The 72,089-nt window shown below is 39.9% G+C and overlaps 2 protein-coding genes across 2 annotated transcripts; both read left to right on the plus strand.

The window, feature by feature from the left end:
• Positions 1–3,688: 3,688 nt before the first annotated feature.
• On the plus strand, positions 3,689–32,201 carry Lgsn (lengsin, lens protein with glutamine synthetase domain). The gene is made up of 5 exons (XM_021169955.2): positions 3,689–3,718; positions 17,260–17,392; positions 18,327–18,488; positions 24,676–24,842; positions 31,002–32,201. Exons 1-5 carry the CDS (start codon positions 3,689–3,691, stop codon positions 32,199–32,201), a joined length of 1,692 nt encoding a protein of 563 aa, XP_021025614.1.
• A 16,467-nt stretch (positions 32,202–48,668) lies between these two features.
• LOC110303399 (dynein axonemal assembly factor 6) lies at positions 48,669–49,487 on the plus strand. The gene has a single exon (XM_021174498.2). It carries the CDS (start codon positions 48,718–48,720, stop codon positions 49,372–49,374), a length of 657 nt encoding a protein of 218 aa, XP_021030157.1. The 5' UTR covers positions 48,669–48,717; the 3' UTR covers positions 49,375–49,487.
• Positions 49,488–72,089: the final 22,602 nt, after the last annotated feature.

Consider the following 72,089-nt stretch of genomic DNA (forward strand, 5'->3'; position numbering starts at 1 on the left):
TCTATGCTCCTGTGAAGGTTCTATGCTCCATTATAGGGGACTGCCAGGGCCAGCAAGAGGGAGTGGGTGGGGTGGTGAGCAGGGGGAGGGAGGAGGAGATAGGAGGTTTTTGGAGGGGAAAACAGGAACAAAGATAACATTTGAAATGTAAATAAAGAAAATAAAGCCTGTGTCAGAACATTCTTGTACAAGTCTATTCTCTCATTCCACCATGCGTGCTCCAGCGTTCAAACTTATGCTTGGTGGCAAGTGCCTTTATAACTGAGCTATCTCACAACCCCTTACTATTTGATTAGAGACTCAGGAAAGGAAAAGGAAAGAGCAAAATGAGAAGATACTGAAATTCATAGAATTGAAAACAAAGACAAAGATAACCCAGTGAAAAGACAAAGAAATAAAGGAAAAAGAAGAGTTGATTATACAAACATAAAATAATGGCTACACAAAATTGTAGAAAAATGCTTTCAAATAATGAATAATCTCACATTACATCTCCATAAAATACTACTTGCAAAATTGTTTAAAGCAAGATTTAAGCTGTAAAAATGGACATAAATGATATTAGTTAATTGATCTGAAATCAAGAGCTCAGATCAAGAGCTTGGATCCACATTGTGGTGATCTGATTCCTAAAATATGACAACGATTTAAAAAAAGATAACAAACTCCCAGGAGAAATGACACACTGCTCCAAAGAAAGGAGTTGACTCTTAAAATACCCTACTAGGGAGATGTGTGAAGTGGAAACTTAAGGGTTCTTTGGAAAGCAGTTTTTTTGGATGGTGCTTTGCTGGGACAAAACATGAAGGAACATTTCACTGATGCAGACACAGGTGAAAGGATATTCTGCTAAAGCAAACACGTGAAAGGACACATCATGATGGATTCTTCACTAACGGCATGCATGTATTGGACTGCCTTACCTTGCATAGCTGAGCTCCATTTGTCAGGACTCCATAGAGAGCTATCCTGACTCTACTGAACTAGACTGCTGGCGTATCTGTGAAGTATTTTCAAGTGGATAGAGTTTCCACTGCTGACCTGGGAACTGAACTGCTGATTTCCTGACAACACAGACAGGATTTGCTCCAAAGAACCATTTCTATACAGGTCCACTCTCCCCATATCCTTTCTTTTTCACTACCTCTGGTGGGTCGTGGGCTAGAAGGGAGGTTAAAGTATTTAAGAACCATCATTAAAAGTGGGCTTTGAAAAAATTAAAGTGAGCATGTGAGATGGCTCAGCAAGTAGAGGCACCTGCCACCAGGCTTGGTTGACCTGAGTTCGATCCCTGGGACCTGCACAGTAGGGGAGTGTCAGACTTTGTTTAAATATTCTTCCTAACAGGAACACCTGAAACAATGTTCATGCATTTCAACCCCAAATTTCCTCGCATCTTTATTTAAATGTTTTTCTCCCTAGCATTTGTGATGTATGTCCAAAAAAAAATTTCAACCTGTTTAAGATTCCCTTTAAGGTTCAAAAGTCATCTAATCTACTTCCACAGGTCAAATCAACTCTGCTGATTACCATCTTCCAATCCTTAGTTAACAACCAGTTTCCTTTTATAGACAAACTGTTACTGCTATCATGGATACATAATTAACATGATATTTTCTTCCTCAGCTATCTAAAGCAGACTTAAAGGATGCCTTCCAGGACTAAATTCCTCAAACACCCTTGCTTTTCTAGGATCATAAGCAGACCGTGATGTGCTTCCAAGCAAACCATTGCAGGCTTAACATTTGCTATTCACCCTATGCAGATACCCCCCGCTGGGGTTCTGCTCCTTTGTTGTAATTACCCTACAAGTTTATCCCTACAAAAGAAAAGGACAGTGCCTGCTGCCACAGATCCAGCGGAGCCAGTTCCATCTCCTGAGACCTGCAGACAACAAAGCTGCCTTCCTTCAGACACTTCATCTGACTGAAGATTCCTGAGACACAAGCTGAAACAGGTGCTCAGTCACAGGTGCTCCAGAGACATGCGCTGAACCCCACCCACAGAGGACAGACTTGGGACCGTCCAGCTACAGATGAACTCTTTTGCTACTGAACTTGGGGGAAGTTACATGATAGTAAGGAAAATATGATGCTTATCTAGATTAATCAAATGCTGTTTAAAACTGATGTTATTACCCTCAGACTGTACTACCCATGGAACAATTAATTGATTCAACGATCCCTTGCTTCCCCCCAGCCCCCCAGCCCCCTCTTAATCCTTCTTACCATGTCTGCCTCCATGAGTGGCCCAAGCCCTGTGGTGAGCTGGACGCTGGACCCCATTTTGACCCACAGGCGAGGACTGATTCCCACAAGCTACTCTCTGGACATCACATATGCTCTGTGTTGTGTACATTCCCACAAGTAAGCAGCTTAATATGGAAAACTATATCTAATACATAACACATCTTTGATAGTTGTTCTCTGACATAAAGAGACATTTTAGAATTTTTCGCAGGCATTTTTCTATGAAATAATGACACCTATTCTGGTTCCTGGAAGTAATAATTCTAAGAGAAGACAATTGACAAGAAGTCTAGGTGAGGCTCTGGCACAAGGCATGGTAAAAATGCAATATCTCAGTTCAGGAGGAGATAAAGGCAACTCTGTTAAGTCAACACTCTAAGGGATGGGGGGTACTTTTCTTGGGGAGATCAGTTAGGGGAAGGCATTCAGGATGCTGTTCCAAGTGAGCACCTGTTTCAAAGCTAGGTCTAAATGAAGACCAAATGCTGAGTGACCAGCACAGAACATAGGCATTGCCAGCAGGCAAGCACAGGGCCATGCAATACAAACAAGAACAGTGGTCATTGTTCTGATGAAATGGGACCTTTGAAGCCAGATTCTGGCCTGACTGAATGGCAGAGGCTTTGCCAGCCCAGAAGACCTGGAGAGCAGTACCCAGCTGTGAGTTCTGTGTGCACACTGGTGCCTTTGGCTTGATTCAGAAGAAACTCTCTCTGTTTGTTCTAGCAACCTGTAGTTGTGGTTGGGGTGTGGAGGAAATGGGATTTCTACCCTCTTGAGTCTTCTAGAGAAAATGCTCCCCATTGATTCTGGTGGAGCTAGGGTTGCTGCAGACTTCTTCTTCAATGAGGATAATGAGGATGGCCTGGGATGTGTTAGAAAGGCTAGAGAAAGATAGCCTTAGTATAGTGATAGAATGAAGGGCCAGCATAACCTGGAGGCAAAAAGGTTCCTACCATGGAAAGAAAGTATGTGAATTACAAGCATGGTACAAATCTATGTCTTTCAGAGCCTTGTTATTTTCCATTTGTATTTTTGTCTGTGGCTTTGATAACACAGCTGTCTAAAAAATGTTTCTCCACCTGATTATTACAATAGATTTAATTCCAGAATACATCTGTTACATAACAAAGAGTCAATAGGTTGGAGGGGAAATAAAAAAGTCACACAATTTTAAGCTTTGTGTCCCTTTGTTTGCAGGGAGTCAGGCATAAATGAGCATTTGCTGCTGGGCTATTCTAGGGCATTGCTCAGATCCTGTGCCTTGGGCATGACAGAGTCTGTGTTTATCTTTTATTACCTGCTGGATCCCCCTGGAAAGAACCTCCTGGAATTCATCATTCACTGCCTTTGTAAGAAGTCTACATATAAATGCACCCTGAAGCCATTGCTGAAGGGAGTGTGGATGCCACGGCTGATTTATGTAAGAAACAGTTGACATGACCGATGAAGGGGACCTTGCACAGGAGGTAGGAAGCTAAGAATCAAAATAGTATATCCCAAAATATCGACAGTGAAGGTTTTGATGACTGCAACTTTTCTGAGCATCAGTGGGAAGGAGGGCACTGTGAGTTGACGTGTATGCTTTCGGGAAGTTTGTGAAGAAGTGTCCTGTTTCTCACAGTCAGTTTTTAACAACTGAACACCTTGGAGCTTGCATCTCGTGAAGTGTGCTTAGTTTGAGCAATCACTTACAGTAACTTCATTAGGCACCAGGGTTTAGAAGAATAAAAGCACCATAAAATTGTATTTCAATCTTGGTTACTACTGAGAGAATAGTCTGTGTGTCTCAAAGCTTATTTTGTCACATTCTTAGTCTTTGTAAGAATGGCTTTGGGGTTAAATGATTAAAGGTAAGAAGTTACTGTATGTGCTTGTGTATGTTGAGTGTGTGTGTGTGTGTGTGTGTGAGAGAGAGAGAGAGAGAGAGAGAGAGAGAGAGAGAGACAGAGAGAGACAGAGAGAGACAGAGAGTATGTGAGTGTGTGTGTGAATTTTGTTAAAACCCGTTTCGTGTTAGGCAGTGATAGACCTCGATGATCAGGGACATAGTAAAGAAACCAGTTGTGAACATGCTTCATTTAGGACCATCTCTTCATGTGAATGGAACCAAATCTTTTGCACTGTATTTTCAACAAAACATTTTTGGAAATATTACAGTGTGGCCTTGGAAGTAAGTTTCTGTTAAGAAGAATGAATCTTTTCTGTAAGCTAAACTAAGGAAATCTAATTTGAGAAACAGACCTACTATGTGTAAAGTATCTGAGACAATGACATAGAGAGAACAGACATGATCTGTGCTTTTCCACCTAGTGAAAGAAGAGATAAAGCCTGTGTGAGAACTAGGTATGTTCTACACATGATGAATATGAGCAGTGGGCTTTGGGATGGAGATGGGGATGAATCTACTTTCTACACAGAAACCTGCCAAAGCTGTGCAAAGCAGGGAGATTCACACAGTAGGAGCCGTGGCTTACCCTGCAGTGTCATGCCATGGGAAGAAAAGTTGGAGTTTGGGTGTGTACTTGTAGAGAACATGTTTCTCTGAAAGTGAGTTTTACATGGCAGTTCAGGAAAAAAAAGTGAGTGGGACTGGCACAAATAGCCAGTTTTGTGCCAGCTTCTGGACACATTCATTCGTACATTTCACTACCCCTAGGCAGAAGCTTCATGCTCTGCTGCTGAGTCTGGAGAGGCACCGTGTTTCCTACCCCAGCTCTCACTATTTTGGTTTAGGATTCTAGTTTCAGCTTCTATGGAAAGTATTATGACCTACACAATAGAAGGTGTCTAGAACACATGTTGATTGTTTAATCTTAGGAAGATCAAAATCAGCAACACAATTTTATTGTTTGGTTTCCAAGAAAGGGTTTCTCTGTATAGCCCTGGCTATCCTGGAACTCATAGACCGGGCTGGCCCCGAACTCAGAGAGATTCAGCTGTCTCTGCCTCTTGAGTGCTGGCATGAAAGGCATGTGCCACTGTTGATTGGTTACAATTTGATTTTAAAGCACAGTTTTTAAGAGACAACCTGGGGGCTGGTGAGATGGCTCAGCAGGTAAGAGCACCAACTGTTCTTCCGAAGGTCCTGAGTTCAAATCCCAGCAAACCACATGATGGTTCACAACCAATTGTAATGAGATCTGACGCCCTCTGAAGACAGCTACAGTGTACTTATTTATAATAATAAATAAATAAAAATATTTAAAAAAAAAAAGAGACAACCTTTCTTTGTGAAAATACACACTCTCCATTTTTCCTTTCTCTTTCTCAGAGATAACTATGTAGCTCAGGCTAGCCTCATATTTTGCACTGTTCTTACAGTGTCTCAGTGGTGAGATTACAGGCATGCATCACTAGGCTGGACTTTGAAAAATCCTTGGCAATTTGGATAAAAGGTCTTATTTAATAAACACAATAAAGCACCACCACCCTATAGCAGAACATATAATCTTCACTGAAAAACTCTTGTTCATTGTCTCAGATGTGTGATTATAATCTGAGGAAGAGAAAGAAATCTGAGAAGGGGACAAAAGACAGAGGGTGACATTCTTTTTTCTGTTAAGTAAGGGTTAGAGCAGGGCAGGCTTTTGTCTCCCCACTAGACACTTGACATGAGCAGCAGCATGAAGTCAAATCAAAGCACGGCAGCTGAACAAAGCCTCCACCAGTTTGGATGGGCAGATGGTGTGCGTGCAGGAATCCCTTAGGGTGGATTCTTCCCCAACCCAAACACACTCTGCCAGGATTGTCAGTGACACAGACTGTTATTAGTCTTAGTTTTTGGTGCCAAGAAGCCACACATTCAGCCAAATTCTTAGCAGTTTTGATCAGAAAAAACATCAAAAACATGTTTTTGTTTCTTTGTGCGCTACATACCTTTGCACAATTGCACATGTCTATTTTTAACCATTAAAGACAATATTTCAGTTATTTTGTTAGTATTCTATCTATCTATCTATCTATCTATCTATCTATCTATCTATCTATCTATTACAGGCTGGAACACCTTCTCTTATAACATTTTAAGAGCTCCTGTGGATTAGGTCTCATGTTTTTATTTCAATAGTTTTTAAAATGGTATCTTTCTGACAGTTCTATAACACTCCTAGCATTTTCTTCAACACACATCTTCTAGCCTAGTATCACACACATATATATTACATGCTGCACATATATTTAATTCTTATACATTAATTTTTCCCTTTTTCTTACATGTATGCTTGTATACTGCATGTGTTCCTGGTGTCCCAGGAAATCAGAAGAAATAGTTGGGTCCCCTGGAACTGGATTTGCAGTTGGTTGTGAGCTACCATGTGGTTGCTGGGAATCAAACCTGTGTCCCCTGGAACATAGCAGCTGGTGCTCTAAACCATCGAGCTATCTCTCCAGATTCCATTTTTACTTTGGGAAATGTAGTTTTTGAAAACATTTCTGCTGTCTTTCTGCTCATAACCAAACCTTTACCTTCATTTCTTTTATGCAGATGCATGCATTTTTAGATATAAAATCTTGATTTTTCTGGTTTCACTTTACTCCCTGAAAACATTAAATAAAATCAGCAAAAGTACAGGGAATCAGTTGAATTTCTTGCTGTCTTTCTTACATTATTATAAATATATTAATATATATTATATATTACATATTATATATCATACATTCTATATACATACATATATATATATAGTCATACATATAATATAAAGCCATAGATATATATTTATGGCTTTATTTCCTTCCTGTACCTTTGGCCTTCATATTATGAGAAAAAAACAAGAGAGTTCAGACTTTTGGAAAATTTTCTTTTCCTTCGTTGAAGTTGTTATTTAGAGGTAATTTCCAAGTACAGAATTTGCTATTACAGATTTTATTTGCACTATTTTTAGAGAAGCCATGATATGCTCAACAGCTTGTTGGATTGGACATGCCATCATCTCTATCCTAAATACATTCCTGGCATGTACAGGGTGACAGTGCTTAGGCGGAATGGACTAATTATTGTCATGGTCATTAAATCTGAGTAGACAAACATGTAGATTAAAGATAGCTGTTCTAATGATACTGAGAGTTAACAAAACTAGGTAAGAATTCAGAAAGGGCACTATACAGTTTATTAATTAAAATGAAGACTCTAGTAGTAGTTAGCTTTATGAGCAGGTCACAGAGCTAATAATAGTCTGTAACTTCCCATTTGAAAATGAGGTTGCTCACATGACACAGTGATTCCACTACAGAGTTTACAATCAAATGCATGGCATCTGTGTAGAAGGACATGTGAACCCCTATGTTCATCTATGGTAGAAGGACATATAAACTCCTGTGTTCATTTATGGTAGAAGTACATGTGAACCCCTATGTTCATCTATGGTAGAAGGACATATAAACTCCTGTGTTCATCTATAGTAGAAGTACATGTGAACTCTTGTGTTCATCTATGGTAGAAGGACATGTGAACTCCTGTGTTCAATCTATGGTTGCCTTAGTTGATTTTTTATTGCCATGACAAAACACCATGACAAAGACAACTTATAAGAAAAAGTATGTAAGTTGGGGACTCATGGTAATAGAAGGTTAAATTCCATGACCATCACAGCAGGAAGCCTGGCATCAGGCAGGTAGGCAGGCAGGAATTGTTGGAGCAGCAACTGAGAGCTTGCGTCCTGATCCATAGATATGAGGCAGAGAGAAAATTAATTGGAAATGGCTTGTGCTTTGGAAATCTCAAAGCCCACCAGAGTGACACACCTCCTCCAGCAAGACCACAGCTCTCAATCCTTCCCAAACAGTTCCACCAACTATGGGCCAACATTTAAGTATGTGAGTCTATGGGGGCCATTCTCATTCAAACCACCACAGTGGCATTATTATTATCATTATTTTATTATTATTTTGTTCATATGGCTCATACTGCAGCATTGTTAATCATAGCCAAGATGTGGAATCAAACTAAGAATTATCAATGCATAAACAAAGAAAATATGTATATAAATATACATATATGTTATATAGTACACATATAAACATGTGTATATATTTGTATGTATATGTTATATAATACATACATATATGTATGTATGTATATATATATATATGTGTATAAAACACACACACACACACACACACTCACAGAATCCTACTTAGCCTAAAAAAAGAAATTATGTCACTTGCTACAACAAAGATAAACCTGAAGGATAACATAGTAAATGTAAGAAGTCAAGTATAGAAAGACAAATGGCCTTTGTACATGAATGTAGAGCTTTGAACTTATACTAATGGAGACTAAACTGGTAGGTACCAGAGTGTGGTGCCCAGAAACTTCTGTCAGGAGATGCAAAAGTTCAGCTAGACAAGTAGGAATAAATTCAAGAGGCTTACTGTACATTGTGATGGCTACAGTTCATAAAAATAATTGTAGGTTTGAAGACTGCTAGTGGAGTAGATTTTCAAGTGGTCTAAAAGCAAAGCATATGTGAGATATGCAAATGTTAAATGGCTTGATTTAGCCATTCTCCAATGTATACTTATATCAAAGCATTAAGTTTTAAATGGTAAAATTGTATGATTTTCCTTATTAATTTAACTGAAGATTCAGAAGAAGATATATAAATCATCTTTTGTAACCCCCTCCCCTCAAATAAGGAAATTAATCATCCTTGATTGGTGCTGGCACCAGGGAGAAGAGGGTTCTTCTATAGGTTCTTAGTCTTATAGCCATTTTACTTTTAATAATTTAAGTATTTTAAGTTAAAAGTGGACCCAGAAGGAAATTTGATACAATTTTATTGGATCTTGAGTGCAAACAATAGTAAAAAAACAAAAAAAGAACAACAAGATAGTTAAGCTGGAGATCTGCCAGAAGGGGAGAGATGGATAGAAGGAAAAATTGTTTCCTGAGGTAGAGGTCAAGAAAGCAGACAGGGTTAGAGATGACATCTATGAGCAGATGCACAGGGAGAGTGGATGTCAGAGAAAGTGAGAACATTTGGAGGTCAGGGTGAGCAGGCTGGAGACTGAGGCTGGCATCTGGGAAAGGGAGAGATGAATAAAGTAAAAGCTGTAATTTCATGTCTGCCATCTGTAACTAGCAACCTCACAGAGGGGCCATAGCAAAGCACATACAGGATCAGTGTTTAGATGTGTATGGAATAGTTCATATTTCTCACTGTGGCTAAATAGTTAATTCATAGTAGGAAGGAAGGAAGAAAGGAAGGAAGGAAGGAAATAAAGGCATCAGGAATGAGGAAAGTAGTTGGAATAGATACAGGTGGGGTTTATATAAGGAAGGGTCAGATGTAGAAGCTGGAAAACCTGATGAGGCTGGATTATCCTGGGCCTCAGAGAACTGTCATATGAATTTTCCTAAATGTGACAGAGAATCAGGCAGGACGCTTCAGCAGAACAATAGTGTGATTACCATTGTGATTTACTGATTACCATTGTGATCTACTGAGGTACAGGAGCAGCAGCCACAGGAAAGGACAACGTTGTAGAGACCGTGAGGAAAGACTGTGGGGACTCAGGTAATGAAGGATGAGTAGTGGAACCACTTCTTATTTACAAATTTTATTAATTATAATTAATAATTATCAATATTAATAATTATTAATTATTATTAGATATGGGGGTCTTCTTAAGCTGTCCTGGCTGGGCTGGTACTCACTGTGTGGCTCAGGCTGGTTTCCAATTCACAGAGATCCAACAATCTCTGCCTCCCCAAAGCTGGTATGCAAAGCTCATAGCAGCAAGAACTGCAGAAGTACTTGTTTTGAAATCATGAGCTCACTGCAAAGAAACACCATGCTACAGTAACTCTTTGAACTTTGCTCTTGGCTGCTCTCAAGATTCCATTGGTAGATTGCCAGTGGCAATGGACTCATTGTAAATGGGGCAGTTATTAGACCAAGTTGTTAGAGTAGGAGTCTTGGGCCAATAGTGTACATGCTTAGATGATCTGAATGTAGGTTTATGATGTGTTCCTATCAATATTCCTCCAGTCAGTATTTTTCATGTTTTCCTCCTCCCTTTCCTTGACTCACATATTAAGGTGTCTAGAGCAATGTAATGGCTGGTTTTGTGTGTCAACTTGACACAGCTGGAGTTATCACAGAGAAAGGAGCTTCAGTTGAGGAGATGCCTCCATGAGATCCAACTGTAAGGCATTTTCTCAATTAGTGATCAAGGGGGAAAGGCCATATCTGGGCTGGCAGTCTTGGGTTCTATAAGAGAACAGGCTGAGCAAGCCAGGGGAGGCAAGCCAGTAAAGAACATCCCTCCATGGCCTCTGCATCAGCTCCTGCTTTCTGACCTGCTTGAGTTCCAGACCTGACTTCTTTGGTGATGAACAGCAGCATGGAAGTGTAAGCCAAATAAACCTTTTCCTCCCCAACTTGCTTCTTGGTCATGATGTTTGTGCAGGAATAGAAACCCTGACTAAGACAAGCCATATATCATTTTTTCTCTTTGATATATTCTTATAACTTTGATGACTATTGATACTTGAATCCAGTATTTGTAGAAGAGATTAAAACTTGGTGACTTTTTTGTTGTTGTTGTTTCACTTGCTTATCTTTTCATGAGCACATCATCAATACAATATAATTAGAGTGCTTGGTAAATGCTTTAATGGTTTTGCCTCAAACCATGAATGTTGTACTGGGGCCTTAAAACAGGTTTTTATTTATTTATTTTTTATAAGTATTGACCTTAAAAAGGTAACTTTTAAAGAAAATTAAGAGTAGACAAATAAAACTAGTGATATTTAGAACTTAAATAACACTAGTGGCTATACTGGGATGGAAATTTTTAGGTTAAATTAGGGTTTGCATTTAATGTTTGACAGGATTTCTTTAGACTATGTCTCTTTAATTTTATCCAGGCAGCAAGCTGAAATTCACAATGACAGACTTATATTACACCATAGGAGCAAAGTTCAAAAGAGACAGTGTGTTGAATAAAATAAGAACTGGGAAATGGATTATAATACAGAATGACCTTCATGCCCAAGAGATGAACATCTGATGGATAAGTTGTCTATTTGTGTCAACTAATCAACACAGAATTGCACACCTGTGCTTATGCTCACATCCTTACGATGTGAATTTCCTCATATTTTCTTCAACTCAAATGTCACCTGGTTGTGTAAAGACTCAACTAGTTAAATAGTATACATGTTCATAATAATAAATTAACATATGTAAAGCATTTAATAGTGAAGGGGCAGAGAGTAGATATATATTCTTTTTTTTTTTTCCATTATGCCTTTTAAAACCATCTATTGTTTTCTGACCACAATTCCCCTCTCTCCTCTCCTCTGGCCTCTCCTCTGACCTCCTCTGTGCCCCAGATTCACGCCTACCCTCCACCTCCCCTCATAAAACAAGAGGTCTTTGAGGAACATCAAAACATTGAACACCAAACAAGACATAACAGGCTACAATAAGAGCATGTATGTGCATCTCATGAAGGCTGGACAAGGCAACCCAGCAGGAGAAAAAAGTGCCCTCCAAACAAGTAGGCAAGAGTCAGGGGCAGTCCCTGTTCCCATTGTTAGGACTTCTGGAAGAACATCAAGCAGAGTACCTAGAGCAGACCCGTACAGGCTCTCTGATATCTGTGAGTTCCCATGAGTCTCAATCAGTTGATTCTGTAGGCCATGTTCTTGTGCTTCGTCCCTGACTCACTCACGTGTTTCATCTTTTCTAAAGATTTTATTTTTATTTAGGTGTATATGTATGAGTATGTGTATGTGAATGTGTATATGTATACATATATGAATGTGTTTCTTTGCCTGTGGAGGCCAAAAGTGAGTGTCAGATCACAGGAAACTAGAGTTACATGTGGTTGTGAGCCATTTGAAGTGGATGCTTGGATGCTGAGAATTGGACTCATGTCCTCTGCAAGAACAGTTCTGCAGCCCTGTAATCTGATTTTAAATTGTTATCACTTGTGTGATAACAAGGTATTTTGAGTATCGCTTGTCTTTCAGTGTCACACTAAGTACTGTGCTGGGGAAAAAAAGGGCTATCATCATCCAGTGTGCCCAGAGGGCCTGCAGAGTCATATAGTCCACAGTTTTGAGAGAGCTGAGAAACTTTTCTTCTTCATTCCTTATCTTTTATGCTAAATATGCTCCCAACATTTAAAAAACACGAGAAGTGAAATAGAAAGGAATCTGTTTTTCAGCAAGATGTGGGCCAGGAGACATGAGCGAGGCAGTTGGGGTGAATATGAACAAAGAACAAGGATTCTATCTGTCTGTCTGTCTATCTATCTATCTATCTATCTATCTATCTATCTATCTATCTATCATGTATGCATCTATTTATCCATCTATCATATATCTATATCTATATATATATTCATCGACCTACATCCTATAAAACATTAGGATAAAGCTGATTTTTTTCTATATTAGATAAAAATACAAAATGAATCCTTGTTTCTAGAATACTTTGGCAATGTGTAGAATTGACAGTTCTGGGGCGATGCTTTGACAGGCTTTGGGCAGATGGAACCACTGTCAGGTTCTCCCTAGAGGGAGCACCTGCCTCTGTTCAGTCTCAGTCCACTGGTTCTGTCTGTTCTCTGTGGCACTAGATTTTGCTGTCCCTGACCTAGGGTGACCTACGAATATTTCATTATTCATATTTTGAAAGACTTCCACTGCTTTGAAAACACTTTAATGCCTATGCTACATTGCAAGAGTCTGTCTGGATCATGTTTTATTTTTACATTTTTTGATTTTGGCTTATCCATAGCAGGTATCACTACTCTTTAGAGCTTCTACTGACATGAACTCAGACAGTTTTAACTGTTACACAAGGAAAAATATTACTGAAAAGGAATATGTGTAGGTGAATATATATACATGTACATGTACATATACATATACATATACATATACATATACATATACATATACATATACATATACATATACATATACATATACATATACATATACATACATACTTACACACACATACATAGAAAATAAAACATGTTTTATGAGTTTAGTAGATCACATTATATAATAGGAATGGAATTTGATTTAGATCAAGTGTTTGACTGGGACAATGTGGGAAATATCCTCCCAAAATGTCTTAGGTTTGAATTTTTTCTTGCCCATCAAAATGACTTTGAGCAAATCACCAATCCCTGTGTGTCTGTGATGGAGGTGATAATAAATATTCACCTGGTAATATCACAAGAACTATGTACTAGAAGGATTTTCACCGAGACATCATTCATACTGTAGTTGAGTGCAAATTCAAGATTAAGAAAAAAGTTTTCTACTGGTGTGGGACAGTGCAGGGTTCCAGCAAATTTGTTTCAGTTATTAGAGCAAGGTCTATAGTCTGATCACCATAGTATAGGATAGAACTCAAAAGATAGAATCAAATTTATTTTTGTTGTTGTTGTTCAAGACAGAGCTTTTCTCTATATCCCTAGCTGCCCTAGAGTACATTATGTAGACCAGGCTGGCCTTAAACTCCAAGATCTGCATGCCCCTGCCATCGGAGTGCTGGGATTAAAGGTATGGACCACCACACCTGGCTAAAATATATTACTTAAAAAAAAACCAAACAAACCATTGTTTTCATGCTTGCATATATCTGTATGAGGGTGTCGGATCTCCTGGAAGTAATGCTACAGACAGTTGTGAGCTGAGATTTGGATGCTGGGAATTAAGCCTGGGTCTTCTCGTAGAGTAGCCTGTGCTCTTAACCATTGAGCTACCTCTCCATCCCTAAAATATATTCTTTATCAGAAACAACTCCTCTCTGTTAAGAGAAGTACCTTGTTGGGTACGATGCATGCACCCAGGTATTCCTGGGACTCATATGGGCGGATTTTTCAGGTTGGTACCTCGGTCAATTACTTCTGCTTATGTCACAAAAAACAATTGTCTTGGGGAGAAGAATTGGACCTAGGATGCTCAGAAGACATTTAGGGGAACTTCACTTTCCATGCATTATTGTGGCCTTGAAGTTTTCTCATTTGAGAACCAGAGAATCCTTACCTTAAGAGTTTTGCCGGAAAATTTGTATGGCAATGTGCTCAATTTAGAATGTTGTAACTCTCTTGTTTATTCAGTTGACATTGGAGTTTGCAGCTGGAGGTGTCTTAATTTTGTCTCACATGGTTCTTTCAACCTGTACATAGAGAGGAATTCCTGAGGGGCTCAGACTAAGACCAGTGTGAGGCAGCTCAGAGACCAGTGAATCTTTTTAAATAGCACTTCTGTACAATACCCACAATGTGTCTATGTAAAGGCATTCAAAAATAAAATTATATATTCCTGGACATGTAATTTTGGAAGTAAGCCTACGTCCAATACCACTGCTTTATCTTATCAAAAACATACTGAGAAATCTATGCGAATATTTGAAGGAAGCCCTAAACTATTAGGAAAAATAACGTACCATATAGTAGTCTATACAATCAAACGTAATATTATCTGAAGTAAAAAGACTACAGTTTTTTGATAAGTCATAAAATTCCAAGAAGGGACTATCAATAAAACACATTACTTTGTGTGTGAAACTAAGAATTGTTAAAATAAAAAGACTGTTTCATGAACTATATACTCATCTAGTAACAATAATCACAATTCATCAAGTTACATATTACCATTCCCTCTTTCATCTTCACAAACTTGATTGGTTTAATGATAAATTGGTATAGCTCGGCATGCAGCTGCTCTCGATATGTATTTGTATGACTTTCCTGTATATGGGACCTTTCAAAACCCGCTCTTTAAAATACAACAGCTCAAAACATTTAGAACAGGCTTTGCCTTCACTTTCTCACTTTTCTCTCACTTCAAGTCAAAATTTGCTGCTGGCAAACACACAAACATACATACACACATACACACACAAACATACACACACAAAAACATATACATACATACACACATACATATGCATATGCACATACATACACACAGGCATACATATACACACATATACACACACACAAACCCTAAAAACACAAACACTAAGTTTAATTTTCTTTTCAGTGATTGATTTTGTATCCCATGCTTGCACAGGTGACTGTTTCTATTACCAGCAATGGGGGACCCTTGCCAACTTCCTCAATGCCTAACTCCCTGCTTAAAAATTCTTTTTTTTTTCTGTTTTTTACTTTATTTTTATTAGATATTGTCTTTATTTACATTTCATATGTTATCCCCTTTCCTGGTTTTCCCTCCAAAAGCCCCCATCCCCCTCCCCCTTCCTCCTGCTCACCAACCCATCCACTCCTGCTTCCTGGCCCTGACATTCCTCTATACTGGGGCATAGAACCTTCACAGGACCAAGGGCCTCTCCTCCCATTGATGTCCAACTAGGCCATCCTCTGCTACATATGCAGCTAGAGCCATGAGTCCCACCATGTATTTTCTTTGGTTGGTGATTTAGTCCCAGAGAGCTCTGGAGGTACTGGTTAGTTCATATTGTTGTTCCTCCTATGGGGCTGCAAACCCCTTCAGTTTCTTGGGTACTTTCTCTACCTCTTTCATTGGGGACCCTATGTTTTGATAATAGATGACTGTGAGCATCCATTTCTGTATTTGTCAGAATACAGAATACACTGACAGAGCCTCTCAGGAGACCACTATATCAGTCTTCTGTCAGCAAGCTCTTGTTGGCATCCACAATAGTGTTTAATTATTTTGGATATTTTGCTTTTAATGTATATTGGATTTTATCAAGCCACAAAATAACTCAAGTAAGATATTTCAAATCACTGGCAAGACCAGAGGAAGGGAAGTCAAGATGGGCAACAAGAGGGTGAATCTGGACAAGGTCCATTATATTACGTACATGCATGCAAATGTTGCAGTGATGTTCATTTGCATATCCTAATAAATATTTTTTAAGTCAAGTTTCAAAGAAGGTACAAGTGGATGAAACTCATTTTTGAATCAAAGTTAATATTGATGTAAAAAGGGCGAGATATAAGGTAAAAGGGAAGAATCCAAAATTTCAGGTACTTGTGCTTTTGGTCAAGATGACTAGAAAACATAAAAGTCATCATAATAAAACGTTTAACAGGAGATGGTTTTATCAATTATTAAAGTCTAAGCCATTTAAAACATTCTGAGGTAAAAATAAACAAGCACTGAATAGGTAGATACCAGCTTTCTTTCTTTTCTTTCTTTCTTTCTTTCTTTCTTTCTTTCTTTCTTTCTTTCTTTCTTTCTTTCTTTCTTTCTTCCTTCCTTCCTTTCTTTTTCTTTCTTTCTTTCTTTCTTTCTTTCTTTCTTTCTTTCTTTCTTTCTTTCTTCTCATTTATCTATTTTTTAATCAATCATTTTATTCATGTACATTTCAAATGATAACCACCTTCCTGGTTACACCTCCACACCCCCTCTTACCCTTCCCCCTGGATACCCCATCCCATCCCCCTTCTTACCCTTCCCCTTTGCTTCTATGAGGGTGCTCCACCATTCACTTACTGCCTCACTGCTCGAACATCCTCCTACACTGAGGCATCAAATCTCCGTAGGCCCAAGGGCCTCTCCTTCCATTGATGCTAGACAAGGCCATCCCCAGCTACATATGCAGCTGGAGCCATGGGTCCCTTCATGCATACTCTTTGGTTGGTGGTTTAGTCCCTGGGAGCTCTGTGTGGTCCAGTTAGTTGATATTGTTCCTCCTATGGGGTTGCAATCCCCTTAAGCTCCTTCAGTCCTTCCTCTAGCTCTTCCACTGGAGTCCCTAGGCTCAGTCAATGGTTGGCTGAGAGTATGTGCATCTGTATTGATCAGGTGCTGGTAGAACCTCTCATAGAATAGCCATATCATGTTCCTGTCGGCAGAGCTTAATTTATTTAATATTTTTCTGTAACATAGGTCAAAGAAGGTAGAGAAAAATTAGCCTCTGAGTCATCAAAAGGGACAAGGAAGTGACTTCTCTTAGAGAATGTCCTGTGCTCAATTTAAGTCCAAATGCAGTTGGGTGCATGGTATATTATGTGAGTTTTTGTTTACAAATTATGACAGGACACAGCAAAAGATGAAGGCAATGCGACTGAAGGCAGCAGAATGAGAAAACTGAGAAGGGCAAGGAGAAAAGTCACCAAACCACATCTTTGCTCAACGGATGGGGATGAAATCGCCAAGGCCAATTCCAGTGGTATGTGGCTACTCTGACTGTTTGTGATTGGTTTGGACAGGGGCACTTTCGATTTCATGTTCCTTCCAATAAAGCATTCCTCTATGTCTGGAGAAGCAAAGGGATGAAAAGATGCAAAGTATTGCTGCATGAAAGATGGCAGATATAGGCTCGCGTCAACTATAGAGAAATAGCCATTCAAAATATTTAGGATTCAAGGGAAGGGAGTGGGATGCTGGTGTTAGGTGGGGGATGGAAAGCAGAGTGGGAGAGACGCTTCCTTTTGTGCTGAGAATGAATGTGAGCTTTATGGCTAAGGGCCTGAGTGGCAACAGGGAAGTTCTGGAGGGAGTTTTTAATCCACGTGCTGAAACTCTAACGGTGCTCTAACAGATCTGAAATAGTGCTGAGTAGGGATAAGGTCACTGCTGGTGTTTCAAAGAGGAAGCAAATGGAATGGCTAGCCCATGCTAACAATAAAAGCAGACCCCAACAGCTTTTTATTTGATTTTTCTATTACTTTTATTTCTTTTTTTACAGTCCAGTCGTTACCCCACTCTAGGTCCATCTGTCCTTCCACAGTTCCACATCCCATTCCTTCCCCCCCCCCCTGTCTCCAAGAGGATCCCCCCACTCCTCACCAGGTCTTCCCACTCCCTGGGGCCTCAAGGAGCTCTCCAGGGTTAGATGCTTCTTTTATCACTGAGCCAGACCAGGAGGCAGTCCTCTGTTGTATATGGGGGGGGGTTAATGGCTTTTATTTTTATTTTTTATTATTATTACAGACAATATACTTCCTTACAACATGCATCTAGGGCAGGCAACACCCACTGTCCCTGTTGGGTGCGTCACTTCTTGGGAAGGGGATCTTTTCAAGCCATCTTCACGCTGTGTTAAAGATGGTTGAAAACAATTCTAACGTGTTTTGACAATTTTTTTCCCATTATTATCACAGAGATGTCCAGAAACCAAATAGCAGATCTGAGCAAACCTGGCTCTGCTGAGTCTTGGTCCTCGCACAGTGCCAAAGATGCCTACCACCAGACATCAGTGGTAAAATCCTCACTTCCCAGTGCCTTAGCCGGTGCTCCTGATGCTGAATTCAACCCGAATACTGGTAAGTAATTACCTCGAAAGATTCTTGAGGAAACAGGAAAGTGCTTCAAGTCACTGTTTCCAAGTTGATCTTTGAACTTGAGATGGTCTGATGATGGTGAAGATCCCAGGCCTCAGGCAAGACAGAGGAGAGTATCCACATCTGTGTTTGTGAAGCACTTTGCTGCCTCATTACCCTTCAGGCTACTGATCTAGGAAACCAACGGAGGGCTTGTCATGGGTGAGAGCACTTGAGTCTTCTCTGAAAATGAAATTTGATCATTCAAAGTCTCTGGATTGCTGAATAATTTTCCTGGTGTGTGGTTGAGTGTGTTGGTTAACATCCTCTTGGATACAAGATATAGAAACTGGTTAAAAAAGAGACATTTATTCTCTGAGGTAGTCTATAAGGAATAGATTAAAAAGTGGGAATACAGTGGTCTATGAAATTAGAGACAATTACCAGCTTCAGAGGCTTTTGTGACTAATTTTAGGGGTCTCTAAATGTATCTGCTAAGAGGACAGGCAGAAGCTACGAAAACTGTTATAATCCAGGCCACAGTTTATTGAAACATAACTTTTATAACATAAAAGGCTAAAATAATGTGTGGTATAAACTCTAGGAAAACACTAAACATGGGTGTTCACTGGTTCTCTCCCAGGGGGACACAAAAAACAGCATTACTTCTCAGTGTGGTTTGCTATCTCAGGATGCTCACTTTAGTATTGATATCCAGGGACTTTACTGGACCATGTTGCATTGGCAATTGGACTTAACTCTGTCTCCAGCCCTTGAGGGGGACAAGTAGGAATGTGCACAAAGTCACTATTACAAATGACATTGTTTGACTGTCTGGCTGATACACAACCTCTAGGTAAATACAGGCACTGTTAACAGACAGAACCTTCTAAGCACTGAGAGGCGAATGCCCAGGGAGCAAGGGTACAGCTCAGACCTGTCCTCACCCTTCTCTCCTCTCCCTTTTTATTACACACAGGACCTGAGGAAATGAACACTGCAAGGCAAGGCTCCATCTTTATTCACTTTCTTCAGCTAGCACAACTCATGATCACAAACAGAGTTGTACAAACCTCAGATTCACATCTGAGTTCATTCAGAATGCAGAGAGAACCCAGTCTAATTGTTAGATTGCTTCCTTCCAAAATTGGGTGGTTCCTTTGTCTCAGAATCATTTCTCTGGCTCTATGTCGGAGGGCCAGCAGTGCTCAGGACGATGCTTCTACCTGGAATCAATCTGAATTTCCCTTCTTCTGCACCTCTAGCAGGAAAAATGAAACCCAAACCAAACCAAAATAAAAACCAAAACAAATCAAAAACCACCCCCGAGCTTCTAAGACCTTGCCTCGATACTGCAAGACTTACTTCCTGTTTTAAGGACCATAGCGTTTTGCCAAGGCAATGTTCATCCCCCATGTTCTTTGTGCCTTGCTTTGTGTTCTCCACAGAGAGAAGAGCAGCCATTCTGACATCTGTGTGCATCAGAAGCAGACAGTACAAATGGCAGAGAGGCTAGTGAGAAGAAATCAGTAGAACAAAGCATGGCCCAGATTCAGCTTGAAGGATTATTTTTGCAAATCTGTATTACTTGTGTCTGCTTTTATTTGTGTCTCCAGGAGGTAGAAGCTTGGGTGTGCCACTTCGGCTACCCCAGGGCTCCAGGAACGATGCTGTGGAAAAGTGTCCAGCCAGGATTACCACATTGTTTAGGGAAAGCTTGAACTCAGAATTTCATTACATAACATTTCCTAATAGTTAAGTATTTCCGATAAATTTAAACAGGGTTTTAAACATTGGGAGGGCTAACAGAGGATACTGGTTATATTAACTATAAGGTGTACATTTTACATGTTTTGTGTATGTTGTTTTATATGCTCTAGTTTCAGACAGAGAAGCAAAGATGGATTTTGGGTGTAATAATCTTAAATTAAAAAAAAAATCACTGTGCTTTGCCCTGTCTTTGTACTAGTCATGACTAGGGGTGTGGGCACTATTATTGATTAGCCTGGATTAAGCTCTTATAGCCAATAAACTACCAATGTATCCTACAATACATGTGAAAACTGATACCTCACCTAAGTAGAAGTAATTTCAATAAGTACTTTCAACTACACTGAGATTTTTTCCCCCCCAAAATAACTAAGTTTTTCAAGATCAGTTCCTTTGCCCTTGCAGTATTTTATTTATTTACTTGCCTTTTTAATGGCTTGCACCTGGTTATTGTGCCAACTGGACTTAGTAGCACTGTCTAGGACTGACACACTCTGTCCAGAAGACACGGCCTCATTGCACTAAGTGGGTATTCTCACATGGCCATGCACATTTCAGCCCCATGAATGAATGTCTAGGGGTTCTGGAGAGGGAAGGCAGGATCCCAGGAACAAGTGGCATGTGTTAGAGAGAACATGTCATAGGCAGTTGCCCCCATCTTAAAATTTCTATTTCTTTCTTGTTTAAATAAGAATAATAACAACTGTTATTAAAGCAATAAATAACAATATATTATTATTCTATTTATTACAAATAATATAATTATACATAATTTATTTTTATTATATCTATTATAGAAAATAATTATAATAAACAAAATTTAATAAATAAAATAGATAATGATTACATTTTGATGGTGATGATGATGTAGTGTGTGTTATAATGCATGTATAACTGCCAGTTCATACGAGTCATGGGACACATAGAGATCAGATGAGAACTTTTGGGAGTCCTCTTTCCATTTTGGGGTAAGGAGATCAAACTTGAATTATCAGGCTGTGCTGGAAGCACCTTTATTCACTGCACCAGTCCTGGATTTGTTATATCTGGAAGCCCACATTCCTGTTCAATCCATCTCTTATAAGCAGCAGTGGCTTTCTTGGGAACAGAATATGTTCTTGTTGTCTCAGAATATGGATGGTTTTTCTCTAAGGCATTCTACATGCTCATGGGCTTCGAGCATTTTCCTTTCTTTAATATTTCCTTATTTTTCTCCCTAAACAGAGCAGTAAAAGTTGCCCCATAAAAAGCACATTGATTTAATTTATTAATCCTCTTTAGGGATAGGACAGGAGAACATATCCCAGGAATCACACTGGAAGAAAAACAAATGAGTCCCTGAGCTGGTAATTATCTGCCTGCTATCCATCATGTATAGCTGGGAAAGACTGACTGAAAGGGTTAATTGGAAGTAACAAATATGATTTATTTGAAGGGAAGAAGTTCAGACTATGATGCATCAAGATGAGTTGATGCTTTCAAAATGAATTTAGGTTAGATAGGGTTATTTTTTTTTGGTGAAAGATTGAAATTTTAAATGAAAAATTTGATACTAAGGATATATATTCTAAAAGCTGTGATGCAAATTTTTACTTAATAATAAGACAAGGTAAGATCATAAAGGATATATTAATTTATTCACTAACACACAAACTTATCCACTAAAGGCATATTTTTTGAGTGTCTGTGATGGTCAACATCTCTATAGGTGTTGTGGCTATGAGAGCAGGCAGAACTGAGTCCCACTCTCATGGACTGACATGCAAGAGAATGACAGATATCAAACAGGTGACTCTGAAGCATGGCCAACATGTTTGAGGGCAATAAAGGACACCGAAGAATATGGGACAGGGATAGTACAGTTAGCTGAAATAGGTCGCTCAAAATTCTCATAGTTCTAACCCTCAGCACCTTAGATTGCATTTGGAGTCAAGATCTGTCAATAGGTTATTACAGTTAAAGGTACCCAGTAGGTGGGGCCCTAATTTATGGTAACTGGTATACTCATAGGAGACATTAACCCATGGACTCAAATAGAAAGAAGATCATGTAGATCATCAACTCTAAGTCCAAGAGAGAAGCCTCAGAAGAAACATCCCTGCTGATACCTTTGACCATTAACTCTGGTCTTCAATAAAAAGAATACAAGTTCCCACTAAGCCCCCTCCTCTTCAGTACCAGGTGTTGCGACTTGAGAATGCGAATGCATGTGCTCACTGCTCAGCCTCAGCTCAGTAAGGATAGCCTTCTGTGAATCAAGAGTTGGCAGGTTACAACTGCAGACATGTTTCATGGATGTTCCAGATGGCCATGCTTAACTTCCCCAGTCCCCCACCTTACCGAATCATCTCTCCTTTTCATTCAATGATGCCACATTTTAATGCCAATAGATTCCCCCATGTAGAAACAAGATAGTTTGAGGGTAGGACTTTTTCTGAGTACTTAATTTGATAAGTAGGTGGTGATAAAAATATTGACCTTGAACAGTTGACTATAAATGGGTGAATATTTTTTTTTTCATTGTAAAATAAAGCAGAGGGGACTTTTGGAGGTGGGAAAGAGGACTGGGCAGACCGAGGAAGAAGTTACTAGATAAAGGACAATGACACATATGATTATATATGTCAAGATGAAACCTGTTAATCTGTATGCTTAGAAATTAAAAAAGAAATACAAGATAAATCTATAAAACAATAGCTAGTTATCTTAGGAAGTTTAGAAGATACAGCTAAGACAAATGCTAATAAGGTAACCTGACTTCTCATCCCTGGCGGGGCAATAGAATGGCCTCTTTTTTCTTGCAAGACAAAAAGAGCTTGCTTGACCTCCTATACAGAACTGGTTATGATGTCTGGAATACTGTTTATATGAAGACTTCTATATTTTAAGCTGCTTATGAGCTTTATTTGATATAAGCAGCTTTATTCAACTTGGGCCGAACAAACACCTAATGTTTCAGAAGAAGGTGGGAACACACCAACTGTTGATTTAGCATGCAACATTCTAATTGCTACAGCGCAATTGTAATTGTTTGTGTTGAACAGAAGGTTATATGGTAGTTATAAAGTGTCAGAGTCCTGGGGTAGCCAGACATATCAGTGGTGGGGCATTATACCTAATATATGTGCAGAGGTGGCACCAGTAATTTGATTCTCTCATGCTTCATGTATTTAAAATCTGCTCAATCTGTGTTTTCAGACTGTCAGTCTTTATGCTTATTTTAAAGCCTAATTATATCTTGAAAACTGATACCCAGTTATCACTTAAAAATTATAGCTGTTTAATGTTCGTGGTGTGACAGATTGATGGGTGTTCAAATGCGGGCGTGCTCGCAGCACCATTTATTGGAGCTAAAGTAATTGGGTTCACTTTTTGCATTTAAGTAGCACTTACATAGTGCTTATTGACTCCTGGTACTGTTAAATACCTTGTTTAATCCTCATAACAATTGGGTAATATTTTAACAATGAAGAAACAGAGACACAGTGGGAGGGAGAAGGCTGCCAGGCATGAAAGGAAAAATATGGGTATCTTGATTTGTGCTGACTCTCTGCATTCTGTCACCATCCCTAAAGGTTCTGATAGTGGCATTTATAATGCGTGCTTTGGACCTGACCATTTTATCTATGCACTCCATTCACATCCTGGTAATAAGCCACCTACCCTGAATCCAGAAAACTAGATTCTAGATTCCATATTGACAGTTGTGTGTGTGTGTGTGTGTGTGTGTGTGTGTGATGAGAGAGAGAGAGAGAGAGAGAGAGAGAGAGGTTAGGGGCTTGGGCTCTTGCTATGTGTGTCTCTCAGGGACTCAGTCTAATGAACTGACTAGATTAACTTTGTATCCAAAGTCTTTACTAGATCCCAAGTTTTAGAATATTCAGATTATCTTAACATACTGGAAATGGACATTTTATCATATTTCTGACTAAAAAAAATTGGCCAAGAACCCCAAGTTTTCATCTCCACTCCCATTCTTGATATCTTTCTTAAACACTTGTGAAATTTGACATAGAGATGTGTTTCTAGGACTCAGATGCCATTGCAAAGATGGAAGGTAACTTTTGGGAAGACCAATGCTGTCAGGTTATCCATTGTCTTCCATGAGCAAAGGTTTTATCTTTTTTCCTTTTTTTCTTTGATTATTTTCACAAACAAGTGTTTCCAGTAAGCATATGATGTCCCCATCTTTTTAGGCTGACAAGTCCTAACTGATGACCAGTCCCTGAGGGTGTTTAGACAGTGCTCTTGGGATGACTGTAAAGGCAAGTGAGAGATAGGTGGGATCTCTGTGTGAAGTTGTAGTCGTGTGATGGGCATGTATTGATGTTGTTTGTAACCCAAGTGACTAATTCAATACACCTACCCCATTTCCTTTTGGTCCATCCTGATCTAGTGATTTCAAATTATTACCCTACAGATCCCACCTGGTACAATGCTCAGAGTTTTAACCCGCCTCAACTTTCTGCTAGAATGAAACACATTAAACAAGAAATGGCCAAAAACCACCTCCAGTTTGTACGATTTGAAGCAACAGATTTGCACGGTGTCTCCAGATCTAAGAGCATCCCCGCACAGTTTTTTCAAGTGAGTTTTACAGTTACGCTGAGTGTGGTTTCATGACTGTTAAAAAGCAGATGCTGTTTAGCACTCATCTACATTTTCTTGTAATCTATACAGTAATTTGTGTGGAAACACGATAATTTGTTTTGTCATTTTCCTTGTCCCTCCCCATATGCATTATTGCTCCCCAAGGAGACAAGCATGCAATAACAATCCCTTTACCCAATAGAAATAGGAAACTAATTATGCAGGTTATTTCAGTCCTTCTGCCTCGAATAATCACACTGTACAGAACTATCCTCTCTTTTTCATACTGCAATTATAGAGATTATATTTTATTTGACATGAGAAAATTGCAACCCAAGACCCAAGAGCAAACAAGAAAGCAGAAGGTAGAAATGACTAACTAGAGATGCTTTGCTGATTAAGAAAAGGCACACATTCTTTCAGCTGTAATTCAGATATGAATATACACGATTGTTGTTAGACGACTAATGAATATTAAAATTTGAAAATAATGGTATCAAAAAATATTTCATCTCTGGATACAATCTTAGGATTTTCTAGGGTCATTTTCTTTACTTTAAGCCAATCTGTATTCTTTTCACTGGGGTGCTTATTCTTACTCTCCCATTTTCAAATAATTCTCCTTCCTGTAGCCAGAGTTCATTATTCTTTTATTCTAACTTTATAATCAGAGTGCATGAATTGTTAAACAAAACACTTCAAATTCATTTTGGAACTTCTGAAGGTATAATATTCATTAGTATTTGTATCATAAATATTAGTGATTTAAGACTAAATAATTTCAACACTTTATGGTGAACATATAAGTACATTTGTGAAAGCTAATCTGAATAATATATACATATATTCAAACACTTGAATATATTAAATATGTGAAAACTATATCTTGAATATATATATACATACATCACATATATATTATATATATACACATATATACATATATATATAAGATGTGAAAATTTTCTTAGGCAAAAATGTAAAGTTAATAGTCTTTTGTTTTGTAAATATGTCACTTAGATTTCTTTTATTGAAAAGAACGCTCATACAACATGTTCTTACCATGGTTTACCCCTTTCCTCACTCCTTCCAGATCTCCCACCTGAACAGACTCCATGCCCTTTCTTTCTCTCTTTAAAGAACAGAACAAACAAACAAACAAACAAACAAATAAAACCCCCAAAGAAAGCAAGAAACTATGACTCTCTGACACTTTGTTGCTCTCTCTTTCTCTCTCTCTCCTTTCTCTCTCCCTCCCTCCCTCTTTGCTCTCTGTCTTGTCTCTTTCTCTGTCTGTCTGTCTGTCTGTCTCTCTCTCTCTCTCTCACACACACACCCACCATAAAAGTAGAACCCAAAATATACCAAACAAAGCAATTTGAGACAAAAAGTCTACAAAAATACCATCGAGTTTGCCTTGTATTGGGCATCTACTGATGGAGGTGGAGTTTTACCCAGAAGTGTGGCTAGTATACCTAGTGAGACTCCATAGGAGAAACAAAGCTTTCCTTTCAGCACGGGTGGGTGTCAGAGCCCATGTGAACTTCTTCTTAGCACTGGGATTACAAGAATCATTTTAAAACATTTTGACTTATGGAAATAAAATGCCAAATTGAAACTAGTAAATCAGATTAATGACTAGAAGAGATAATATGTCCCTATTTTTAGAATTAAGAAAGACTTTCTCACACTAAAGTAGCCAGGCAGGCTTAGTGTTGAGACACTAGCCTGTGACTTGTCACTTAACAGTTCCGTAGTATTTACTGTATCTTTCTGTATCTACTGCCTCTAGCTCAGCTTTAATATTCCTTTTTTCCTTTCTCTGAAGTAAGTGTCACTTCTTATTTTAAATGCTAACATTGATTTTCTAAAAACAAAAGAAAACTCCAGATCATCTGCTGAGAATAGAGGCAAAGGCTGGTACATCATTGGAGGAAGCCAAAGAAGAAATGCATGGGTCAATGATATCTCTGTTGTTTAGAGAGTTTCCCATGTGCCTGACAATGTGCCAAGTGCCTCACAGACAGCACGTTTCAACAAACATACAGAATCTTGTTCTATCAAAGGGTTGATTTGATTTAAATCATATATGGATTATGTGAATTCTATCTTAGATTTAATAAAAGTGTTCCATATTACTGTAGATCTCATATCCAATGCTTTGGTTGTTTCAAAAGGTACTTCATTGTACTCCAAAGAACAGGGGCCAAAGGGTTTTAACTTAGTCTGTAAAATTTTCTATCAAGTTCAGAGAGATCTGTCTTGAAGTATGAACCCGTTGTAGTGCTTCACTACTATGTGTATAATAAGAGAATTTATGCTATTCAGAGCTTCATACAGAAGTTTAGATATGTCCCACAGTGAATGGAAAATGGTGAGAATTCTGCTACATGTCCAAAAATGTGTAAAGAAAAGAGAATATTAGGGGAAAAAAGTGCTCTGAAACTCACAGATTAAATAGTCTTAAAGTTTGCTGTTCTCCCAGTTTTCAAAGGACTGTCAGAGTCCAGTGATGACCAGCTGTTCTCCACTAGTCACAGCAAAGGGAATGTAATACAGACTTAGATTGTGTGATCGCTCACAAATTTCGTGAATAAAACACATTTATTTTAGAAACCCATCTCAGAAACATACAACTACCATATAGATGTTTGAACTCAAAATGATCAAATAGGGAAATAACAACATTCTTCCCATTAAATTTTAGAATTAAAATATTTCACACAAATATTTTATGTACGTGTGTGAGCACACGTGCCTATGTACGTGCATGTGAGAATGCATAAAATTTACATATACAACTCCAAAGAGTAGCAAATTTTGGGGATTGATGTGGTGGTACATACCTGCAATCCTAGCACTCAGGAATCAGAGGCAAGAAGGCTGGGTGTTCTAGTCCAACACAGTATGTTTAAGGCAAGCCTGGGCTTACATGAAGATTGTGTTGCAACCAACCAACAAACCAACCAACCAACCAACCAAGAAAACAAGAAGATAAGAGGAATGGTCTTGTTTAAGACCAGTTAAGTCAATAGCACTTGAGAATATTTGTAAAAGTGATAGGTTGTGAAGGAACCAGTCCATATGACCTGTCCCTACACAGTAGCCATTTTGGAGGTGTTTCTGATGATGATGTGACCAAACTAATGTTGTTTGTGGAGTGTTAGGATGTTTGTAGTAACCCCGTGATGCTCACTGAGTTTACTAAAACCACTTTTAACTGTCAGGATCTTTGCTCTACTCATATCAAGGTTTGTTGAGATTCTTATATAATTTCCAATTTTTTTAAAAAAAATTTAATCTTCTACACATCTATTTATTAGCTGTAAGTTCTATAGAGCAGAAGTCAGTCACATACAACCCATGTTGCTTTGCTGCTCAGAATCTCCCAAGATTGACATCCAAGTGTTGTGGTTGAGCTATTAGTCTCTGGATATTCTAGGAAAGACTGGTCAATAGGGCTTTTGGAGTTTAACAAACCATGGCCCTCCTGGGGTGATAGGTAGGACCTAATAATTGAGTTGAAGTTAAGGAAGAATAAAACTGAACTAGGAAAAAGTTTGTGAGAGAAAGTATGGAGGCAAAAGGAATAACATTTGTATTTGCCCTGAGGCTAGAGGAAAGAAAAGGCCTGAGGTTAATATGGCTACAGCGCAGAGTAAGGAAGGGTGGTTTTTGGTTACAAGGTCAAAAACGTTACCTAGGATTTGCTTTACACACAGGCTTGCTGATCCTGTTGAGCATTTTCATCACCATCCTAAGCCCACCAAGAGGTCTTTGAGATGGTTGGAAAGAAGTGATTGACAAGATCAGATCTGAGTTTTGAAATGGTGACCTTGGCTGACGTAGATAGTGGCTTTAACATCCAATGGAGAATGCTACCCACAATGATTTCACAGTACTCAGATGCAAGAGCGTTTCACTAATGACTGGAGGGAGCATTTTGTTGTTTTGTTCTGTTTTCTTGCTGTTGTTTGTGGATAGAAACTATTTCTTACTTTTTAAAAAAATTTCTTTTCTGTTGTTTCTTTTTTTTTCATTTTTTATTAGATATTTTTTAAATTTACAATTCAAATGCTATCCCAAAAGTCCCTTATACCATTCCCCAACCCTGCTCTTCAACCCACCCAATCCTGCTTCCTGGCCCTGGTATTCCCCTGTATTGGGGCATATAATCTTTGCAAGACCAAGGGCCTCTCCTCCCAGTGATGGCCATCTTCTGCTACATATGCAGCTAGAGACAAGAGCTCAGGGGGTACTGGTTAGGTCATATTGCTGTTCCTCCTATAGGGTTACAGACCCCTTCAGCAACTTGGGTAAAAAGTTTTTTTTTTAAATGAATCTGTCCAGTTTTATTAACTTCATGTTAACTTCTGCTGCCTGACACATAATGGCATTAAATAGATTAGTAAGTCCATTAGATCTAAGAGACACAGTTGATAGGGGCTTACATCATCCAGTAACTTGCCCAACTCCACTCCAGCAATTAATAAAAGAGATTTAACTAGGACTTGGATCTGCTGAAATCCAGTCCATACTGGTCAGAATGTTATATTTGGAAACTATAACTTTGAAAATAGAGGTTCACATACACAGATAAATTTTCTGGGACTCTGAGACAATGAAGTAGGTACTTCTTAAGTGGGTTGCATAAGTGAAGTTCTGGCTCTTGGGATCTGTGACAGATGTCCTGTGTCTGACCAGAGACTCTTCTCCAACAAAGATTTAAGACTCCTTTGGTAGAAGTTAGCAGGGGGTGCTGGTGTTACAATATTACAATAGAATAAAGCCTAATTGTGGCTTTACTTGTATCTCTTTAATAGGCTGTGTCTTAGTCAGGGTTTCTATTCCTGCACAAACATCATGACCAAGAAGCAAGTTGGGGAGGAAAGGGTTTATTCAGCTGTTCATCACCAAGGAAGTCAGGTCTGGAACTCAAGCAGGTCAGAAAGCAGGAGCTGATGCAGAGGCCATGGAGGGATGTTCTTTACTGGCTTGCTTCCCCTGGCTTGCTCAGCCTGCTCTCTTATAGAACCCAAGACTGCCAGCCCAGATATGGCCTTTCCCCCTTGATCACTAATTGAGAAAATGCCTTACAGTTGGATCTCATGGAGGCATTTCGTCTACTGAAGCTCCTTTCTCTGTGATAACTCCAGCTGTGTCAAGTTGACACAAAACTAGCCAATACAGACTGCTATCACTTACTTATTATATTCATCTAGATGTGAGAAGGCTGGATTATATAGTGTATCTGTTTATTACTACATTATTCACAATCAACCTACATTAGTATTGGTGCATGAAAGGATGAAGAAAATGTGACATATATATATATATATATATATATATATATATCCTATAATTAAATTTAGTGAAATAAGTTAGACACAGAAACAAATGCTGCATGTTCTCTTTCATACGTGGGTACTAAAATGTTGGTCTAAATAGGATGTTGTTCTGTGAGAGGTTGGGAAACAGGAAGAAAACAGGAATAGGGGAAGGCTGCTTAATGAGCATCAAGATATAGACAGAGTTCTAGTTCTAGTTTTCTCACACAGTATAGCTAGTATAGTTTATAACAACTTGTTGTATATTGTCAGCAATGAGAGGAAATGGAGACCATGTGATCAATACATTGTCTACATGTATGGAATGATCACAGCATACCCCTTCAATATATAAAGTAATAAAATAAAGTAAAATATATCACCTCAGAGGAAAGCCTTACCAGAGGTCTTAGAAACAGCGCTATAATATAAAATTTATTAAAAAGTTTTTTATTTATAATTTTAAGTATTTCCATAAAGTTATAAACCATTGTATTTTGCTGTATGCTGACTTTCTTTATCCTTAAAGCATTTATGTATAGATACGTGAAGCAGTTATGATTGCTGTTCTCTACATCTAAAAACATATCAAGGCTTGAGTTAAAATATTAAAAATTGTCAGAAGGTCTTTACAAGAAAATAGTTCTTTCAGTATTTCATTTTTGATATTTATTTTGAGTTTTAAAAACTTTACCTGACAGTTACTGTTAACTCACAGATATTACACTTCCCATTCTTATTATCAAGATCTTCTTCCCCCGTTTTGTTTATCTTAACGTTTTATCTTCAGGTTTTAGAACCTAGTTAATCTGTCCTTTTTATTCCTCAGGAAAAAGTGATCCACGGAGTTTTCATGCCCCGTGGGTATCTGGAATTGATGCCAAACCCTAAGGACAATGAGGTGAATCACATAAGAGCCACATGCTTCAATAGTGATATAGTCCTCATGCCAGAGCTGTCGACCTTCAGAGTCTTGCCTTGGGCAGAGAGGACTGCGCGGGTGATTTGTGACACCTTCACAGTGACGGGCGAGCCTCTCCTGACATCCCCTAGGTACATCGCCAAGAGGCAGCTGCGCCAGCTGCAGGACGCCGGCTTCTGCCTGCTGTCCGCCTTCATCTATGATTTCTGCATTTTTGGTGTGCCCGAAGTGATCAATTCAAAGACCATATCTTTTCCTGCCTCCACATTACCAAGTAACCATGATCAGCCCTTCATGCAGGAACTGGTTGAAGGCCTGTATCAGACCGGGGCGAATGTGGAGAGCTTCTCCTCGTCTACCAGGCCTGGGCAGATGGAGATCTGTTTTCTCCCTGAGTTTGGCATTAGCTCAGCCGATAATGCCTTTACCCTCAGAACAGGTCTCCAAGAAGTGGCCAGGAGATATAATTACATAGCTAGCCTTGTAATTGAGACTGGATTCTGCAATTCAGGAATTTTGTCTCATAGCATCTGGGATGTGGGCGGGAAGACAAATATGTTCTGCAGTAGTTCTGGGGTGGAAAGGCTCACGCTTACGGGGAAGAAGTGGTTGGCAGGCCTGCTGAAGCACTCTGCGGCTCTCAGCTGCCTGATGGCCCCTGCGGTCAACTGTCGCAAGCGCTACTGCAAGGACAGCAGAGACCTGAAGGATAGCGTGCCCACCACGTGGGGATACAATGACAACAGCTGTGCCTTGAACATCAAGTGTCATGGTGAAAAAGGCACCCAGATAGAAAATAAGTTAGGGTCTGCAACCGCGAACCCTTATCTGGTGTTGGCGGCCACTGTGGCAGCAGGCTTGGATGGTCTTCAGGGCAGTGATGGTGCTGCGGCTGGTTCAGATGAGAGTCAGGATCTGTATCAACCAGAACCTTCCGAGATCCCTTTGAAGATGGAAGATGCCCTTGCCGCCCTGGAGCAAGATGAGTGTCTGAAGCAGGCTCTGGGAGAGACTTTCATCCGCTACTTTGTTGCCATGAAGAAGTATGAACTGGAAAGTGAAGAAACAGATGCAGAGGGAAATAAATTTCTGGAGTATTTTATATAGGATGGGACTCTGCCCTGTAGAGATATGATGAGTAGCTAGTTTATCAGAAAGAAAAGATTGAGCCTTTGCAATGAACAATACTAGACTGCTTCTGCCCCTCTCAGATGAAACAGGATTGCTCGGATCCTGATCTCAGCTATAAACAATAAATTTGTGGTGAAACGGCATATGCAAACTTACATTGCCTACTGTCATTTTTCTTTATATTGTTAGCCTGGGTGATGTTTGGGTCATGTGTATATTTGCATGATAAAGGAAGATGTACATTAGAAAGCAGAATTTAAAGACTGGGGTAAAAAGAAAAAAAATATCAATATAGTAAACAATATTAAGTATAGACATAGCATTCTCCTGTCAAGAAGACAGATAGGTTAGCATAATCCTACTACTAAAAGCAGGTTGAGGTCACTTTGTATCGCTAGCTATGATAATTTTGAACATGTCAAGTTGTACAGAGTAGGACATGACAGGCCACAAAAGCTCTCCCTTCACTTTTGCTCTTCTCTACCCCCTCTTGAAAGATTCAGGGATTTCAAGGCTGCAGTGTCCCCTAGGTCCAGATGATAGGACTGAGAATCAGGTTAACACTGAGGTCAGACTTAAAAGGCGGTAGAACCCTTTCTTTAAACAATGCATGCTAGGTAAAGGGAGAAAGGGGGCTGCATTGTTCTGCCAGATTGGCTCTATTCTTCGAAAGCAGACATCCCATTTGAAACATCTTTGTTCTACAGAGAGGAAGAATGACTGCCTGCCTAGCCAAGGCTCTGTCTGCAGCTTCAATGCACACTTAAATTACTAATTACATCGCCACAGAGATTGGTGTTTCTCCAGAGAGTAGAAAATGTCCCAGGCCTTTCTTTGACTGTGATAATATTGCAACTTATCATTGAAATTTAGAATCTCTTGGGAACAAGTCCAATATCTAGGTACTTGCAAATGAAAACACTGTTCCCCTGCTTAGGATCGAGTAGGAGATTTTATGTTCAATTAAAACTGGCTGTGGTCTCAATTTAGATGGCAAACACTTAAGGAGAACGCTAGAATTTAGCTTTGTTCATCTTGTTAAGATTCTTAGCACCTGGTAAATGGTGAAAGTCAGTGTGACTTTCACAACTGTTAGCTTATTTCATCTTCCAGCAGAAGACATGTGTTTGGAAACAGAATTAAATCTACAGATGAAGAAAGGGTTAGAGGGAGCTAGCACAGGGTGAGAAGGAAGTGTGAAGCTCAGAGCATGGGATTCTGTTTTCACAAGTTCATCTTGTCAGTTGAGGAAGATACAGTGAAAATCAAAGTGGTTTTCTGAGCCTCCACTGTGTTGACTGGATTGCTGTTATTAAGATCAGCCGGAGAGACTAAGTTGAAGCAGTCTATGCAAGGTCTAGCTAGGCTCCTTGGAGAATAAAAACAGGTGTCTTGTCTTCCTCTTTCTGGTCTTACCCTTCCTGCTGACTGGCCCGTAGAACACGAGGCTAGCCAGTTTCTTTTAGAAGGTAGAGAGATGAAATATTTGCATCAAAGCATCATGTATCGTGTGTGTGTGTGTGTGTGTGTGTGTGTGTGCGCGCGCGTGTGCGAGTGTGTGTTTGTTTGTTTGTGTTGCGGACTGGGAAGATAAAGGATAGAGATAAAAGATTCAGTGAAAGATGGTTTCTGAAAACTTTTCATTTCTGGAGTTGGGGGTGCAGATGTGAGTTAATTAGAGGGATCCACTCATGCAAAAAATTGTATTATTTCTCACCCTAATAGAGCTGTATAGAATCTTTTATAAGTTCACAGGCCTTAATGAAACTTGTCTCTTGCTTTTCTTGGTTTTACTACTATGAGTATAAGATGCTATAAAAACTCTGCTAATCACGGTGTTTTTGGTCTTCATTCCATTGTCTTTTTCACATTATCAGCACAATTTTCAAAGTACAGTATGAAAGGTCCCATGGTAAGGATTATATAATTGGGAATGTTATTGGTTAAATGTATGGTAGTTAAGTCAGCAGAAATTATCTAACAACATACTACAAATCAGTTTTACAGCATCCATTGGTATGGCAGCCTCTCTAGAGACTCAATTAAATGTGTGCAGTTGTATACATTATTCATTAAGACAGGTCAAAGGTGAGCATTGGTCAAGACAGTTTAGGACTAAGGAAAACTTGGGGCAGGTAGATGTAAATTTGTAGTTAACTCTTTTTCTATTTCTTTGTTCTGCTCCTGACCTGTAAAATGTGTGTGTGTGTGTGTGTGTGTGTGATGTTCTGCTATAGCCTCTGTGTTCCTGGTCTTCAGGGAGAGACCAGAAATCTACTCAGTAGCATGCATTGAATACCCCTTTGTGTGATAAGTCAGCTACAGTCCTAGGGGAGACCAAGGCAAAGACAATAGGTGGACCGTGAAAGAATGTGCAATCTGCACATCTTCAGAACCTTTTTTGTCTTTATAATGTAGGTCCCATGCTTAGGAAAAAAACATTTAGTAGACTGCTTTATGGTTTCAAAAAGATGCCTTTTGAATCTCTTTCCAGAAATTACTTTCTTATTTTCATTTACCATAATTGTTCTAATCAAAGCTTAGGGGGAAATGTGATTACTGCATTTAACGTTGGGTATTAAATGAGTATACATAAGAATCTAAATTAAAAAATGTGCTTTAAGAGTAAAAACTAAAACATTAGTGGCATAATAAAACGTTACTATTTTAAAAGATATTTTATAATCTAAAATTTCATTTTATGTTGTGTGAATAACAACAGTAACGCTTGAAATGGTGATTTGAAGATAATGAAAGATCTAAAACTTCTCTATGAATAAAACTTGAAGTCACACAGTAAATCCTGAATGTGTTGGCAACACAGAGCAGTTAGGTGTCTATCAATGTACCTTTAGCCTCCTACTAACCAGAGCATCTCACCGATGTTTATGATGCAGGGTTATTGGTCAGACTCATTAGTAGAGGCTTTCCTGTCCCACGTGTTAGAACATCTGTCTGTAAACATCTCCTATGTTACACAGTTATTCCTTCTTACAGCTCTTCTGGTATCAGAAACAGACTTCACATAACATCTCCTGGTTAGGATGTGAATTCTGAGAATGAAGGACACTCATCTTTCCATATTTGTCTTGATATACTTTATTCCTTGAGTTAGTTATGGACTTAAGAGCTGTCATTCAATTAGGGCATAACAAAATCATACTGCAGTACTGTCTTAGTAGTACAAAATGTATCCATATCTATATACCCAGAAACAGTGAGGGAATGGCCACAGACATATCTATGAGAAGCAGTGATTAATGGTTTTAGTTGGCTCTGAGGTGTGTTTTCCTTTAGAACTGTTCTGTTTCTAGAAAGTCTTGAGGATACAACATTTGTTAGGTGGATGAGATTGTATTAAACAGCTAGAGGGAAACAGTCATGATTTTGGCCACAAGAAAACATTCAAAAGGTTTCTTACCTTGTGCCATGCCTCCCCTGTGGATTCTGTCTCCTAGAATAGAAATGAGAATCTCACCTTTTTGGTTCCTCTTGCAGGTGTAAACACTGACACTCAGGGGCAGACATAAAAGCCATGTGAAGCTTGTGCAAGGCAAAAGTGACAGGCATCAGAGTGTTAGGGGCCTGGTAGGGACAACAGGTGGTGTTGCTGCCCAGTGATGGCCTCTGTGGATCTCTCTAGAGTACCAGGCACAGTGTCCAAACCTGCATTTCTAGGCCTTTCAGGTTCTGTGAATTACTGAATATTTTAAAGGATCATTCCTTTCTATTTAAAGTATATAGTATATATTTATCTCAGGGTTTCTATTCCTACACAAACTTCATGACTAAGAAGCAAGTTGGTGAGGAAAGAATTTATTCAGCTTACATTTCCACACCACTGCTCATCATCAAAGGAAGTCAGGATGGCAACTCAAGCAGGTCAGAAAGCAGGAGCTGATGCAGAGGCCATGAAGGGATGTTACTTACTGGCTTGCTTTCCCTGGCTTTCTCAGCTTGCTTTCTTATAGAACCTAGGACTACCAGCCTAGGAATGGCACCACCCACAATGAGTTCTCCCCCTTTGATCACTAATTGAGAAAATGCCTTACAGCTGGATTTCATGAAGGCATTTCCTCGAGGAAGGTTCCTTTCTCTGTGATAACTCCAGCTTGTGTCAAGTTGACACACAAAACCAGCCAGTACTATATCTATACCTATATAAAATGCACTATATAATGCATACATTATATATTTTATATGTACAATGTATAATATATATCTATATTCATTTATATGTATATACATGTCTATCTATCTATTTAAATATGGCTGAAACATGGTTTCTAAAAGGAGTTACAAGAATCAAGAAATGCAATCCAAAGACGGGGAATAATATAACATTTGCACTAGATTCAGAATGAATGAAGGTCTATTATTTCAGAGAGTATAACATTCATCATCTAAGTTCTTTCTCCTTTATTATCCCTATAGCTTTATGAGAAATTCATGTGTATATGATCGAAGTTAGAGTGTAAGATTCAGAGGAGGGAGGGCTGGAAGAGTTGGAACTTGATTCTCACATCCATCCTTGATCTTGTCCTGTTCCTCAATGCCATGGACTGTACAGTCCCAGCAGCACTGAAAATTATCGTAAGGGTTGTATGTCAATATTAAGGTTCTAAACACCAAACATGGGTGCATCCTTAAGTAACTGGACCGTTCCTTATTCATATGTACTCTGATTAAATGTGGCTCCCATGGCTTTCATCAATATGCTTGACCACAAATCAAGTGGAATTGTTCAGTAAGTCATTCTCTGTCTGGTAACCATCTAGGACAGAAAGCCTGTCACAGAGGAACAGCATGGCATGAAACCATTTCAGACATTTCTCAAGGAATAGAGATTCAAACCTCAAATAATTCTTAAATGGCTGACCATAAACATTACCTTGTTGATATTTCTGACCATTTTAAGAATTTGAATTGGTTTGATTTCAATTACGTTTTCGTTATAAAAATAATTGTTGGCAAATGCTCAGGACTCATTGAGAGCATAAATGATCTGATTCTTCTATCTGGCTGTCTAAGGGGTAATAGATGAGACCATTTACTGATGGGGCTAACCAAATGGCTCAGTGGGTAAAGGCATTTGCCACCAAGGTTTACAACTCGTGTCTAACCTGCACAACCCACATGGAGAAAGGAGAGAACAGATTTCGCAAACTGTTAGGCTGTTCTCTGACTTCTATGTGAGCCACGACATATGCACCATGGCCCTCTCATTAACTAACTAACTAACTAACTAACTGTGAGAAATAAAAAAAAAACCATGAAAAGCAATACATATAGTGTATATAGTGTATATATATAGTGTATATATATATATATATATAGTGTATATATAGTGTATATATCTCTGTGTTTATATATATATATATATATATATATATATATGCATATATATGGAATTTCAGTAATAGCCTAAATGCAGGGAGAAGATGTGGTCAAGTGGGGTGGAGCTGCCACCCACCAAAGAAAGTAGGAGAGGTTGCTTTCTTTCCTAAATTAGGATGTTTTTGTTTTTACTTTACCATGCTAATTTTATCTAGAAATAGAAGAAACTAGTCAATGACTCTAAACATTTAATACTGTGCAGCTGCTGAGATTAAGTTAAAAGCAATGATTACCAATTTATGAGGCTTGGACAAAAACTTGTTGAATAACTGATTGCAGGTTGATTTTCGAATGTAAGCTAGAGGGCAGCAGTGCACTGTTAAACAGACATTGCCTACAGAAGCTCAGCAGTCCCCACAAAGCCTGATATTAAATGCAGAAGCAACCAAATCTTCAGTGAATGAAAATGGAAAAATGTATTAGGTATTCTAACACCATAGAGACGTTTCCAGTAGTGTGACTTGCATTTGAATATATTTTGCTTAATAGATATTAAATGCATGCAAGAAGAGAGGAGACAGTAGCTCTAGAAGGATTCATCCCTGATACTTCAGGGTATATTCAAGAGATGTTCAGAAGGAACCATAGAAATATTAGTTGAATTATGTGATGTTTGATGTTAATCTAGGTTTCTTAAATTCTGTATGGATTTGCATTGGATCTGGAACAAATAGGTCTGAAAAGAATTAAGATTGTTTTTTAATTCCACCAATCTAAGAATGTTTTATCATTTAATATTTCACATTTAATGATCTGTGGAAAAGATGATAGAAAAACATGGCTGCAACTTTTCCTTAGCTGGAGCTTCATTTAAATGAATTATGTCATGAGCCCATAAAACATCATCAATATAAATTATACAAAATACCAAATTAAGCTGGTTATTAAAAGGTGCTAATTTTTCTTTCTCTGATCACTAGAAAATGTCTACAAGTGCATTTTTGTGAAGGAAACTTAGGTGTGTCAGAAGTGAAACAGACTATACTGAAGTTAGACACTGAGTAGCATTTGTGTTCAACACATAGATAATTGTTCTAGAGAGACATGTGTATTCCATGTATAGACACTTATTTTAGAGAGAGGTTTGTATGAAAGTTATTGAGGGATGGTTGCAAGCCAGAAAACATATATGTCTCATAAAAGCTTTCAGCACAGCTGAGAGAAGAAAGTACACTTCTAAATGTCTATTGACACGGTGCAGAACTTATACATTAGAGAAAACAGTGCAGAGGTGTCATTGATCAAATGACAGTAAAACCTTGTCTGGGTCTTAGCTTTCCTTGGCTCCACCCATATTTCCACTTTGGATGAGTTCAGCCAGAGCACAGGACTTGCAGACTTGAAAACAGGAAAAGTGGAGTTGTACCAGTCAGAAAGTGCTACTCCCCCAGTTCCCACCCAGGGAGCAGCCATCTTCCCTCCCCCTCACCATGTCCATCAAGTCTACACAGCATCGAATCCCTCTTGGTCCCTCAGAGGCCTTTCTCTATGCTGTGCCCCTCTCCCGATGCTCTTGCCCATCTATTGGTTAACATGTTGACATCTTTCTAATGTCACACATATATCCACACCTGTAGGAAAACAAAGGACCAAAAGCTATGATTATTAACCTCATGCAACCTTATTCTTTCTTTTCTCTTTAAAAATTACCATTGTATATGCAATCTGTTTCAACTCAGTCCAGAGTCTCACCTCAGTCTATCTCTTTACTACTCGTAGCTTCTCATCATGGATATTCTTGTTGCTTTCCTACCAATACAAACTAACTATCCCCCTTCCCCACAAAGCTAATAGTGAGCATTTCCCTGCTGGTTCCTGGCTACAGCTCCGCCTGTGTATTTTATGACTAGTATACCAGCAGAATTGGACATCACTGATTTCTGCCTCTTGATGCTGGAGGGTGTAGGTTTTCTTTTCTCTCTGGCTGCTTCTTACCTCCTTTCATCTCTTCTTCTTCTTCTTCTTTTTTTTTTTTTTCTTCTGAAATTTGATGTTGATTCTTGCTCAGGATGCTTCCTCTTAAAGTCATCTTTTTATTAAAAAATTCTTATATCTATGAATGACATTAGTTTTCTGTGCTTAAGACTCTAGGTTAGACATGATAGAAATCAAATTTGATTAAATGTGTGGATTTTTCTCATAGTGTTGAAAAACCCTAGATCTTAGCTATGGGGATGAGACATGGATCCAAGAGCAGACTGAAGCATGGTAGGTAACCCTGTGCGTGCTTTCTCCCTGTTTTTCTCTTTATGTCAATATTACACTGTCTCTTATGTTGGAATATGTTGGTTCTCTTTGTTCCTTTCTCTGTATGATAGAAAATGTATGCTGAAACAGCAGCCCAAAGATGTATGGATCCTTTATGTTTATAAGGCATGTATATGAAGTCAACTCACCTCCTCTAAATCTCCTGGCTTAGCTTGGGTAATGGTCATGTTTCTTCAATGTGGCTGTCCCTCTACTGAAACATGAATAGTCCAGGCTTATGAGGTGAAGTGAAGAGCCAGCAGGTGCCAATGGTAAGTCTTATATCTTGAGTTTCTCATGCCAGGCAGATGATTGCTGAGTTAATTACTCCAGGTTGTACCTCCACTTGAATATTCTATAGGCTTCTTGAGCTGAACACAGCCAGTGTGTAACTCATGGCTTCTTTATTACTCTTTTCATAATAAAACATGTACATATTGATCCTCTTCTATTCTCAGCTTTAATTAGCCACCCTTTAGAAATACCAGATGTCCTTAATCATTGGACGCCATCAATTATTTTTAAGTCTGGAAAGGCTAGGGCTGCATGTACACTCTTCTCTCTGCATACTTACGATATACACCCACCCCTCCCCATTCCCTTCCATGCAGGCTCAGAGCTACCTCTGTGCTTTAAGGCATGATGGACTGCTCAGTTTGAGCCATGTTCTCAAATCAGTCGGAAGCTGAAGTCATCACCTGGGCAGTGGTACCTCACTTCACACACTATGACCTACATCAGGTCTGCTGTGATCTTGCCATGTGATCAAGAACAAATGATCTTTTTATTTGAGCCATAATCCCTCCATCTATAAAGCGAATATGTCTTCTTGACTCTTATCAGCAAATCTGCTACAGTAATTATTTTCCTTTCTTTCTCAAATTAAAAATACTTCACATAAAGTCAGACTTTGCCTGGAAGTTTCAAAGCCGGTGTTGCCAGGAAGCTTCATAAATATGTTGTGCTATGTTTCTTTGGACATTTCCTTCTAAAATGTGCCACTACATGATAGTATCATTTACCTAACATTTCAAATGAAAAATCTGATTGTAATTAAACTAATGGAAACTTAAACTTAAGCAGAGACTCAGGGGACTTTGGCTGAAATCTGCAGAGAATATGTGAATTATATCCCTTATGTACAGTCTATCAAATTCTTAATACTATCAATACCATGCAACAATCAAAGCTTTATCTGGTAAGTTTACCTGACACAGTAGAGAGCCTTGTGGAGATGAAAGTAAAACCACTCCCAACATCAAGGACATTCATTTTTATGCTCATGCCTTTGTCAGGGAAGTCTTGTGTTGCACAGACTGACCTAATAGCATATTTCTGTTCCCTTTGATGAGGAGAAAGGTGTGTGTGTGTGTGTTAGTGTGTGCATGTTCTGTCTTTCCAGAGCTGTTCCTCAGCCTCATACGTAACAATTAAAAGGAAGTCATACTGAGCGAGCATGGCAGAGCAAGCGATCACAGGAGCTGTAAGGATGCCATGGAGCACAATGCTTAACACAGTTCCAAGTAGCTTCTTGTAGAAGCTTCAGCATCACCATTACATTCTTTAGAAAGGCAAATCCCCAGGCTTAGATGCATGCAATTTCACAGTTCATTGCTTGTTTAAGACTGAGAAGCCCTAACAAGTCCTGCCCAACAGTTCACAGGGGCTTCCACAGGCTCAAATTGTAGGGGAAGAAAATCTCAAAGACTCTGCTGGCTTCTAGAGATCTTTTCAGTATGTCCAGTTTCTATTTCCCCTGGGGCTTATTTCTGTTATTCTGAACTGCTGCAGAAGCCAAACAGCTGGTCTAATATCTAGAATCTCTTCCTAAAGCAGGTAGACAGGTTTTTTTTTTTTCACACTTTGAGAAAGTATGTTTGAGCAGTGCTGTTAGTTCTGCTGTGCTGACTATCAGCTTTGCAGTCACAGTAGTCAAAATCCTGGACATGTGAATGGTCTCACTTCAGGATAAACTCCTTTGTGGAAAGCCATTATGAAAAAGAGTATCTGATTGGGTGCCTTCTGACTGATTTGGTTTGAAATATTTTTAAGAATAGAATTTTTGGAGGCTAAAAGATGGCAGAGAGGGTAAAACACTCATAATTAAGAGTTTGATTCCTGAGACCACATGATCAAAAGAGAGAATTGATTCCTGTTAAATTTGCTATCTCATCTTTGCACTGTACACCACACACACACACACACACACACACAGAGTACATTTGTCTATAGTAGATTTAGATCTACTATAAACCCATACGCAAAGTCCAGTTTGGAACGAAAGAAAGAAGTTTGTCATTAAGCCTATTGGGGAAGCCCAGTTGATAAGTTTTCTATAGTATGGACTTTGTCATTAGCTCCATTGGTCTGAGTCCCAGGAATGCATTGACTATCTCTGAAACCCCAGGAAGGGTTTTAAAAGACTGTCTATGTTTACTTTCTGCATTAGTTGACCTAGGATCATACTAAAGCCAGAAAAGTTAAGGTTAGTCACTATGTGAAAAGCCACTTGACTAGTGCCTAGCATTTGTGAAGTATGTATTACTTATTTTGTGACTAGGTAAACAATATGGAGTCTCTTTGGTTTGTCTCTATGGTATAAGCCTTCCCTAGTTGCAAGTTATGGTTTTAAAAAGACTTCCCTTTGGAAATGGCCATGGTGGGCAGAATTGGAGAAAAGCCAGAGCAAGGACCAGTTGAAGGCCTTCAATCAACCTTACATCTTTTACACCTCAACTTTGCTCTCCTCCTTTGAGCTCATGAGTTATCTCTCTCTGCTTTAGTTATAATTCTTACTGCTTTAGACAGGATAAGAATGTGGTTGTGTATGCAGGATGTGCAATTTAACTTTTTTTATACATATTTATTTATTACATGTCTTATTTGTGTCTGCTATGTGCACACATGTGCATATATGGAGGACAGAGGACACTTCACAGTTCTGTCTGCCAAGTAGGTTCTGGGAATCAAACTCAGGCTATTGACCTTAGTAGTAAACACCCAGCCCAGTACATGTGATTTACGAATTACTTTATTACTTACAGTGTACCTCAGAAGCATCTTTGATTGTGAGAAAATAAAATGTTAATGAGATTTAAGCACTCTCTCAGACATCTTCATTTATAATTATGCACTGCATATATAAAAGAAGATGCCAGCATCCACATATGAAACTCTCAAGGATAATCTTGCATAGCATAGATTTTTATCTGCCTGTAAATTTAAAAGGAATCTTGCTACCATACCAAATCACAATGCATTTCCTAAACAACAGGGGAGACTGAAATCTGTTCACTCTTTCTCTTACTACTGCATGCATTTTTATGATAAGTTGGAAGAGAAATATGCAGGCGTAAAAGAAAGACATACTTGAATAATTTATCAAGAGAGCAAAAATGAAGCTTATAGAAAAATTATGTTAGACCCTGACAATTTCTAAAAAGAGTTTATTTTATTAGGTTTCTAGAAAGTGGGCTTCTAAATCATAACAGACTTATGATAACCTTTTAAATAAAAATATCTCTCAAAGAAGTATATCTATAATTAAATTTAGAATGAAAATGTGACATTAATAATGCTGTCCAGAACCAGAATCCTCACATATCATGTTAAGGCTTTGTCCAAATAATTTCAGATTTGAAAATGCTGTCAAAGTTGATATGTATTTTCTATTGAATATAATGGAAGCACCCCTAGAATAATAATATATTTTGCACTACCACATGTAGCCTTTTAGATCAAATAATGATGGACAGACTTTTCAAAAGAGAAAACAAAAATTAAAGTATTCAAAAATGTTCTCAAGGTAGTTATAAAATTCAGCCTATCCTAAAATGAATGAACCCTCACAATGACCACACTTACACTAATGACATTAGTCTTTTAGTGATTTTTGTTGAGGGAAAAATCTGCAACACACCTCAGAAGCTGGCACATGATCTTCTAAGGGCCTTTTCTCATGACATCTTAGTACCAGCTTGCCATTGTCCATGGGCATTGTGAATGGATAGCTAAGGCTACAGTTGTGCTTCTGATGAGAAAGCAACAAGGAATTAACACAAATTTAAGTGTGGGTACATAGTACTATCCACTGGGATACATTAAACCAGAGTTTTACATCAGGTGACTCATTTCGTTTCATGCCACTGCTTGGTGAGTTAGAGTCTCACAGTGAATCTGCATGGGAACCTCTATATATCACACAGTAAATCAATAGTGTTTACAGCAGAATTATACGGTGAGCTCCTCCGTGCTTTACTCTAGATCAATGAAGACTCACTATGGGGTTCACCTTTTCGTGTCTATGAATTGTACAGTAAATCAGGAGTCTTTATTCACTTTTAAACCAAGTAGTTGCCATGAAGTTAGACAATATACCTTTCATAGACAGTATCATTTCAGGTAAGACTGAGTCTCGTTACCAAAATTCACTTCAGTTTTCTATACTCGAAGTAGTCTTCAGAATGTCAAATATTAGAATCAAGTAGAGAAAAGTGAAAATTACTGGAAAGGTAAGACAATTCTATGAATCACAAGCTCATAACAAATTGAGGGCTAATAGAAGTGGCCCTGTAGTTAGAAGTCAAGATGGTGGGAAATGTGTTCCTCAAGAATAAGAGCGTTGCAAGAGAGAAGAAATGGAATGTTGGTCATTCTGCAAATGTTTCCATTTTTCAATTAGGACAAATACTCTTCCTGGCCACAGTGAGTTATTCAGTCTCATCAACTTCAGTTAAAACAGGACTTGGAATGAGGCCTCAGGAAGGGAGAATTTTGGAATATTTTACCAACCTTGAAGCATTTTAGAAAGACGTTGCCTTCCTATGCTATATTACTGACATCCCATCGCTGTAGGGCAAGTGCATACTGATTACAGTCTGTTATACGGACAGGAAATTTTAAAGGTGAATTTTGATTTTAAAGCAGTTTACGTAGGAGATAATGAAGTGATTAGGCTTTTCAGACTGGAGATGAAGGCTTTGAGAATACAGAATCAACCGCCTCTCTGTGATCAAAGGGCCAACTTTATCATGCTTTTATTTTAAGAATATATATGACCCTAGAGGTACTCTGTCTCACTCAGAACTGAGTGATTGGTAAACCTAAAACTCTCTTAGATCTGCTAATTCCTAGTTCATTCGTTAAAAAAAAAATCAATATACACATGTACACACACACACACACACACATTTATCTTATACAACAGCACTTTCCTGCTACCTGATATTTAAATAGAATTTTTGTCCTGCCACTGGAACTTATAAAATATTTTTACCCTTGAATCTGCTCTTTTATTTGCATTTTGCAGTTTGACAGTCCCGTTGGTTTTCTGCCTAGAGGAATTTTGAATTAAATTGCCTTTTAGGTTCTAAATTTGTTTTAAAACTCACTTTGAATTGGCTCATAAAACTGAGCCTGTCCTGCTTCAGTTTGAGCCCATCCTCAGATTTAAATTGACTTAGACATAAACTGGAGATAATTCTCAATTTTTCTCTGCGTTCCAATCGCCAGACTGTTGCTATCCTATTTTATGTTCTTATGACGGGAACTGAAGACAGCACTGCAACACTTGAGGGGATCTCAGAGCACCTTGGCCCAGGTTCAGACACATTCAGAGGAGAAATTTCAGGAGTGAGGGTAGGTTTTACACAAAAAGTGTATTCAAACTATTGCAGAAGAGAAGAACTGCCAGGAGGGACACAGGACCCTTCCTTGTGTTATCACCTCATTAGTTCGGATTGCCTGAGCCTGGATGTTCTCTGCTGTCAGGGCCAGCTCCTGGCTTTCCATTTCTCTCAGGAAATTGAATCATCCTCATGCCACTGACAACGCCCTTTGGGAACTTAAGTAACAGCACAGTTGGATGTAAACACGTCACATCCAGTTCTGATAATTTTACTTCTAATCTTCAATAACACTGGAGAGTTTATGTATGATATGTCTAGTCTCACACAGGAAACAACAACAACACCCAAGCAGTTATTCGGAGGACTAGGCTCTTAATAATTCTGCCTTCCATTCTTTTCATCCATTTTGTTCTGAAATATATAAAAGAATAAAAAAGATATATTGGAGATGGGGTCTTGCTGTCTTGCCCACACTAGCTTTAAAATTGCAAACCTCTTAGAGTAGCTTCTTGTATAGTCGAGATTACAGAGTAGGTCACTGATTTAGGAGGGAGCAAACTATTAAGCAAGGCTTTTAATGAAGATTATATAAACTCTATGGTTGTGTCTTAGGGTTTGTATGTGGATGTGTGTAAGTTACAAAGAGACAGTCACAGAGCTAGAGAGATGGCTCAACAGTTAAGAGTGTTCACCGCCTTTCAAAGGGACTGGAATTCACTTCCCAACACACACATTGTAACTCTAGTTCTAGAGGAATCTGATGCCACTAGTCTTCGAGGGCACTTCCACTTTGAAAATCCCACAAGCTTCAGTCTCTTTAAAATATACGAAGTCTCTTTAAGGTTCAAATCTCCCTAAAATTCGAAAGACTTTTAAACTGGGGGCTCCTGTAAAATAAAATATAAATTACATACTTATTTCAAAGAGGAAGAGCCAGGGCACAGTTATAATCAGAATAGAGCAAAACTGAAGTCCAACCATGTAAAGACTTATGGGACTCATGATCTCCAATGGGCTTGGAAAAGCTTTTCCTCTCTGGCTCTGCCTCGCACAACATGCACAGCACATCAGGCTGGCTCTACTCCACAGCTGCGCCCATATTGGCTATGCATTCTGTCCTACTGGCATCTCCAAAGTTCTGCGGTCTGCATTGTGACAGGTTTACACCTTTTCCAATAACCTCTTCTGAGCTTTCTTTGGGAACTCTGGCTCTTCTACAGGGGGTCAAGCCTCAATTTTCTCCCATAACATCTTTAATCCTGGGCTTCACTGTACCTGAGGCTGCACCTTCACCAAGGGCCTTGCTGGGCTCCAAGCCTCAGCTGTTCTCCATGGTTCCTTCATTCCTTTTAAACCAGCACCACCTGGGAAACTCTTACACATTACAAAGTTTGGCTGGCAGCAAATGCACATACAGCCTGAATCCCATCTGGATCATAGCTTCTGTGTGCCAAACCTGAGGAAACCCTTTTCAGAAAATTTTACCTCAACAATGCTGGTCTCTTCTTAATCTCAACAGACTCTTCAGTCTCAGGTGATCAGAACCACAGATCTTTAATTTAAAATATCACCCAAACAAGTCCGGTAGTTTTTATTGCGATTGATTGATTGATTGAGGCAGGGTTTCTTTGTTTAGCCCTGGCTGTCCTGGAATTTACGCAGTAAAAGAGGCTGTCTTTGAACTCAGAGATCCGCTTGTCTCTGCCTCCTGAGTGCTGGGACTAAAGGCATGCACCACCACACCCGGCTCTGCTAGTCTTTACATCCTTGAGAAACTCACAAACCAAGTCTGCACTGCCTACATTGCTCTCAGCCTTCTTATCTTCCAAGCTCCCAGAGAATAATAGCTTATTGAGCTCTGAGCACCAATGGCTATTTTGCCCATTTTATCCACACCCCTCCCCAACTGCAAACAACATGGTTAGGTGTATCCCACAGCAATATCCCACACTCTAGTTAGTATTTTCCATTTTAATTATGATTTGCATGGTTGTGATCAAGCATCATGTCCAAATTTGGGTGGGGAAAAAAGCTTATTCTCTAGCTCACAACTTTCAGATCACACTCCATCACTGAGACAAGTCAGAGCAAGAACTCAAGGCAAGAACATGGAGGCAGGAATTGAAGTACAAAGCCATGGAGGAGAGCTGCTTTCTGCCTAGATCCCCAAGGCTTCCTTAGCCTTCTTTGTTATGTAATCCAGGACCACCTGCCGAGGGGTAGTACTGCCTACTGAGGGCCGGCCCTCCTACATCAATCATTGAGAAAGTGTCTTCCATTTTTGCCTATAGGCCATTTTTATTTTCTCACTTATAATTCCCTCTTCCTGGGCTAGAGAGATGGCTGCATAATCAAAAGCTAGTCAAAACACAAGATTCTCTCTTCCCACCTAGATCTTGGTTAGGTTTAAGTCAAGTAGCGCAGTGGTGTTTTGTCTTCATGTATGTCTGCGTACCACATGTGTACCTGGTGCTCACTGAGGTCCGAAAAAGATGCCCCGCAACTGAATTAAAGAGTTATAAGCTTCTATGTGGGTGCTGAGAAATAAACCCCAGTTCTCTGGAAGAGCACTGAACGTTAAGTGCTGAGCCACCGCTCAACTCCCTACCAAATGAAAATAAAATACTTTAGAAAAGGAATAGAAACTCACTCAGGTTTTTAAAATGATGCTTAGGAGGAGTGGGGGTGGGGTGGAGGAGGGGGAGAAAAGCTCACTGCAAAAAGCTTGCAGGACAAATGGTAACATCCTGCTCTTACCTCTGTGGCTAAGCCAGATGGGTATCTGGTCTTCAAAGTGAAGGCAGAGGTGGGGAGAGGCAGTCTTGAGAGAACGGGGAGGACCCAGACTACCACAGAGAAACTGTGAACTCTCAGGAGCTAGCATGATGGATCCCACAGCTTAACCCAGGTCAACCTACTTAACTAGAAATGGCAGCCATAGACCATGAATGGGACGAGCTGGGATTGGCTGCTGCTGGTATTGTTTCAAAGGAGACTCTCCTGTGATTGGCTAGCAGTGTCAAGCGGGAACTAGAGGTGGAAAAGGGAAGTTCAACAAAGTTGTTACCCAGGCAACAGAGCAACGCACAGCAAGTGGCAGTTTATTTTCTGCTCCTAGGCTGTAACCAGCACTGACCAAGCACCTGGGATCCAATTCAGACCTTCTTCCACACTTAGCAAGCACTCTACCCTTGAGATACACTCTTATCTATATTTGAATAATGGAATTGGAAAATGCTGAAGCTGAGAAGGCGGTAACAGGGAATTTGGAAGCAAAGTGCGAGGAAGGTAAAAATATGCAATTTGAGACAATGTCTTCTGCCTGGGCCCTTCAGGCACTATCCAGTCTCCTCAATCCCGAAGAAGAGGATGGTTCTGATTTTGAACAGGGGCAATGCTCATTTACTATTGGAGCCATGAGCCCTGGGAATATTGGACCACCTAAAGCAAAAGAGTCTAAAGCTATTCCTGAATCCAGGAGTGATGAAAGTGAGAACATCTGGAATCCAGAAGAGGTTCCAGAAGGAGCAGAGCATGATGATATATGGGATGTTCGTGAAATTCCAGATTATGAGATTGTATTCCAACAAACTGTGGGAACTGAGGACGTATACCTAGGATTAACAAGAAAGGATCCTTCAACAGCATGCTGCCAGGAGCTGGTGGTGAAAATTAAACTGCCCAATACAAACCCTTCTGAAATTCAAATTGATATCCAAGAAATGCTCCTTGATCTTCGCACTCCTAAAAAGAAGCTGTTAGTAAACTTTCCCCAGCCCGTGGAACGTAACAGTGCTAAAGCATCCTATATCTGGGAAGCTGAAACACTTGAGGTCAGGATGACCGTCCAAAGGGATTTGGATTTTAATATTTCCTGAAACTGTATGACTAAGAAGAGAGAGAGAAAAAACATGACAAGAACATTTTTTTTAAAAACCTTTGAATACTGGTTGTTTATGTCCCCCCCCCGACATATTTTAGAAAGGTTCAGAATTTTAGTGGTGTTTTTATCAAATACAGTCAATTCTATTACTGTTATGATATATGGTTGTTTCATACAATAAAGTGCTGTTCCATTTCTATAGTGAGAGCTGAATAAAATATTTTCAGGTTAACCATCTAGATTATTACATGGTCAATCACACAGCAGAGCTATGACCATGAAGTAACTGATTCACTTAAATCAGCAGTCTGAAGAAATTCAGCTAATTAATTACATTACCATACAATCTGCTACATAGGGATTTGTCATTATTATCACCAGAAAAATTCATTTGGTTGCTTTTTCATTGATTTTAGCAAATGATTTAGGATGTTTTCAATCTAGGGCTTCAATATTGTTCTGGAACATATAAGTAAGAAAGGACTATAAATAATTTGTTGTGTCCTGTGAGACACATGTTTATTTGAAAAAGTAATATGAATAGATATATTTGTAGATTCATTTTTCTCTTATTTTTATCTTTCTAACTATACATTCTTATTTTTATAAATTTTCCCAGTGTTCCTTGCATTTTCTGTACTATTGAATGAGTTTATTTCATTACTATTTATTAAAAACTTATATTTTAAAAAATGATGCTTAATATCAGTTTAAATATTAATTAGGATAAATGGAAGAAATTAAGATACAATTTTCTTCTGTATTTCTGTTTCATGTACTTAGATACTTTGATTAGGTGGAAGACAGGTCACTGAGGCATTCAAACAAGATATGGAAATTACATAAAGTCACATGATGACTCCTCTACATTGTCATCCAGAGACAGAACAAGGGACAGAAAGGTGAACCAGGAGATAAAAAATGAAATGGTCGGATGGATTGTTCTAATCACTAAAGTCGTGGTTCTCAACACCGGCTATGCATGTGGTTACCCAGGGAGCTTTTAAAAAGTGCTGAGGCTCAGGCCACTCCAGACATTGTGAAGTGATTGATCTGGCCAGTGTCTGTGAAAGTCCGGGGCTTTGAAAGTATTGAAATGTGATCAGAGAGGCAGCCGAGTGGTGCTTGTCCCTGGCCAGTAAGGACTGTTGACCATCAATTCTGCTGTGATTTACACAGTGGTTTCTAAATTTGCTGTGAAGAATGACTTCACAGGCTGTCAATGGCAGCATCTTGGACCTCTGCTCAGCTTGACTAAACAGAGTTATTCCTCCAAAATATGCAATTATGAAAACACCTCTGTCGTGACATTTTGGCAGCCCCCCCCCCAGAGGAATGGAATTATGTTATCTGTTTTGACAACTGTTTACATTCATTTCTATTGACTAGTGTTTGTAGGGATCCACAGGAACTTCAACTAACAATTTTGCTCATGGCTGAGGGGGAAGAGTGTGCAGGGAATAGTAACTTGTGCTAGAAAACTCCCTTCCAGATAGGGAAAGAGGAGGAGATGTAGATAAGGAGGAAAGCAAGTGTGTGCAAAAGTAATAAACCTACCTGTTGGTAGACAGAGCATCCCCTCAGGTAACCTCCTTCATGTTTTTGGTCTGTATAGAAGCCAATCAGATATCCCCCCTCCATACTTTAGGATAAGTGGACTTTGGTCCTGCACCCACCATGTACAATTGCGGAAGCCTGGGAGAGCCATTTTCAGTCCTGATGATGTGAATGCCATGTGAGAGCTTTTGCCAGGTTATTGTGAAGGGACAAGTTATGTGTGCCTTTGCATGGTCTTCAAGTGGACAATGCTAAGAAGTTGATTTTGTTTTTATATTGTAAAATTATATTGTAAAAATTTATAGGTTGCTTGCAGAGAATATGACAAGGAAAGAGTGGCAATCAGAAGAATATCAAGCCTGGAACAACCGTAACACTTAATTGCTATCTATTAAGAAAAACAAAGACATCAGGGTTGCTTCCCATTTCAGTCTCATTATGTTACTTTTAAAATGTAGATGGTCGCAGTGTGATTTTATTAGTATCTTGCAGCTAATCATCTCAAAATCCTTTACAATTATCACTCGTGTTAAAACCATCATCTGTAGAGTCATCATTTTCCATTTCAGAAATGCAAATATAACCAGAAATAAAAATTTTGGATTTGTTATATTGCATTTGCATCTTACTGCCTTCCAAACTGTGGAGGAACAAAAGTAAAACTTGAGTCATATTTAAATAGAATATTTTTGACAGGATACATCATTTTTAAAGCTCTAGAATACCTTATATGAATAAACTATGGTTACAGATGGCAATAAAATAAAACCACATGATCTGGTGCTGATAAAGAGCTAACAGCTACTATTCTCAGCTTAGTTTAGAGAATGAGAGAGGAAAGGACAGCAAAGGTGGGATATTTTTACAGTAGGATTTTTCCTATTCTTAATGTACAGGAGTAACAGAATGGGCTCAGACCCATTCATCAGGGCAAAGCATAGTGATCTGTTTGCACAGATGGCCAGATGGATCCTACCTCAGTAGTCAGGTACTCATTAAAATAATATATAGAGGATGGTAAGTTTGTGGTGGATAACTTCCATATTTTATTTACCTTTAATGATTTTTATAACTTGATACCTTTTATGGCATACCCACTCAAGAAATAATTACTGAATGAAGGAAAATGCAATTGCATAGCAGCTATGTTGAAAATCTTTAAGATCTTGAGCTCATTTACCCTCTACTTGATGAGAAGGAGTCATTTAATTTCTAAAATTCTTGAGGTTAGTCAATCTATAAAAATCAGTTAAAGAAGACACCTAGTTAAAATTTTTATTGCAAGGATTAAAATATACTTAGGAGATCCTTTCTCAAGTTGTGTTCTCTTATTCAACATGTGGCTAGTAGTGCCTGCTCCATGTCAAACTCTGTCATCTTGAGTACATTAATAAACAGAGTAGTCAAAACCACCTGCCATCATACTGCTCAGGTAGAGTTTGAGAGAAGCAACAACAACAAAAGAAATCTGTTGATCAATCAATCATCAGTCCTTCAGTAAAATGTATAAGAAATTAAAGGCTCCAACTGTCAAAGAAGAGTAGGAGGGACGAGGGAGGGGTGGTGCAGGCCATTGTACAGTTCTGTAAAGGACAGTTGAATCAGTTCTCAAGGTAAGAGAGGGATTTAAGTGAAGGTTTGAAGAAGATGAGGGAGTTAGCCTTCCGTCTCCAGGAAGAAACAAGCTGTTAGGCAGGATCCTGTCTTTGGGTATTAGAGAGATGGATGTTCCAGGGAGATGAGAGTCAGGAAAAGGAGAGGAGGTAGTCAGAAAGGCAAGGGGTCTGTGGGCAGCAGTGGGATATTCAGGGGCTTGTGTAGACTCTAAGTTTGCCGTTTCTGCCTGGCCCAACTGATACCATTGCAGGTTCGAGAAAAGATGACATGTTCTGATTTCCTTTTAATTGGCATTTAGTTTGCAATGCAGTGGCCACCCATATATATTAGATAAAGTTCATAAGTTAAAGTGACATTTTTATAAATACTTGTCATTAATCAGAATAAATGTCAGTTATACCTACAGAATGCAATAGTGGTCCTCAAAAGCAAATGCAAACAAGGGAAATTTCATCAGCTGGTTGCCAGGCATCTAGGTTAGATGAACACTTAATAAAATACTGTGTTATTATCTTTCAGAGTTAGGCTCAGGGAGTAAGTAGATTGTAGACTGCATAAAACTCCAAATATATTTCTGTCTCCATAAATGCCATGGGATTTGGAATTTCTTTTTGTTAAAAATTATACCTTTTTTTTTTCTAAGAAGAGAGCCTTCTCTACTTCTGTCTATTGGTATGATTAAGGAGGACTTTTAGTTCATAGCTTCTGTATTGAATCCACTCTGTAACCTTGCGTCTTAGTTAGGGTTTTACTGCTGTGAACAGATACCATGACAAAGGCAAGTCTTACAAGGACAACATTTAATTGGGGCTGGCTTACACAGGTTCAGAGGTTCAGTCCATGATCATCAAGGTGGAAGAACAGCAGCTTCTAGGCAGGCATGGTGCAGGAGAAGCTGAGCGTTCTACATCTTCATCTGAAGGCTGCTCATGAAAGGCTGACTTCTAGGTAGCTAGGGTGAGGGTCTTAAGTCCATGCCCACAGTGACACACCTACTTTAACAAGACTACACCTAATAGTTCCACTCCCTAGGCCAAGCATATTCAAACCATCACATCTTGTAATTTGGGTTTTCATTGTGCAGTAGTTTTCTTCAGGCACCTCAGGCTTCTTCCTCCCTGTGCTGCAGTACTACTGGGGAAAGGATGTGATTCAGCATTAGGACGGCCACACAATTTACTTTCTTCTCTCTGACATGTCATACTATCTATCCTACAAACTCCCAGAATTCCCTTACTTCTAATCAGAGAAACAATTCAAGTTGTTATTTTCTTATTATAAAAGTGACCTGGGGGCATAGTTCCAACAACTGTGCATTACAACTTAACTAAACAGCATTCTTCACTGAATAAATTACTGACATACACAGACATTTAGTCTTAACATTTTCTTTCAAGGACTCAGAAGGGGGAAGTCTGGTGAATGGGTGTTAAGTCACAGATAAAGCCAGGGAGTGGTGCTGCTGTTTCACCAAGGACAGAAGCTGGGTAGCAATTGTAGCATCTATGTCAATGTGCTATAAGAATGGACTTTGAAAGTTTTACCAACAGAGATGATTAAAGTCTCATGAGATAGAAATGCTCACTGTGATTTAACATTACCCAGTGCATATGTGTGTCAAAATACCACAGTAACTCATAAATATATGGAATTGTTAGCTGTTGATTTAAATATGAAATGGAAATGAAAAAGTTTCCTACAGGCCTGTTTTAAATGCTCCCAAGAGAAAGGTTTGACTGTCACTACCTTTCAAGCCCTTTCATGCATTTAACCAATTACCTTGGGTCCATCAAAAAATGCTATCTGAAATTTATCTTGTGACATTTAAAAATATTGCTGACTTATTTACTTCAGCGAAAGGGAGTTTGTGTTTCACTTAGTTGTCCATGTGGTTAAAATGAATTTTTATTGGTGATCGGCACTTGTGCAAAGTGGAGCAGTCTCACTGCAGCACTTATACACACACACACATATGTATGTATATACACATGTACTCATACACACACATACATACATACACACACACATACACACACACATATATGTATGTATAAACACATACACACATATACACGCACATATATGTATGTATATACACATACACACACACTCACATACACATATAAAATGGGCTCTGACTATACTTGTCTCTTCTCCCACCTTCAATGACCCCTCTCCTCTTCCACTTCCCCACCTCTTCTGTATCCCTCATACTTCAGGTTCAGTTTCCTGTCTTTTCCTTCCCCTAGCTTCCTCAGTGAGAGAAAAATGTGGCATTTGTCTTTTTTTACTCTCATTTGTCTCACCTTTCCTGATCACCTGGACTCCCACTCTATCCTGGAAATGCCATAATTTCATTTTCCCGAGTGGCTGAGTAGAACTCCACTGTGTGTGCCCACCACATTTTTCAACACTTTCATCTGTAGAATGGGACTAATTGAATGTCTTGGATCTTGTGAACAGCACAGCAATGCACATGGACACGCCGGTGTCTGTTGCAGGCTCACTTTGATTTCTGAGGGCACTGTGGAAATCAAATGGAGGTTCCTCAAAAGGTTTAAAAATGAACTCCTAAATTTAGTTATAATTTAACTACTTTCTAAGAGATAAAACATTAGCAACTGAGCTTGGTAACATTTCAGTCCCTCCAGGTGCTATGTCTAGTCACTGGGTTCCAAGGCAAAAGGGACCTTACATGGCAAAAGGGACCTTACATGGCAAAAGGACTTTTCAGGTGGGATAAAATTACAGATCCTGAGCTGGGGGATCAGTTTTGGCCTTTCTGGGGACTTGTATGTCCCTCATAAAGGGGGAGCAAGTGGTCGATGTTAGTGAAGGAAGCCTGATGAGAGCAGAGATGCGGGTTCTCTGGAGAGCTTCATTAGGGACCTGAGGATCCCAGACCACCAACATGAACACATCGATTTCTTTTTCCTTCTCTTCTTCTTCCTTTCCCTTTTCTTCCTCCACTTCTTCTTCCTCGTCTTACTCCTTCTCCTCCTCTCACTCTTCCTCGTCCTGTCCCCCATCCTCATCTCTCTCTCTCATCTCAATTTGTAGCCCAGGCTGGCCTCAAACTGATGACAGTACTCTTGCTCTTGGCTCCCAAATGCTCTTACTCTGACTATTAGACAACATGCTTAGCTTCTGTTCTGTTCTGTTCTGTTCTATTCTGTTGTGTTCTGTTCTGTTCTGATACCAAATTGATAGCAATTTATGACAGCTCCAAGAGGCACCAGGTATATAAATCAATGTAATTAGACTAGCTCATGATTTAAAAAGCTGATGACAAACAGATATTTAGTAAATATAGGTAATGGTTCAAAAATCAAGAAAGAATTATAGTCAGTTTTGAGCCTGTGTAATTAATATTTAAGTAGACCTTGGGAAGGCCTCCTAAGATCCCTCTGAATCTATGATAATATACATAGCCAACACTAGAACAATTTCATAATTATCCTGGAAGTAAATGTGATTCTGTGAAGTCTCAGATGGTTGTGGGTAAGCTGGAAGAAGCCAGATTCACAGTCATCTTTATACCTTTCTGGTGAACATCATCATATGGTTTTTCTACTTTACCCATCAGAATGGAGTACTATGCGAACTGCTGATGTATACTGAAGCTTGGTTTATTCTGTTGACATAACTGAGAAACTATAAATCATATATGACTAGTTTGAAGAAATGAAGGTGGAGGGTACCATGCATAGGCACTATAAAATCTTCCAAGTAGTGAAAGTGAGCAGGGCTGGGAACTGTGGAAAGACTCTCAGATAGAATCTGCATTAAAATATTTCACATAGAATGGGGAATAGGGTAGACACTGCAGGTGGACAAGGGGAGGGTTCTGTCTGGGTCTCTGGGGATGGTATCAGGAGGGGTCAGGTGGGGAGAGGATGAAGAAAGTACTGGGAGAGACTAATGGAATTAGAAGGGGGCATCTCTAAGACTGAGTCCTTGGAGGAGAGGAGGGAGGAGAAACAGCAGTTGGGATATAAAAATAAATAAATAAAATCAAAATATTTTGCGAAGTACAAATTTTGAAGCTTATAGATTTGAATTTTCAGACCCTCTCAGCAAAATATACACTGTTAGTGCAGAATGTTTTAAAGTACTATGAAAATACAGACATGATTTTATCCCTCCACAATTTATGTTGGAACTGAACCCATGCTACAGTTGCTTTAAGAGATGAGACTTGTAAAGAAGTGATTAAGTCCTGAGGAGTTTGCCCTTACTTGTGAGAGTTGTGCTCGTAAAGCAGGGGCAGAGGACTCTGGCTCATTCATCATTTTTTATTACGCAACGACACAGAACTTGTCCTCCAGAGGACATAGCAAAACAGTTCCACATTATAAGCAGAAAACGGACCTCACCAAATACCAAACCTGCTGGCACCAGGCTCCCGATTTCCTAGCTTCCAATAGTGCACCATTCTTTATAAATTATACTGTTTCATGTATTTTCATGTAGTAGCAAGAATGTTGTAGCTTCACTAATAACAATGGTTGGTGTTTCTGATATTATTTTAGGTGATTTTTTAAAAGAAAAAAACCCAAACCTTTGACTCTATAATTTTCTGTTAATTAAGGTACCGGGTGAGGGAAAAGGACTGAAGCCCCAAGGACCAGCAGAAAGAATGGAAACAGGCAGGGGGACCTTCTAGAATGCACCAGAGACCTGGGAGGTAAGAAACTCTCAGAACTCAAAAGGAGGCACCTTAGGTGATATGCCCTGAAAGAATTACAGGGCTGGAAATGGAGAGGAACCTGAGGAAAAGAAGGTCCAGCAACAGGCCCAAAGTGTGATCCAGGGGAGGTCCCAAGGCCTGACACCATTACTGAGGCTATGGAACACTCACAAAAAGGGACCTAGCATGACAGCACTCCGAAAGACCCAACAGGCAGCTGACTCAGGTGCAGATAGTTGTACCCAACCAATGGACAGAAGCAGCTGACCCATGTTATTGAATTAGGGAAAGCTGAAAGAAGCTGAGGAGGAAGGCAACCTTGTAGGAGGACCAGCAGTCTCAATTAATCTGGACTCCTGAGATCTCTCAAACACCTGACCACCAAGCAGACAGTATACACAAGCTAATATGAGGCCACATACAGCAGAGGACTGATGGATCTGTGTTCATTCAGAGATGATTCACCTAACCCTCTAGAGACTGGAGGCCCCAGGGAGTGTAGAAGTCAGGTGGTAGTGGGGGGTGGGGTGGGGACATCCTCATGGAGACAGGGGTTTGGGGAAGAGGTATGGGGTGTGGACCAGTAGGAGGGAGAATGAGGTATGTGGGGGGAAGGGGAATTAAATATGGAGTGTAAAATAAATAAGTAAATAAATAAATAAATAAAATGGTATCATTATTACAGAAAAAAAGGAACTGTTCTCCTGTGGTTAACTTGTTTTAAATAGATTAGTGTTTAGAGACTGAATTAATTACATTTATAAATTATTTGTTTATAAATAGTGTTTTACAATTTAAGACTTCTTAAATTTGACTAGCTAAGAAATAGGTCCTGCTTAATCAAGGTTGTTAAAAAGGGAGTAACAAAAATAAAAAATTCCTTTTGTTTCCATCTTAATCTTAGCATGAGTCCTGTTCAACATTTCTATTTGTAAAGTGAGAAGTTTTCAGAACCCAGATTGTCTTCACTGTCTCCTTCAGCCTCCTTTTGTTGTGTTTCCTTGGGCATTTATTCTCTTTGAGCTTGCTTTCTTTTAGTTCATTGAGCTGTTTGTGCCTTTTTAAAATTTGAATTATTTTACGAAGTTAATTAACTAATTAGTGATTAAAGTTCTGTGTTCTGGATCCACTTAGGTAATTCTCATTGGACACCATTTCTTGGGGGCTTTGGAGTGTATGTATGGAGATAGTCTCTTGGCTATTCATATTGTTTTTGTAAGAAGACCTAGACATTTTGCTTTGTTTTTTGTTTTTGTTTTTTTGTTTTTTTTTGTCTGATGTGGATATAGCAGGTTGGGTTGGCACATAGGATGTGCCATCCAGTCCAACATGGTTGTGAAAGGTGAAGCTCAGCAGTAAGGTTCTTGTGGGACATGGAATAGGTTTGGGGGTAAGAAAGAATACAGACAGGGTAAGGTCAGGCAGACTCAATAGGCTGGGCTGGAGGACAAGATGTGCAGGCCAGGCTGTTATGTGTGTCATGGTGCATTCTTGACATTCCTGAGGTGTGTTTCTTAGTGTTGATAGTGTGCACTCATGCACACACATGCACACGCAAACATGCACACGCACAAGCACACACACACCTGTGCATGCAGAAGGAAAGAGATCCAGTATTAGTCACAGATATTACCGAGAGTGAGGTGGTCATGCTCTCTTACTCATGAGGACATATTCACATTCATGCATGTGTGCATATTGCTGGTAATCACAAGTCAGGTATTTTTAATTTTCAAGTCTCAGTCTAACTCTAAAAAATACATTGCACAGTAAAGCTCCTGTTTAGAGAACTCAGGTAATCTATGCATATTATTTGAAATGTGTGTCGGTCTCATTAAATTAAGCTGCTTTATGCACTGCCAATAAATGCCAAGCATGACTAAAATAATACATGGCAGAGAAGATAATCTCAGTTTCAAACTGCACACCTGTTTTACTGGGAAAAGAAAAAGCCTCTTCGATTTTTAAAATATAATGTTCAACACTAGGGATTCATAGTAGATACAGTCTAAATATATATTCTCAGAAGACCAGACACAGCTCCTTCCAAACAACATGTCCTGAAATCACTGCATAGACAAGAGCAATTATAACACATTTCCAGATCGTTTTCCCAGAGGCAGGAGGGTGTGAGTCCAGCCTAGGGGTTCACTGCTAGCTCTTCTGTTTGGTGTGTGGCCATTTGTTTAATGGTTCTAGTGATCACTCTTATGTATAAAAGAGAGGAAATAGTTTCTGGCAGGTTATTAGAATTGAATGCATAAAACACTGTGTAACTCCAGGCAAGTTCCAGGTTTCTGTGTCCTGAAACAAAGGATTGGATAGAGGCACACAGTTAGAGCACAAGCCAGGGCATTTTATTGGAGAAAAGTGCACTCCAATGCAAGGAACAGGCCAGAGGTTCCTAGTATCTCAGTGCTCCACTGTGGAGACATTTGTGTTCAGCAGCAGTGGCTTTTTGGCACAGTGCCTAGCCCAAGCTTTCTCATTAGCATCTTAGAACTCCACTGTGGGTTGTGCAATTTAGCATCATAATGAGGCTTCATTCACCCCCTCTCCCCCCAGGCACTCTGGGGTTTCCCTGTGCCTGAGCTCTTAGCCAGAGGTGCTCATCCTTGTCCAGGGTTAACCAGACTTCCTTTTTGCCAGCTGGTTTTCTTAGTATGCTAATTTTGTGCATGGCTTGTCTGACTTCACTCTCTCCTTATTCTCTTGTCTCAAAACCAAGCATCACAACAAACAAACGAACAAACAAACAAACAAACAATAATACCCCAAAGATTGACAATTTCTTGATGTCAAAATAATTTTAAACATTTCTACGTCCCTGAAATGTTTTAGTATGGGCCTAAGAGAAGGCTCCTTATGTGTTGATTCCTCCTGGTGACTTCCAAAACGGGATTCTGGCAAGAGAGAAAGCACGGTGCGGTGATGGCTAAGACAGTAGACTAGGGAGTCTAACTACACAGGATCTAAACCTAGCCCTGGTAGTGTAGAAGTAGGTCAGCAGTCTGTGTCCAGTTGCTTTGATGTAGAGGGAGAGAGAGCTACGAGAGCACCCCTTTCCCTGAAGACACACATGATCTCTGCTCTCATTTCACCCGGTGACATTTAAAACACACAACTAGTTCCAGGATTTTGGGGAAATGCACACAAACGATGTGATCCATTAAGAAGGAAAGTGGAGTTGAGAGGTGGCAGTCTGGTGTTCCATAATCTCAGGCTCATGACTCTACCTGTCACCATAATTACTGCCTCCAGGATTACCACTCCCAATTTCTTCCCTGCTCCTCTCAGACACTACATCACATCCGAAGCCCCTGCATCACTCTCCTCAGAATGGCTCCACAGTCGCAAGTCTGGGGCACCTTGTTACTTCCGTTTTCTCTCTCAACAATTCTTACTATGTCGACAGCGTTTATATGCAGCAAATATGCTATGTAGTTCTGATTTCATCACAGGCATGGACTTTTTCATTCACCGCTCATTTGCTTGAAGAGACTAATTCTTCATGGCTCCTTTGAGGGAAAGCTACGCATTGCTCACATCCCATGTTGGAGAGGATCTGAATGTGCTTGACATAGTTACCCATCGCCACTCGGCTCTGCTGAAAATATATGGCGGGAGACCTGCACTGGTTCCTGGAAACCTCAAGTCATCTGTGTGTGTCACTACAGGTAGTCACCGTCATCTGTCATCTTTCAACCCAGCCAACTCCTAGTCACTGAGGATTTCAGCACCTGCTTGGTTTTCCTCTTCTAGTGCTAAGTCATAAGTCATTTTTCTTTGCTTTGAGTGCTATGACCAGAAGACTATTACATTTCTTTTTACATATGAAATTTTTTTAGTAAAAGATTTCAACAGATTATAAATGTGTAGCCATAAACAGGACATATATATATATCACACCCTGCCCCTACTCAAGGCTTAGGAGAAATCACAGAAGAAGGGATGGAAAACTAACAGAGCGGGGGAGTGGTGTTAATCACTGATATCCAGGCATGACTTGGCTGTTGCACTCTGGAATTCACAGTGGTTATGTTTACCTTTGCAAGATCTGTACAAGACTGGATACATAAGCATCCAGTCAGGGGTAGCATATAGTGAATGAGGCCTCACCCTTCCCTCAGGATATTTATACAGTTGGTGGTGGAGGAGCAAAGGCATTTTTACTAATGGTGTTGCCACAGGTGTGAACCAAGCTCCTGTAACAACCCTTCACTCATGCTCCTGTAAGGAACCCTAATAAAACTCATGATATTTTAGAAAAGAGCAGAAGGTGGCTAGAAGCATATAAAAAAGAGTAGAAGGGTGCAAAGGAAAACAGTAAGGTTGTGAACATGATGGAAATGCATTCTGCAAATGCATCGAGGTATCATGATGAAATCCATTATTATATATAATTAATATGTGCTAATAAAACACTTTTAAGAGATTCCAACAGCCAGATGGCAAAATATTGATCATCAGCTGTGACAGTTCACCATCTAATTAAAAAGAAAAGTTCCTAGGAGGCTATCTATCTCACTTCTGTCCTTGAAGTAGTCTCACAATCTGCTGTTGCTTACCTGTTGCCCTTCAAGAATGATACCTGTGCTTTGTTGTGACTCTTTGGGCAAAGTTTCCCTCTGTTGGGGATCACCATTGATGCATGTGAGAAATGGCTCGGTGCTCCACCCATGGTTAGGTCAGAACAGAGCCTTTTCAGTCATCCGTCACAGCATAGCCATTTAAAACATTTGCATACATCTATAGGATATATTTTTACATATCAACCCAGCACTGTGTTGCTTCTGCTCTCGCCAGTGTTCCCCTATAGGCATATGGATGCAGGGCCATCTGCTCAGGGATGAGCAAAGTATTAGCAGTCATACCCCAAAGGAGAGTGACTTTCCTTCCTTTAGCAGCTATTAAGTGTAAGAATTTTTCTGCCAGAGGTAGGGCATCAGTGGCCATTTCCCTATTTATACTGGAATTTTGATTCTCTTAATCTTGTACGAAGGTGTAACAGCTTTGTCATGTCTTGAAGTCAACATTTCACCCTCTCTGGGAGTTTGATGAAAATGGCCCCATGGGTTCATAGGGAGTGGCATTATAGGAGGTGTGGCATTGTTGGAGTAGGTGTGGTCTTGCTGAAGGAAGAATATCACTATTGGGAGGGCTTCCAGGACTCAGCTCAGAAAGACTTCCTGTTGCCTACTGATCTGGATGTAGCGTTCTTAGTTCCTTGTCAAGTACTATGTCTGCGGCCTGTTGCCATGCTTCTAGTCATGATGATAATGAGCTAATCCTCTGAGACTGTCAGTTGGCCCTAACTAAATGTTTTCCTTTATATGAGTTGCCATTGTCATGGTGTCTTTTCCTAGCAATAGAATCCTAAGATACCACGTTGTCTGATGTGGATGTTCCCTGGGGTTTTGATGGGTTACCATAGATGATTCATCCACAGATGAGTACTTCTGATCGCTCATACTTGGCACTTTAACTAGCCACGAGTTTCTGCAGTAACTCACACCCACTGCAAAAAGAAGCTTCTCTGATTTAAGATGACAACAACACAAATCTATGGTTGTCAAGATATTTCAGAGGCAGTTTAACAGCATGACCCTTCAACCTAACAACACTGGCAGGTTACACCTAACATTAAAGATGATGAATATTTCTTTAAGAGTTTCCTCAACCATTTGAGCTCCCTCTTTTTTTAAAAAATATTTATTTATTTATTTATTCTTCTCTTATATATTACACTCCATTGTTTCCTCTCTTCCCAGTCAGTCCTTATTACCTCTTTTCTAGCCACTCTCCACTCTTCCACCCTTGTTACTTTAATTTTTTTAAACCTCTACATTTTCTTTTTTTTTTAAAAAATTATTATTCTTTCTTTTTTTTTTTAACACTCCAGATTTTATTCTCCTCCTGGTCCACCCTCCTACTGTTTCACATCCTCCTCCCCACCTTCCTGTCTCCATGAGGATGTGTCCCGCAGCCTCTCCCAGTTGCCCATCCCACCAGATCTCTAAATTCCCTGGGGCCTCCAGTCTCTCAAGGATTGGGTGCATCTTCTCTGATTGAACCCAGACCCGAAGTCCTCTGCTGTATATGTGTTAGGGTCCTCATATCAGCTGGTGTATGCTGCCTGATTGGTAGTCCAGTGTTTGAGAGATCTCAGGGGTCCTGTACTCACTAATAAGTGGATATTAGTTAAAAAAAAGGTACAGAATATCCAAGATACAGTCCACAGAACCCAAAAAGGTCAACAAGGTGAAGGGCCCAAGTGAGGATGCCTCAGTCCCACTTGGGAGGAAGAAGAAAGCAACCACAAAGGGGAAGGGAGGGTCATGGGAGGGAAAGGGGATGTTGGGGGGAACATGATCTGGTATTAGGTGGGGGGAAAGGACTAAAGCCCTGAAGGCCAGCAGAAAGAATGGAAACAGGCAACCTTGGGAGGTAGGAGGTTGGGCCACCCTCCAGAATGTACCAGAGACCTGGGATATGAGAGACTCTCAGGACTCAAAGGGAGGGACCCTAGATGAAGTGCCCTACAGGAGGGAGAGGGAACTTGTACAGTTCCCCTCCAGCAGAAAGTTAAGGCATCAAGTGAGGGATGGGGTGACTATCCCACAGTCAAAACTCTGACCCATAATTGTTCCTATCTGAAAGAACTGTAGGGATGGAAATGGAGAAGAACCTGAGGAAAAGAAAGTCCAGCAACAGGTCCAAAGTGGGATCCAGCTCAAGGGGAGGCCCTAAATCCTAACACTATTACTGAGGCTATGGAGCACTCGCAAAAAGAGTCCTCTCATGACTACCCTCTAGAAGACCCAAGAAGCAACAGAAAGAGTCAGATGCAGATATTTGCACCCAACCAATGGACAGAAGCTGTTGACCCCTGTAGTTGAATTAGGGGAAAGCTGGAAGAAGCTAAGGAGGAGGGAGACCCTGTAGGAGGACCAGCAGTTCCAACTAACACGAGTTCCCTCTTTAAACAGAGAATTCTGTTTAAATCTGTACCTCATTGTTAAAAATCAGGTTGTTTTCTTTATGTCCCATTTTCTTTGAGTTCTTTATATATTTTGGATATTAGTAGTCTAGCAAATCTGTAGTTGGTAAAAATATTTTCCCATTTGGTAGCACGTTGCTTTGTGCAAGTGTAAACCTTTTCATTTGTGTGAGGTTGCAGTTTGAATTGTCATTCTTAGTGTCTGTGCTATCAGTATTCTGTTCGGGAAGTCTTTCCTGTTCTATATATTTATTGTGTTCATTATGATGTGCAGAGGGAGATTTCTGGTCCTAACTATTTGGCCTTCTGTGTGTTTATTGTGCCTTAATAAGCACCTCCTCTTTTATGTTGAGGACATTTTCTTCTATGATTTTGTTGCAAATATTTTCTGTGCGTTTGTCCTGTGTTTTTTCTCCTTTTTCTGTTCTTATTACTCTTAGATTTAGTTTTGTCACAGTGTCCCACATTTCCTATATGCTCTCTGCCTGAGTTTTTTTTAGACTTAACATCTTATTTGATAAGCATTCATTTCTTCTATCACATCTCCAATGACTGAGATTTTCTCTTCCAGCGTTTATATTCTGTTGGTGATGCTTGCTTCTGAGTTTCCTGTTTGAGTTCCTAAATGTTTCCTTACCAGTCTTCCCTAAGTTCAGCTTTTTTAAAAAATTGATTCTACTTCTACTTGTATGCTTCCTTCCTTTCATTCCACTATGCTTATATAGATTTCTATAACAGATTTGTTCATCTCATCTTTAAGGACCTTTTTGAAGTTCTTCTCTGTGCTTCAGCTATATTACATTTCTTAGGTCCAACTAGAGAAGTGTTTTTTTTACTTTAGTGGAGACATATTGTCCTGGATGTTATTGACATATTGTTCTGGCATCTAGGGATCATCTAGGGTTTGGGATGATTGTAATTCTAGGTGCTGATATCTAGTCTTCCGGTTGTTGGATGTATGGATGTTTTGTCTCTTGGTTTCTGTTGCCCTTGCTAGTTCTCAGGAGAGTGTGGTAGCTGTGGGATTCCTGGTAGAGAATTCTTCTGAGATCTTGCCATGTATGGAGGTGGAAAGAAGGAGGTGCTAAAGAGGTACACAGGAGGAAGGACACCATAGAGTGCCACAGGGATCGGCTTATTCCCCTGGGAATAGTAAGAGAGAGTGAAAGGAGGCCACAGTCGCTGGTCTGCTACAGAACAGGGGATAAGACTGGGGATTTAAAGGAGAGGAGGGAGAGTGAAAGTCTAAAAACTGTCTATTTGCTTCCCTTCCAAAGGTATAGTTTGAGGAGGGAGAGTGCACCAGGAAACTTAATTTTGTCTCTGTGCCTTGTACTGAAAGAGATAAAGAGAAATGAAATGTTCTTCTAGTGAGATACCCACCCAGCTAATCCTGCAATCTGTGAAACAAAAAGACATAAATGAATTATTAGTTTCTAACAAACAAACAACAACAAAAACAACAATTCAAAGCTTATTCAAATATACTTCCAGGAGAGAGCAAGGTTCTTCCAAAACAGGTAGCAAAATTTGACAGCACTGACAATGTAGATCTAGATTTAGGGTCACAGAGGACACAAGAGTAAAAAGATTGTAGAATCTTCTTCCACTGTTTAGGAAAGTTCCTGAAGCCCAGCATGTGGCAGGGCAGTCCCTCATGGAGGCTCAAAAACTCCACTGTATGAGGCTGTGAAAGTTAAACTCGGGTAGAGTTGGAGACTACAAGACGCTGGACATACCAGAGCCATGGGGCACTGCCAAGGAAGCTTCAGAAAAGAGTGGAACCAGCTCCAGAGAGAATGAAGTATGTTGTAGTCTGCACAGCCAGAAGAGGTGAGCCATCTAAGCCCTTAACCCTCTGACCCAGAGCTACAGCATTTGGAATTTCTCCTGATGGGTTTCAGTCTTGTTTTGTTTCAGTGTTTCCTATCTATACCCCACTCTTTTTCCTTTGAAATGGTAATGTATATTCTATGTTATTGAATGTTGGAAATATATGATTGCTTTTTGATTTTAGAGGGTTACAATTAAGAGATTGCTTTGAGTCTCAGACTTGGACTTTGGACTTTGAGACAGCCTTGAGAATGAAAGTCTGACTAACCCCCATCTAAGAATATATTTTAGTATTGGGTATCTAGTTGGCTGAACTGTTTGGAAAAGACTAGGAGGTATGCCCTTGTTGGAGGAAGTATGGCACTATTGGGCTGCAGTTTCAAAAACTCATGCTATTTGCAGTTAATTTATTCCTTTATATTTGTGGATCAGATGTGAGTTCTCAGCTACTTCTCTAGTGCCCTGCCTGATATCCTGCTATCATGCTCCCTACTCTGATGGTCTTAGATTCTATCCCTCTGGAACCATGAGCATCTAATTAAATGCTCTCTTTTATAAGTTCCATTAGTCTTAGTATCTCGTCATGGAAGTAGAAAAGACAACTACTGAACTCAGACAACTATTGAGCATTTTAGTGTGTACAAGGACCTGCTGTGCCTTTTTTTATGACAGTGGCCCCAATTTTGTCACCCCGTGGAAAGTGAAATGAAATGGAAAGTAAAGAATAGTTTGAATCCCGAATAGATTGGCAAGTATCTCTGGCATGAGGGAAATGTTTCAAGAGATTAGAAACATAAATTGCATCTTGGGTAGTCTGAGATTCTGGGCTAATATCCACTTATATAATGTGTATTCTTTTCTGATTGGGTTACCTCACTCAGAATGATATACTCCAGATCCATCCATTTGCCTAAAAATTTCATTGTTTTTAATAACTGAATACTCCGTTATGTAAATGTACCACATTTTCCTCTATCGATTCCTCTGTTGAGGGACATCTGGGTTCTTTCCAGCTTCTGGTTATTATAAAAAAGGCTGCCATGAACATAGTGGAGAATATGTCCTTACTACATGTTAGAGCATCTTCTGGGTATATGCACAGGAGTGGTATTGCTGGGTTCCCAGATAGTACTATGTCCAATTTTCTGAGGAACCACCAAACTGATTTCCAGAGTGGTTGTACCAGCTTGCAATCCCACCAGCAATGGAGGAGTCTTCTACTTTCTTCACAACCTCACCAGCATCTGCTGTCACCTGAGTTTTTGATCTTAGCCATTCTGACTGGTAGCCTAGAAGCTTGTAATACCCAAGATACAATTCACAAACCACGTGAAATTCAAGAAGAAGGAAGACCAAAATGTGGATACTTTGATCCTTCTTAGAAGGGGGAACAAAATACCCATGGAAGGAGTTACAGAGACAAAATGTGGAACAGAAACTGAAGGAATGACCATCTAGAGAATGCCCCACATGAGAATCTATCCCATATACAATCACCCAACCCAGACACTATTGTGGATACCAACAATTGCTTGGTGACAGGAGCCTGATATAGCTGTTCCCTAAAAGGCTCTGGCAGTGCCTGACAAATACAGAAGTGGATGCTCACAGCCATCCATTGGACTAAGCACAGGGTCCCCAATGAAAGAGCTAGAGAAAGTATCCAAGGAATTGGAGGGTTTTGCAGCCCCATAGGAGGAACAACAATATGAACCAACCAAAGACTACACATGGTGGGACTCCTGGCTCCAGCTGTATATGTAGCAGAGGATGGCCTAGTCAGTCATCAATGGGAGAAGAGGCCTTTGATCCTGTGAAGGCTCAATGCCCCAGTGTAGGGGAATGCCAAGACAGGGAAGCAGGAGTGGGTTGGTTAGCAGGAGGAGGGGGGAGAAGATAGGAAAGGGGATAACATTTGAAATGTAAATAAAGAAAATATCTAATAAAAAAAGAAACATAAGTTGCATCTCTTCACTGGAAGCTATCCAACTGTTACCAACAGATATCTGAGTACCCAGTATAAGTACCAGGTTTTCTCTCCTGGAAAAAATTGAACAGGAACAAGAAGACAACAGCCAAAGCAGACATAGTTTGCTAGGATATAGTGCCACAGGAGGCCATACATGCTTGATGTTGTAACCTTGGTAAAAAGTCTATGAATGGTTTGGCTTGAATCTGAAATGTCTCTTATAGGCTCAAGGGCTTGAATACCTGATTCTTACTACTGGTGCTATTTGGGAAAATTGTGGGCCATTAAGAGGTGAAGCCCTGGAGAAAGTGGCTCACTAGAGACAAACCTTGAGACTATATAGACTGACCTTCATTCTTATTCACTCTCTGATCCTGACTGTAGATAGAATGTGACCTACTGGCCCCCTGTTTTTGCCACCCTGCTTTCACTTTTTCTTTTCATAGGTGTGTTCAAGTTTCTCTGAACAGCCATCCTGTATCCTTCTTTTTTTTTCTGAAACCATAATCTAAAACAAACTCTTGGTTCTCTAAATTCATTTGAGCATGGTGTTTTATCACAGCAATAGAAAAATAATCAATACAGAATGATATTCTTAAACTGTAAGCCATAATATAATTCTCTGCCCTTAAATTCTTTCTTGTCAGGGCATTTTGTAACAGCAATAGGAAAAAAAAAATAACTAATTTAGTCGAGGAGGTTACAGAGCCTGTAGGGGGCTCTATTTCTGATATTTTCCTAAATTGATGCCTAGTTTATATTCTTTCTAAACATTCATTTTTATAGTCATAGAGTAGTGTAGCTCTCAGCCTTGGTCAGAGAAGTGCCTTTTGTCAGTTAGTAATATTTAATCAAGAGTCACAGTATTGACCAAAATTCTGAGAATAAATTGGTATTCCATGACATCAATTCCCCCATCAAATGATTAGGCTTTCCAATTTCATTAGAAAACAAGATCCAACTTTTTGTTGTTACAAGAAACATACTTTTCTTCCATAGAGTGAAAGGGTGGAAAAAAGTATATCAAGCAAATGAGATCAGAAAACAAACAAGAATTGCTGTTCTAATATATGACAAAATAGACTTTAAGCAAAAGCTAATCAGAAGAGATAAAGAAGGTGACTTCATTTTGATAAGGGAACAATCCACCAAGATGTCCTTACAATTCTAAACATACATGCATCAAACTTGAGTGCATCCAATTTCATAACTCAAATACAACTAGGCATTAAGATACAGGTATCTGCTGAAAGAAGAAAATTACTGACCACCAGAACACTCACCCCAGAGTACATTCTGAACTCTCACACCAGAGTCAGACCCCCTCTCAAATGAAAACTGTTCCAGGGACATTTCTGAGATAAGGGTCTCCTGGAACGAACCCAGTCCAACCCCTCCCAACTGAGGACTGTGCCAGGGACATTTTTGAGATAAAGGGTGTGAGTAAAAACCTCAGTTTCAATGAATCAAGTACATGGCCAAAGTGTGGGACGCGGTTGCAAAAGCACTTTGGAAAAACCCTTGGTTGAATCACTTAGTGACGTAAAACTGTATTTTCCCTGCCCTGCTCCCCCCCTTGCCTCCTACCTATAAAAGCTTGTGAAAATTTGGGCTAGGGGCCGGATCTCCTCTGCACCTGCTGCATGAGGTCCGGCCCCAGATATCTGGTATATATGTGCTTTTTGTTTGTTTTGTCTGCTTTCTTGTCGTTGCTGTATTAAACCTTACTATCTATACATCTTAAGTACCGGTCTCAGTGTCTTCTTGGGTGCGCGGCTGACCCGAGGCTTGAGTAAGTGCCTCCCTTTGGGAGTTTTGGAGTCTTTCATTTGGTGCGTTGGCCGGGAATCAGCGCGTCCACCCAGAAGTCCTGGACCCACTCAGAAGTAAGATTTACTGTTCTGCTTTGGTCTAGTGTCTGTGTTCTGTTTACTGTGGGCCTGGGAGAGGCCATCTGAATCTGTATCTGGTGCGATCGCTGTTTTGGGTTTGCGTGACGCTCTGTGCTCAGTACGAGCACCAGAGACCGTGCTCCGGGACTGTGGGCCTGGGAGAGGCCATCTGACTGGAGACCAAGCAGGTCTCAATAGAGAGCACGGGGTGGGTAGAGATAGACGTATCTGGTGCCCACCGTCCGATCGCCCTGGGGGACGCCCCAGGAAGACAAGGGGAGGACTAAGGACGCTTAGTGGACCCCTCTGTGCGAGATCGTGGGTTCGAGTCCCACCTCGTGCTTCAGGGTGCGAGATCGTGGGTTCGAGTCCCACCTCGTGCTTCAGGTTGCGAGATCGTGGGTTCGAGTCCCACCTCGTGCTTCAGGTTGCGAGATCGTGGGTTCGAGTCCCACCTCGTGCTTTGGTTTTTTTCTTTTTGTCTCAGTCTCGTGTCTGCTTTTGTCGTGTCTGCTATTATTCTAGAAATGGGACAATCTGCTGGGTGTGTAGGTGTGAAACTGCTGCATTTGTGTATTCTGAGATTGTGGGTTTATTCTGGCAGTGGCTGTGAGGGGACGACTGTCTATGGCCTCACGGTCTACACCCCAAAGAGATGTTCCAAGGGAGACCCTGGAAGGAGTGCCCAGGGTACAGAACAGTCAAAAAGACCTGGCTGTTGCCTGGCAGAGTGAAAGAGAGAGAGAGCGTTCTCTCTGCCAGGGCGGGAGTGGATGTGGAATCCCACCCCTATCAGGAAAAAGAGTCAATGTGAAATCCGACCCTGTCAGAAAGTGGCGTTTGGCTGGTTGTGTTTGTGTCACGTGACAAGACTGTGTGTGTGTGTGTGTGTGTGTGTTAACCCTTTGTCGACTGTAGACTTGGACTGACGTCAGGACAGAATTTGTCAGCAACAGTTTTAAAAAAAAAAGAAAGGGAAAAAAAACTCAGTGCTGGTGAGTCCCAGACTGCTCAAAAGAGCTCTGAAATGCAGAGCTGGGCTAAAGATTTCCGGCTTTGGTGGCGCAGTTGGGGCTTTGATAGCAGTAGTGGTGCTGAGGTTCTGGCTTCTGCAGGCACGGCAGAAGCAGAGGCTGTCTGTGCCCCGAGTTGTGAAATGCTGATAGTGAGTGCAGCGGCCTGCCGGCCCCCGCCTGCCAGTCCCGGAGTGGCTGTGAAGCCTGCCACAGCTGGGGAGGGGCCGACTACAGCGTCCCTCTTTTGGCCCCCCCCCCCCCCCCAGAGTCTACCCGCACTCCCTTGTGCCGGCCGGCTGCGTGCTCCCTCCCTAAAGACAGTGCAGAGAACACCCGGTGTCTATCAGGTAGTTAAATAGTTAAATTGCAGCCTCTGCCTGCCAGCGTTTGTTTGCCACTCCCAGAAGTTTACGCCGCATTCCGCATTCCGGTGCGCGGCGGAGACTCGGGCGCTGGGCCCTTCACATCAAAGGATTTGTTTTCAGCCTTTGCCTGCCTCTTGGGTGGGAGAAAGGCTCATTCTCCTGCCCCCTGTATCCTGTCTCTTGTTAACAGAAAAAATTGTGTTCATTTTGAGATATCAGTGGTCTGGTGCAGCCAAATAGAGCTGCCCTCCCTTCTCTGCCCCATGTGTTTTCTCTTCTCAGGCACTGCCCTGAGTTGTTGGCAGTGAGTCTGTTCTGGGCTCCGGTGAGGGAGACATACAAGGTAAGGAGCACCAACGGGTCTAACTGCCAGGCTCTGATGAAAAATAGAGGTCTGCAAAAAAGAGCTGAGAGCAAAGCTTCAGCAGACTCAGAAGAGATAGGTTAACAGTGAAAAGAGGTAAAAATAGAGATAAAGAAAATTAGGTCTGAAATGAGAAAGATACTCTAAATGAGAAATATTTAAAAGAGGAACCAGTAAAATGAGGCTGGCAAGTACAGAGACCAGAGTCAGAATCAGAAATGTGCTGTAAGACAGAAAAATAAACCAGGGTAGTCAAACTATGAAAAAAGTTAAGTGACAGAATATAGATGTAATAATTAGATAACATCCAAAGGAAAGAGAACAAAAAGATATATTTATAGATAGAGAGGGAGACAGTTATGTTATCTAGTGAAAGAGGCAGAGAAAGTGTGTGTGAGAGAGAGAGA

Source organism: Mus caroli, unplaced genomic scaffold (assembly GCF_978045245.1).
Source record: "Mus caroli unplaced genomic scaffold, Mus_caroli_1 scaffold_1, whole genome shotgun sequence".
In the NCBI taxonomy this organism is placed as follows: Eukaryota; Metazoa; Chordata; class Mammalia; order Rodentia; family Muridae; genus Mus; species Mus caroli.

Coding starts and splice junctions, on each gene's coding strand:
- Lgsn (XM_021169955.2), top strand. CDS start 3,689: ATGACCGATGAAGGGGACCTTGCACAGGAG. Junction 17,393..18,326: donor CGCCAAGGCCAATTCCAGTG/GTATGTGGCTAC, acceptor TTATTATCACAG/AGATGTCCAGAAACCAAATA. Junction 18,489..24,675: donor TGAATTCAACCCGAATACTG/GTAAGTAATTAC, acceptor ATTACCCTACAG/ATCCCACCTGGTACAATGCT.
- LOC110303399 (XM_021174498.2), top strand. CDS start 48,718: ATGGAATTGGAAAATGCTGAAGCTGAGAAGGCGGTAACAGGGAATTTG.